This window comes from Antechinus flavipes, chromosome 1, assembly GCF_016432865.1.
Source record: "Antechinus flavipes isolate AdamAnt ecotype Samford, QLD, Australia chromosome 1, AdamAnt_v2, whole genome shotgun sequence".
In the NCBI taxonomy this organism is placed as follows: domain Eukaryota; kingdom Metazoa; phylum Chordata; class Mammalia; order Dasyuromorphia; family Dasyuridae; genus Antechinus; species Antechinus flavipes.
In genome coordinates, this window is record NC_067398.1 from 115451104 (window position 1) to 115512051 (window position 60948).

General features: G+C 37.3%; 2 protein-coding genes across 2 annotated transcripts; one reads left to right on the plus strand and one right to left on the minus strand.

The window, feature by feature from the left end:
- Positions 1-923: 923 nt before the first annotated feature.
- On the minus strand, positions 924-58148 carry NSMCE1 (NSE1 homolog, SMC5-SMC6 complex component). Its single transcript, XM_051988250.1, has 8 exons — positions 58036-58148; positions 51251-51381; positions 15993-16114; positions 10408-10485; positions 7737-7883; positions 3429-3542; positions 2500-2620; positions 924-1195 (listed from the first exon to the last, which is right to left on the minus strand). The coding sequence occupies exons 2-8, from the start codon at positions 51366-51368 to the stop codon at positions 1116-1118; spliced, it is 780 nt and encodes a 259-aa protein (XP_051844210.1). The 5' UTR covers positions 51369-51381; positions 58036-58148; the 3' UTR covers positions 924-1115.
- Positions 16784-17080, plus strand: LOC127545931 (V-type proton ATPase subunit F-like; the record flags this gene model as incomplete). Its single annotated transcript, XM_051973444.1, has 1 exon — positions 16784-17080. A coding segment is annotated over one exon (297 nt), but the record flags the coding sequence as incomplete, so codon positions are not given.
- Positions 58149-60948: the final 2800 nt, after the last annotated feature.

A 60948-nucleotide genomic window follows, 5' to 3' on the forward strand; every position in this document is an offset into this window, starting at 1 on the left:
AGAGATCTTAGGATAGCTTAACTATAGAGAAGAGTCAAGGGAAGCCAATGAGGTTGGGGGAGGTTTTTTGGAGTAAGCTCTCAGAGAAGACAAAGAGAGATTTCACAAAAAAAATAAAAATAAAAATAAAAGGTGATGTTGAGAAATTTTGAATTGCAGAGAAGAAAAATGAAGGATTCTCATTAGTATAGTTTCACTGAAGTATGAAGCAATGTTCTCTGCCATTAAGTGTGGGTCATAGCAATGTGAATAAAAGCTTGAGGTATGAGCAAATATAGTCGCACCATGGAATAAGATTAAGGCAGCAAGAGCAGAGCAGGACTGACAAGCAGCAATGAAGGCCTTACTGAGGTTATTACCATAAAATTATAGAGGGATAAATCAACTTTTTTCTATTTTACTTCAGTCAAATGGTGAAGGACAAGAAGGTGGTGGCTGATGAATTATAAACATTGCGTGCCATGTAGTCAAGGCTTAGTACAAAGTGAGAAAAATTAATTGGGAAAATAGAGTAAGAGGGATCAAAAGACAGACTAAAGTTAAGATGTCTGGTCTGCAGTACCTCTCTTCCACCTTGCCTTTGGTAACTCATTCCTGGCCAAAATCTCAATCTTAGCCATTCAAAAAGCAGTCTTGTACAGATGCCACCTATGGTCTGATGCAGCATCAGGAAAAACAGGGATGGAAAAAAAGGAACAGCTTATTAAGTACTGAAAAGGAACACTGACTTAATAAAAATAAATGATTTCAAATGTTACATAATTCAATTTTAGTTCAATTAAATTTAAATATATTTAAATCCTGATGTACAAGACACTCCTTAAGCTGAAATGTGAATTATGAAAAACAAAACTAATTCCTATTTCAAAACACCAATATTATCAACAGTATCAGAGCACAGACCAAGAAAAATACCAAAATCATCAGCTCATTAAAATTATTTTACTTAGATTATTAGTAAGTCAATACAAATAAGCAAGGCTTAATTGATATAAAACTATTAAAATGAATTAATTAGTTCAAAATAGAACCACTTAACACATTTTATCTTTTTGAACATATCTTAACATTAACTCCAGTGTAGAAAATCCTGATTTAATACTGCATTCTTAACATCACTTTGTTTCTGAAGATGAGACTCTTCTAGTTGTTCTTGGGATCCTGGGTGACAAATGGGAATCTGGCTGAACTAAATCTGCATAAGAAAGAATACAGATAAGATTAAAAGGCTGTTTTCACATACAGAAGCTGCTTCTGATACTTTCTAGTGCTGAATATTCCTAGAAACCACATTAATATGTAACATTAAACTGGTTTTTAACTCAAGTCTAAAAATTTTAGAGAAACTGCAGATTTTCAACAGATTCCCAAGAAAACATTGGTGAGGTTGGTGCAAATCTCCCCAAACTCCTTCTTTAAAGAAATTTCAGGCAATTATACTTTAATAATAATTTTAATAATATTGAAGCAAAGTATTACTTAATAATAATAAATAATAACTTTAATAATACTGAAGCAAAGAAATTTACATCTCACTTAAAATCTTTAACATGAAAAATGTGTACAGTGATCCCAAATTATAACATAGGGCAGGAATCATCAAAATATTTTGGCATTGGTTAAAAAAAGGAAGAGCAGATCACACTAGAAAAAATAAAAAGTAATTGAATAATATTACCTAAGGAGAGCTACCTTTTTAACAATAATTGCTGGTAAACCTGGAAAGGAGTTGGGTAAAAATTCAGTTTAGACCAATATCCTATATCACAAAAAAATCAAAATGGATTTATGACCTGAATAGTATTTGATATCTACATAGTCTTTCTTTTTGTCACTAATTTCCCTATATCCCAAGGAAGTTAGAGACAAAAAGAAAGGCTAAATAAATACAATATTTACAACAAAACTGTAGCAGAAGGAAAAAAAAAAACTAAACAAAGTATACAAATGCTAAATACTAAATTATTAGAATAGCAAAACTTAATTGTGGCAAATATAATAGGAAATTATTGTATTATTAAAAACAGTGCAATCAATGCACAGATGGATAGGGAAGACTTAGATAACATGATATAAATAAAGTAAGCAGAACTAAGAGAATTATATACAATTACTACCATAACGTAAATAGAACAAAATAACTGAAACAAAGCTGCAGAAGTATAATGACAGCTTGGTCCCAAAGAAGAAAAATAATAATATACTTCCTTCCTTTCTAGTGGACTGTTATGGAGGTGAGGAGCAATGAGTCTGAAACATTGCATATCACTTGTATGACATGTTAATTAGCTGTGCTAAACTTTTATTTTAATTTTTTAAAATTATAATAAAAAGCTTTCTAGAAGGGAATATAAGGATTTTAGGAAAAGCACATAATACGAAAACAAAATATAGTAAGAAAAATAAAGAAAATAAAGATATCCACAATGAATCTACTAGTAATATGTGATCTATTTCAATAAGCCCAGGGCAAAGTTCAAACCAAGTGAAATATCCTACCTCTTGTATCATGAGGCCAAATATCATTACAATGAGGACAACGTGGTTCAGGCTGAGATTTGAAATACTTTGCAGTGCAAGGTAAATGCATTTTAATTCCACAGGTTTCACAGAACTGACCCTGAAATGAGAAAGACTGATCATGAAAAGTCTGATTTCTCATTTTGCTTAAAATTTTTAAGTGGACTGTGTATCTTTTTCCTTAGGAGTCCATAATCATTGTTATTCATTCTAATGATCAAATATTTTCTTCTGAGAGTTTTAGAACCAGTTGGGCTTACTTTGCTATCAGGATTCTATTTTCTAAGCCACAGGATGTATGTCTGGAAATGGACCTCTGAGTAAGTCCCACAAATTGTCTGTGTTGTCTTGGGAAAGTTCTCCATTTTCACTTCACTAAAACTAACTGAACTAGATAATCTATGATGTCCTTTCTTGCTGACCATACTACCACAAATGTTCTTTAAGCACTTTCAGAAATGTACCACATATCTAGAGTTCTATCAGTTCAGTAGATTCATCCTCTCATGACACACAGTTTCATGTACTTTCCAAAATGACTAATAACTCTGAGGGACAAACCTGGCCCAATAATGTTCTATTATTTGGGAGGAAAACAGCATGAGAAATCAATGTTCTAACAAAAATATCTACAATATTTTGAACTATGAACAAGGTATTATATGCAGGAAATTAGTGCTAGTATAAAGAAAGTTTTATTAGTAGAAGAATGGGTTTTCCCCCCTCCTGCACCTGGCATAAAATAGGGACTTAATCTTTATTGGATAGAATTTGGCCAGAGAGAAGCTAATGGGTTATTTTATGATATCAAAGGTCTGTGAAATTCAAAGCACACAGTAGAATAGGATGGTAATTATGAAAGGGGAAATATTCTCAAAGATCAATTTAAAAACTTTATATTTCTTTACCTGAATGGCAAGGCTGTGGCAGATGTTGCACTTTTTGACATCTTGGTAAGTCTCACATATATACTGATCCAATTCCATGATGCAGCGAGTATGTAAAGTATATTCACCATGTCTCTAAAAAGATAGTGAAAGCCAATAAGCACTTATTGAAGATTCATGGTAGAAAGATCAGGATGGGGGAAGGGGAGGGTTTAATAAAGAAATGTCAATAAATAAGCCCTTGTCCTTGAGACTGAGACATAGCTGTAGAGATGATACACACAGAAATGAAATATCAAAAACAATATCCTGTCATTAAAAGGCAATGTGGCACCATATCACACAGTGCCATAACATATTGGAGTATGTGCAATATGCACATACTCCTTCTATCATTTTATTTATGAAAAATCAATGTAGGAAGGTTCATGTGAACTGATACAGAGTGAGTGTACAGAATCAAAACTATTTATACAGTAATGGCAATATTGTAAAGATAATCAACTTTGAAAAACTTAGTAACTGATCAACACACACCAATTCCAAAAACTCATAATGAAACATGCTATTTACTTCCAGAGAGAGAAGTGAAAGACTCAAATTTAAGCATGTTTTCTTCTATTTCTTTTTTTTGCTGTTTTTTATTTTTTGAACATACCTACTATGCTAATTGATTTTGCATGATTATATACACTTGTAATGGATTTTACTTTTTTTTTCCTTCTCAAAGGCAAATGAATTTCAGGAAGAAAAGCAAGGTAGTATAACAGAAACAAGACTGAATTTAGAGTGGATTTATCTGGATGTGAGCCCTATCTTTGTTTAAGCTATACAAAGGAAGGTCAAGTGCTTTCCCTACCTCAGCCTATTTTCTTCATCTATAAAAAGGGGATATTCAAATGGAAATTCAATTTCACAGTATTATTATGAGCAGAAAGCATTTTGTAAATTGTAAAATGACATATATGTGTGTGTATGTATATATGATTTACACACAGTTTTGACCACATAGGTTCCCCATAATGATGTGTCGATTAACACTTCAAAATGATCATTTATTCAAGAATTCAAGAATATTTTATTCAAGAATCCTATAAATCTCTTAGGATTGGTGAAAACAAAAAAATTATCATTGACCTTTTCCTTGAACAGACAGGGAAAAGCCACATCATTGTCCAGAAGACTCATGTTGCACACATATTTAAACACTAAGCAATGTAGCCCAGTGGAAAAAAGCTGTAGATCTGAAAAAAAGCTCTAGATCTGCAAAAGAGACAGGGACACATATTTAGACACTAACCAATGTAGCCCAATGGAAAAAGGCTCTAGATCTGCAAAGGAGCATTTGAATTTGGGAAGCCCTGTTACATACTATTTGTGTGAACTTAACCATGAGATACATCTCCTATCTTCCAACCTCACTTTCTACAGCTCTTCAAAGGGATGATTTCTTAATCCCTCTAGTGCTAAATCCTATGGTCCTACAATGGAAATCATACTTCAGAATTCCCTGAGCTAAGTGTTTACTGCTTCCCAAATATCATAGTTGCTTTGACTAAATAAGGATAGGCTGTTGAAATGAGGATTAGTGTATTTTCAATTTAAAAAAAAAAAAAAAACTTAACATGGGAAGAGGAGGTACAGAAGGTCTCAAAACCTTTTATAACACAGGAAATAAAATGGCAGAGGACCAAGAGAAATCTCAAGAATTTAAAGTAAGGGGTCCTTAAAGCTCATCTAGATCAGAGCTTCTTAAAACTTTTTGCACTCATAACTCCTTTTTGCCCAAGAAATTTTCATTTGACCTCAGGTATATAGATATATGAAATAAATATACAAATCAAACATTTACTGATAATAAATCATAATTTCATGACTCCCACATTCAGATACAAGACCCACAGTGTAAGAAGCTTTGATCTAAATCATATTATTGATTTTGTAAAGGAAGAAAGAGTAAAGGGAAGTGCTGTGACTTGTCTAAGATCACACAACTGGCCAATCAAACTAAGGATACTTCTGCAATATCCTTTGGTGGGCTTCCTGAAATACAAATAAACAGGATGAGGGCCTAAAAAAGATTAGAGAGGGATTCTGACCATAAAGTAAGGATTTTAATGATGACTTCTTTTTAACCAATTAGTAAAAATTCCATTTAAGTAACACCTTACAAAGTACTTTCTGCACAACTGCTCTGTAAATTTGGATTGTGTAGGAAGAGACCTTGGCACCCAGGGGAAGCAGTTGGAAATGGAAAGAGCCCTGGTCTTGGAATCAAAGAAGCTGAGGTGAAACATTTTTCCTTCTATCCCCAAAATGTACTGACCATCTGATATTAAATTTCTTCCCATTTCAGGTTTCTTATAAAACTTATCTTGTGATCTTGGACAATATGTCAATTAGCAGAAATGTTCATGACTTAGACATATTACACTACAGAGTAGGAAAACAATAATAGTTAACAACTATAGAGCATTTTGATGTTTGCAAAGTACTTCACAGAGGGGATCTCAATTGACAGTCAAAACAGCTGTGAGAGGTAATTGCTTAAGTGGCTTGCTCAGGTTCACACAGCTAATAAATGTTTGAGGTAAAATTCAAATTCAGGGCTTCCTGCCTCCAAATGACGTATCCACTTCTGTTAACCTGCTTGCACTAACTGTTCTAAAATATGATAGGGATATGATTTTCAGTGATACAGGAGCTGCACAGCTAATATAACAGGGTGTGTGTTTATGTGGACAGTCAGAACACAGTGGCCTAAGTTGCACTGCCCTGACCTGACCTGCATCTCACAGGCTCTCTGAATTTACCACTGGGGCTTCTCATCATTCTGGAAAGATCTTATTATTACCCTGAAGTACAGGAAACAGAAGAAAAGGGATGGAGAATAATTCTTAATCCACAGATTGGAAAAATAGAGGAAAGAGTTGGGGGTGGGGGGGGGGGGAATCTTCAGTTCCTAAATTTATAGACTAGTTCCTAATTCTTACTAGACATTCAAAACAGTACTGGGCAATAAAATCCTGGACTCAAGAAACTCAAATTCAAATCCTGGTTCTACCACTGGCCACACCCCTGAATAATTCACAGCATCATACAGAATCCTAGGAATGAGGATGGAAGATCCTAAATAATCTAATCTGCTGATCATTTTTTTAGATAAAGGAAGCCAGGGTCTGAAAGGATAAAGAGGTACAGGGTCACACAAATAAGTAAGCATTAATCAGCTAAGGGTTTCAGTGGTTAGAATGCTGGATCTACAGTCTGGAAGACAAGTTCCAATCTATCCTGCCACTAACTGTGTGATCTTGCTCACTTAAACAGTCTTCCTCAGTTTCCTCAATTATTAAATGTTGATAAGAACAGCACCTATTTTACAGGGTTGTGAAAAGGCTCAAATAAGATGATACATGTAATCCACTTAGCACAGCACCTGAACCAAAGCAAGTACCTTTCCCTGCCCTTGAGCAGCAATCTGGGGTCTGAACTTGATTCCAAATCCAGGGTTCTTTCAATTCCATAATTCTCTGGGTCTTAGTATACTTCTCTAAGAAATAAGGAGATACGAATCACCCATCTCTGAGGTCCTTTCTAAAATTAAACAATCTTGATACCAGAAAGCACCCTAGGTTAAATTTAATTCCTATGTTAAAACATTCTGCAGGCTCAAAATTTTGGGAATTTGACTGTTTACTCATAGATATTAAGTACTGTCTTCATAGCTCTTCAAAATGCAAAGAAACTGCTCAGGGCTTAAAAAACAAAAATAAAAAAACACCATAGTATTGTCTTGTTTTAATCACATCCCCTGAAAATTATCAGCCAACTTCCATGACATCAATGAATTATGTGTGCAGGGCTACTAAGAAGTAAGCTTTCCTTGAAAAAGAGGCTGACAGTGGTATCAGCAGGTCCAGTGTGTCGGCCAGAAACCACATGAGGAAGTACAGCATGCTCACCACACAGAACATGTCATGCTGGCCACATAGAACAAAATCACCAGACACTCACTGGAAGGAAGCTGCTGATAAATGAGGTATCTGTGGCAGAACCTTGCTTTCTGTGCTCCTGTCTGGGGTTTCTTGAAAATTCTATCATACTGTTACAAAATGCAGAACTAGAAGTTTTGTGTCAGCACTGAAAGCCCCAAAGGAGCAAGTATCTTTATGTTCAAGCACAATCTGTGGAAAAATCTTTGCCTAGTTTTGCTTTCTTTCCTAAAGTAGTAGAGTTCTTAAATCAGCACTTTGGAAGAAACTCTTATTTGCCCTAAAAATCAATCAAAGCTTTAAAAATGGCCACAGTACATCCTGGAGGGTAATTTACTTCTGAAAGCCACTTGTCCTGAACAAACTTCTGGAGTACGTGTTCCACTTCTTTCTTCCTCATTTTTTTGCTCTGAAGTTTGTCTGACAGGTTTAAAATATTGGTGGATGATGCATAGCCATTTTCTGATTCAACAATCAAGTCCATCTGCAAGAAATGTTTTACAGTAAATAAATCTCAAGTCGATATTTTTGACCCACTTTTAATATGCTATTAAGTCCCAAACTGGCAGACATGCAAAGAAGCCTATTTCTTTTCTGTCGCATTGGAAAACTGGCTTAATTTTACATGTTAGCAATATTTATGCAACCCAACTGAATTAGACATACATAGTACTTGTCTACTTTCCTCCCTGGATGTTTGTGAAAATCAAATAAATATTGTATGTAATGTACTTTATAAGCACTATGTAGTATTTACATAATAGATAATATTGTTTACATTGTTAGTTCCTGCATTTCTTAAAAAGAGATGAAAGGGGAAAATGCTTTAAAATAGTTGTTAATGCTTAAATCTTATTTTAGAAATCAGAGAACAGCACATACAGAATTAATTTGCCCTGCCTTGTACTAGACAGGGCAAAATTCACATCATAACCTGTCTCATAGAAAAATTATGGTAAGATAATCAAATGAAACACTCAAGTGTAATTCATCAATGGGTATCCCCTCCAATGACACAGCTTACAACCTATCCATGCTCATATATATTTTATTATCATTTCCAGGCTGATAACTCCCAACTGATACATCCAGCCTTAATGACTCCCCTGAGATGGAGTAGCATATGAGTTTCCTACTGCATACATTTGGAACTGAATGTTTCATAAGCCTCTCAAAACAGAATTCAGCATCTTCTCCCTGAAACTCATCCCTCTTTTGGTCAAGGGCACCTATTGTTCCTTCTTGTCATCCAGATTTGCAAATATAGCAACATACTCAACTCCTCACTAATTATAAGTAACTAATCAGTTGCCAAATTGTGTCCTTTCCATCTCCACAAAATCTCCCACATCTGTCCCCCTCTATATGCTCACATCACCACCACCTCACTGCAATCTCTTATCACCTCTCGCTAGAACCCTGAAATTTATTATTTATTTTATTTATTTATTCTCTGCCTCATGTTTCACTCTGCTCCAATTCATCTTCCACAAAATTACCAAAGGATTTTCCTTAAGTACATGATCATGAAATTCCTCTACTCAACAAACTCCAGAGTTTTCTCCTGTCTCTACAATCCAACATAACTCTTCTGACTTTTAAGGCTCTTCCTCAGCTGGCCACACCCAGTCTTTCCAACCTCATTATACATTAAAGCCCCTTTCTGCACTCTATGGTCCAGCCAAACTGGCCTTTACTCTGTGCTTCACACATGTGCTCCTCCCATCTCTTTGCCATTGCAATGCCCCCTCATACTTGGAATGCACTCAATCCTAACCTCTGCCTTGAAGAACTCCATGTTTCATTCAAGGTTCAATTCAAGCATTTTCTTCCTAAACTTTTTTCTGATCCTCTCAACTGCTGGTATATGTCTCCCAAAATTATCTTTTATCTAGCACCTCCTTTGGAGAAGGGACTACTCATTCTTACCAACTGCCAATAAACTGCCCCCCAAAAGGCAGGCAAGCCATTCTAACTGAAGCAGCATGTCACCTGGAAGGAGGGATGGGAGGCGGTGTGTACTAGGTAAGTCAGACCACCTCAAAGACCTTCTCAGGGCCTGATAAAGATAGCTCAAGAAGCTGAGCCCAAAAGCTCAGTGGTTCACAACCATCTTCGTGGGAAGCAATCCCTTTGTAAATGCAGCCTAGCAACTCTCCTGTGAGTGCTAGAGCCATAGCCATTGAAGAACTAGAAAAGAAAGTTCTTGCCACCCAAGATTTTGATACCATCAAATGGATGAACATCAGACACTGGAAATGATATTAAAGAGTATCCATTAGCTTCTTCATCCCTCCACAAAGGACTATGGATGCTCAATCTAACTTCCACCTTTAAACCTCCTATTTAGGTGGTCTCCTCCAATAGAATATGAACACCTCAAGAGCAAGGATTGTCTTAGCCCTCTATTTGTATTCCTGTTGCTTTGCACGTTAAGTGCTTAATAAACGCTTTTGTAAATCATCCATTCATTTCTTTTGTATATTCCTATAATGCCATGTTTTTTTTCCCCAGTCTAGATTTTAAGCTTTTCACAAGGACTGTTGGACTTTTGCTTTTATATTCACAGTGCCTAACAGAGTCCTGGAATATAAAAGGCATTGAATAAATGCTTGTTGATTGATTGATTGAGAATCTAGGATCACCTCTATATTACAAAAGGTATTCCAAAAGCTGCTGGTCAGTAATCTCCCCAGAGACCATACAACAGTCATCGCTGGGAAGTCCAGATAAAATGGCTAAACAAAAATGGCTACCTTAAAGGAAAAACTAAACCCTTCTTTGAGAAAGCTCCAATGATTTTAATTTAATACTAATTTATCTCACAAGAGAAAACTAGTTTCCCCAATAAAGTTTTTCATTCGTATGATGTATGCCTACTTCAGTTAATTATCATATGTCAAAATAAAATGACATGCAGCCCTTTAATTATTCTCCAAAGACTATTTATTAGTTTTTAAAATTAGAGATAAAAATTTTCCCCAATCATTTTATCTGATGATACTTACAGTTTTTTTAAATAATTCCAATTCATTTTCTGCATAGTCAGATGCCACTTTGGTAGCTTCTGTTATTGCAAGATTCACCTAAAAAGAATAGTCACATTGAATGTTAATTTTTGTCCCTTCATTAATGACTAGTATAGTAGTACAACTTCTTTGAGCTTTAGTGCTCTTGTCTATAATAATATTTGCTCTACATGCATCACTTTGTCAATCTTTCAATAATATAAAAATGTGAATTATTATCATAATTAGTTGCATTTCTATGTTATTGAATAACTTTTTTTTAACTTGGAAAAGACCTTAGAGAAAATCTAGCATAAATTCTTCATTTTACAAAAAAGAAAAATGAAATCAAAGAATGGGAAGTCATTTGCCCCAGGTCATAAGTGGCAGAGCCAGGATTCCTGACTCCAAGGCTGTTATGTCCCCTAAAGCAGAAGTTCTGAATCTGAAAGAAGAGGTAGAGGGTTATGAAATCTAATATTATAACTATGTTTCAATATAATTGGTTTCCTTTGTAATATCATATATTTTATTTTATTCATTTAAAAACATTATTCTTAATGACCTTAAGAGAAAAATGAAAAGAAGGGAGAATGAAATACACTTCAGGTGGAGGGGAGAGTAGGGGGGAGGGAGGAGGGGGAAGGGAAATTATCTTACATGCTTAAGTAGACAACTATAAAAATAAGGAAGATGTAGTAAAGGAAGGAGTTGAAACTTGAACTTCCCTCTCATTTAAATGAGAATATATACACCCACACAGAGTTTGGGTATAGAAATAGATTTCACTCAATATGGAAATAAAAAGGGAAAAGGAGAAGGGAGAATTAGGAGAGTAGATTGAGGGAGGGATCAAGACTAAACAAAATTAATGAAGAGGCAAAGAATGGGAATTTGAAAGAGAGCCCACAAATTGGGAGATGGCTAAACAAGTTAAAGTATATAAATGTGATGCAATATTATTATGCAGAAAAAAAATGGAGATGATTTCAGAGAAAGATGAGAAGACTTATATGAACTGAAACAGAGTAAAGCAAATAGAACCAGGAAAACCATGTATACAATGGCAATATGAAAAATACAAACAACTTTAAAAGAATTAGGAACTCTGATCAGGTAATAACCAACTAGGATTTCAGAGGACTAATGATAAAATATGCCACGTACTTCCTAATGAGGTAAAGGGATAAGAACAGAGAATGAAACACAATGTTTGGGCATAGATAATGAAGAAACATTTTGCTTAATTATACAAATTTCCAATAAAGAATTTGTTTTTCTCTTGTTTCAATTGATGGAGGAGAGGAGGGGGTATGTAGGAAAGAAGTAGTTTTCCTGAATGAGAAAATCAATATAATTATTTTTTAAATTGGGTCAGAGTTTGTAGGGAACTTCAGAGATCATCCAAACTAATCTTTAATTCAGAAAGGATTAGGCCTACTACAATGTCCCAAACCATAGTGGTTTGTCCAAAGTTATTCAGTGCTCCAGTTGGAGTTCCTTACTCCAGACCAATGCATAGATATTATAAGTTAAAACATCAAAGGCTTTTAGCTGTAACACATAGTAGAATTAGCAATAGTTTTGAAATAGAAGACCTGGAGTTAAAGGTAATCTCTACTATTTAATCCTTATGTGGCCTTCAGCAAATCCCATGTATTCTTTCAGCTCAGGATTCAACTTCTAGAAGATGAGAGATGTTTAGACTGGTCTCAGTTTTAATTCCTATCCAATTATCCTTCTAACAACTGAATTCTCATTTATGCCTTGTTTTCTTAATGAATAATCACATTTCCATAGACAACCATACTTCAACTTCACTGAATTACACTTAGTTTTAGTAAATTAATTTTTTTTAAGTATCTAGTTATTTTATTTTTTTCTTTTTATTTTTTCTTTTAATAATTATATCTCTTTATTGACAGAACCCATGCCTGGGTAATTTTTTTTTTTTTTTTAACAACATTATCCTTTGCACTCACTTTTGTTCTGACTTTTCCCCTCCCTCCCTCCACCCCCTCCCCTAGATGGCAGGCAGTCCTATACATGTTAAATATGTCACAGTATATCCTAGATACAATATATGTGTGCAGAACCGAACAGTTCTCTTGTTGCACAGGAAGAGTTGGATTCAGAAGGTAAAAATAACTCGGGAAGAAAAACAAAAATGCAACAGTTTACATTCATTTCCCAGTGTTCTTTCTTAAGGTGTAGCTCCTTCTGTCCAGTTTTCATAAATTTAGTGGGAAAGATTTTATACTTAAACATTTTGAATATCCAGTCAATTCTTTAGATGACAGGGTCATTTCTGTTGTTAAAAGTTGTGTTATTGCCACTCTCTTATGACAGCAACTCCTATATTTAGAGTCAGTTCTAAAAGCACTTTGAAATTAGCCTAGTTAAAAGAATTCATTTGTAACTCATGGAAGTTAGTATTCTGCAACTTGAAATCCATTTTCCCTTAAAAACACGATCGGCATCCTAGACCAGCCCCTGAATGCCAGTTTAATTGCTCCTGCAATATTGTACTGCAAGCAGTATAATAGACACTGTTGGAAATGGAAGAGTCCTTAGAAATGATCTGATCCAATCCCCTCATTTTCTAGAAGTGAATGCTGAGGTTCAGAGGGCAACAATCCCTCTGCTAGTTATGGGAAGAAGTAAAATTCAGAGATCTACAGCCTCCTACTTCAGAGTTTTCTCTGTTTTATCAAGGTGTTTCCCATAAACACTATCAAAATTGGAGCCTAGTCTAGGTGGAGGAATACAGAATCTGGAGGTGGAAAGGATCTCCCAGTCCCTTCATGTTAAAAATGAAGACTGAAACTCAGAAGGACTTGCTAAGGTCAAACATCACTAGCCCTCCTGCCTTTCTTACAGCTTCCCCTCTACTTCTGACCCTGAAGCAACTACAGAGATCTGAGGTTTTCTAAAAGTTTTGACTGCTAGAAACAATAGGAAATAGAAAGAATATAAAATGGCTTCTTCCAAAAGCCCGTTCTTACCCTTTTTTTCCTCTTCTTCTCTCTCTCTCTTTCTCTCTCTCTCTCTCTCTCTCTCTCTCTCTCTCTCTCTCTCTCTCTCTCTGCCTTATAATCTATAGGGAAAGACTCAGACTAGCATAGGTGATCGGGATGTATTTTTAATACTATAAGATGAATTGACATTTCAGAAGAATACTGAAACTCAACTCCTAAATGTTATATAACAGAATAGGCAGCTCTGGAAGTAAAAAGAAAACTAGGAAGAAGGCATTACTGAAAAGTTTTTCACATATTTTTGCCTGGTACAAAACAATGATTGCAAGTTTCCCCAAAAATATTAATTTAAAGTATGTTTTACTCAGGTTCCCATTTGTGAAATGTACCTCAGCCAGAGGATTGTTGATTTCTATTCACTTTGGTCACAAGTGTTTCTGGTCAGACAAATCTTAATTACTATTTCTGGTTTTCATGACCATTTTGGTATGGTTACAATATCTTAAGTCCAGCCCTTCCCAGATGAGGTTATTTGATGTCTGTTGCTGGAGATAGTTATCATAATGACTCAGTAAAAACAAGTTTGCAACTTATACTTTATTTCTTACTAACAAGAATTGAAATGTACAATTGAAGGCTTTCCCCTAGTGAATTACTGTTAATGGCTCTCACCCCAGATAAACAGCAGCCCAGGACAATAACACTAGTTTAGTCATTCTGTACACATCAGAAAAATAACACATCATATTTGCTAAATATTTTAAGTTTGCAATGTACCTCGGGTAAAATAGGGCCAGTGGTCTTTCCTTAGACATAAATGAAAGCAAAAGTTTCCCCTAAATCAGGGCAAATCCCCTATCCCTTTTTCTTCCAACAGCCCTAAATAGAGAATGATTCTAGAGTGACCTAGAAAAAAGGACCTCACCAAATCTATTCTGGTCACAATCCATTTTAAAGAGTCTACTCTAGAGCTGATTCTAGAATTAGAAGAGATCTCAATGAGTCTTAGTGACTGGCTAAAATCACAACAAACTCTTAAGAACAGCTTTAAATCTAGCAGATTTAAGTCACCTGGTCCTTTACCTATAGTAATCTAATTCAGAAGCCCTGGTTAAACCTCCCAAGGGGCAATAAGAGATAAAACAGACAGGGGTCTGTCTGTCTCTGTCTCTGTCTCTGTCTCTCTCCTCCTTTCCTCCCTCTCCCATTCCCCACTTCCTTTAGGGCCAAACTGCCAGCTCATCTCAGGGCTCACATTTGGTTACCTTCCTAAATTGAAGGACAAATAGAAACAATAAAAATACAACACAGAGTGGTTCTTTCCACAAGCTTGGCACACTGGCTTTAGGCAAGAATATCCTCCTCTGGTCCCAAAACTCCATATATTTGGGGGGATTTCTTAAACTACTAAAAAAATGAACTTTCATAGCCATGCAAAGGAATATGAGGTGGGGGAAGAAACAAAATAAATAATATCCTGAGGAATAGCAGAAAGTTGATAATCACACTTGGATAATAATACTTAAAGGTAGTTGTGAAGAATATGTTGAGTAAACTTTGAAGTACTATGGAAATGCCAATAATCACTGTAAAGGTTACTGTTATTTTTCTTACCACCTATGTGACTTTAGGCAGGTCATTTAATGGCTCTGAGCCTTAAGTTTCTTCATTTGTAAAATGAGGCATTTAGCCCAGGTGATTGCTAAGTCCCTTACAAATGTAAACCCTATAATCCTGTGGTTCAGATCTGATGGTAATAATGGGGAGAGAGTATGATATAATAGAGAAAATATTCAGATCAACAGATCTATAGGAAGTTTGACAATAGGGTAGTATAGGGTAGTATGAAAAATATTCAGAAAGTCAGTGGACCTGATTTGTGTCCTGCTCCTTTCATTAATCAACTCTGTGATCTTCAAAAGTCATCTCTTCTCTTGAAGCTTCAGTTCCATATCTGTAGAGGCTGGAGGGGCAACTAGGTGGCACAATGTATATAGAGCCAGACCTGGAGACAGGAAGACTCTTCAAGAGTCCAAATCCAGCAAGCCACTTAACCCTTTTGCCTCAGTTTTCTCAAAGTATACCATCGTCTCATCTGCAAAGAGTGATAATTTGGTTTCCTCATGACCTACTCTAATTCCTTTAATCTCTTTTCCTTCTCTTAGTGCCACAGCTAGCATTTCTAATACCATATTGAATAGTAATGGTGATAGTAAGCTACCTTGTTTCACCCCTGATCTGACTGGGAATGGATCTAGTTTGTCCCCCTTTGCCTCAGTTTTCTCACCTGAAAAATGAGCTGGAACAGGAAATGGCAAACAGCAGAAGGAAACCCCAAGTGGGACCAGAGTCGAACTTGACTGAAAGGACTGAACACTAGCAGTGGAGGCTGCTGGGATAGATGATCTGGAAGACCCACCTCAGCTCTAACCACACGATTCCATAACCCCATTCCCTTCCCCTCTCCTCGTCCACACCCAAAGCTGCAGGCAAAGTTGGGGCTGGATGAGCCAGGCCATGTGCGCTCTGACCAGGGAGAAAACAGCATCTGGCCTCAGTTCTGTATGCAGGCCTACTCCACAAGGGGGCGCTCAGCCACGCACTTACCAAAGCATAAAATATCTTCCCGTTATCTTCCGAGCGTCCTTTCCTGATTTCCATAAACAATGGACGTAGAAATGTGTTAATAATGCCAATGAAGTCATCCAATTTGTCATGCGCATAGTACACTGAAAATTCATAACCAAAAAAAAAAAAAAAAAAAAGGTATGAATCAAAACATCTTTCTCCTCTCAATCTTTTCCTCCTCCTCTAACCACAATTTCTCTAACTAGGAAGCACCTGCCAACTCTCAAAAATGTATATGAATGGGAAAGTTAGAAGAACAGGTTTCTGGACAAACCAAATGGGATTTTCCTAGAAATATATTCTTTTCTATTGTGACCTAAGCCACTATCCAGAACTGCATCCTTCCCACCACCCCTGATTCCCCCCTCCCCCCCAATTATTCCCACTACCACTGAATGGAACTGAAGATTTAATTGCTTGTGCTTTGTATATATTAGGGAATGACAATATGATTGTAGCCATAGGATTCATGTTCTCCTATCATCTCCTACTCCCAAAATAACAACAATCATAATGTTCCTTCAGTGCTTTACAGTTTGCACAGCACACTGGATGTTCTATCATTTGATCCTCACAACACATCTGTAAGTTAAGTGCTATTTTTCATGCATGTCAACTTTTTTTTCCTCCTTCTTGCATTCTTTATATATTACCATCTCTCATTAGAATATAAGTTCCTTAAGGGAAGAAGCTATCTTGCTTGCCTGTATTTGCATCCCCAGTACTTAGCACAGTACTTGGAATATAGTAAGCAACAAATAAATGCCTAACTGCTGGGTGGCATCGGGGAGCTCAACAAGCACCGCCACCCGAACTTTCTGGTGGTGGAGAAGGACATGACCATCAATGAAATCGAGGACACCTTCCGGCAATTTCTGAATCGGGATGACATCAGTATCATCCTTATCAATCAGTATATTGCTGAAATGGTGCGACATGCACTGGATGCCCACACACTTTCAATACCTGCTGTTTTGGAGATCCCTTCCAAGGAACATCCCTACGATGCAGCCAAGGACTCCATCCTACGTCTTTTCCTTCCCCCATACACAGAAGAGATTAAGTGACTTGGCCAGTGTCACTAGTAAGTATATGAGTAAGGATCTAAATTCATATCCAATTCTAATTCTCTATCTACTATGCTACCAGATTGTTTCCAAACTTGGAAAACTGAGTGAAGAGAAGAAGCAGGGAAACCCTGAGATCTGACGAAAGTTGTCTAGGAACAGACACAGGTAATAATGAGCTATCGTATTCTCTCCTGGATTTTACTACTGACCAAACTGAATAGGGATGTAAACATACATATAGCATCTACTACGTGCCAAGCACTATGCTAAGCATTTTACAAATATTCTCTCATTTGATCCTTACAACCACCTTGGAATATACGTGCCATTATCATACCATTTTATAGATGAAGAAACTGGAGCAAAGAGTTAAATGACTTGCCTAAGATCATACAGCTGATGTCTGAGGCTGGATTTGAACTCAAGTCTCCCTAACTCCAGATCCAACAGTGTGTCCACTGAGCCATTAAGTTGCTAATACGGATGTAATTAGGAAAAATATCTGGCATATAAATCAATTCAATTTGATTCACCTTGTGTTAAAGGTCTATGTACAAAGTGCTAAAGAAAGGTACAGAGAGAGAAAACGAATGAAAACCACAATTTCTACACTCAAAGAGCTTTCAATCTAATAGAAGAGATATAACATGAACACAAAATAAGGCAAAGTATGACAGGATCAATGGAGAGATCCAATTGGAAAATCTGAGAGTGGAAAACTCACTTTCAAATAGAGCAAGATTAGGTTTCTGGATGTATTTGAGATTGAGCATAAGAAGTTGGTGGATAATCAAGGAAAAGCAAGGGAAATGGCTTCCAGTTCTCAAAAGGCTACTAGAAAAATGAAGATATTAAACAGACCAGGCTTTATAAGGCTTATTCTGTGTAGCATGCTGCCAAGGCAGATACTGAAAACCTTATACCAAGGGTCTCTAAGATGCTGTTGGGATGGGCATTGGCTGCTTCCCCTAATGCCAATCACAGCCTATTCCATACTAAAGTGATGGTCTTTGCCCTTTTCTGTGATTTGAGAGATTCATCATCTGAGTATCAACTGTCAAGTGATGAACCTCTCCAAAGTTGACAAGTCTAACTCTCTGCTGATGGACAGTCTAGGAAAAAAGAACATACTGTGATAGAGACAATGCTGGGCTTAGAAACATGAGGGTTCTGATCCCATCTCTTAAAAACAAGCCTTGATAACAGATTGGATATAGGGGATGAGAAGGAAGTCAGGGATAGCACCTAGTTTGTAAATGTCTGGATGATTGTGAAGGATTGTGGGACCTTAAATAATACTAGGGAACTTGGGAAGAAGAGAAGGATTGGAAGTAATGAACACAAGATCAGTTCTGGACAATAATAAGTTGCTTAAGAGCTCTGTGCCTTATTTTCCCCATCTATAAAATGAAGATATCAATCCCTCATAGACTGTTATAAGGATCAAATGAGATAACATTTGATAAAATGTTTTGTAACTTTGAAGCACTGTCAAATTGACAGCCATCATTATTATTCTTCTGTAGAATCAGGGAAGGCTTCTTGGAGGAATAGCTACAAAAACTCACAATTAGATTCATATTTAGACAGCACTGGATCAAATGTACATCCTCACAACAATCCTGTGGGATAAGTAGACCTCATTATTCCAATCTATAGATGAAAATACTGACAACTAAAAAAGTGAGGACAAGTCAACAAGACTTTAATAAAATAATTACAGCACAGCAAGGTAGCAAATGGATAGAGCACCAACTCTGGAGTCATATCTGAGTTCAAATCTGGCCTCAGATACTTAACACTCACTAGCTATGTGACTCTGGACAAGTCACTTAACCCCAACTGCCTAGCCCAAAACAAACAAAAACCACTTGCTATGTGCCTGGCACTAGCATTGGGATACAAAGAAACCCCAAAACTGTCCCTGCTCTCTAGGAGCTCACAGTCTTATGGAGGAGACGATCCTATGAACAGCTAGGAACAAACAAAATATAAATAAGATGTCACAGATAATTTCAAAAAGAAAGCACTAGAATTAAAATGAATCAGCAAAGGCTTTCTGCAGAATGTAGAATTTTAGCTGAGATTTTGAAGAAGCCAGGGAAGCTGTGCAAATGAAGATCAAAAGCATTCCAGGCATGGGGGGTAGTCAGTAAAAACACTCAGAGTTGGGAGATGGGAAAAAGCAAGGATTCAGGAGTCCTCAAACTTTTTAAGTAGGGGGCCAATTCACTGTCCCTCAGACTGTTGGAGGGCCAGACTATAGTAAAAACAAAAACTTTGTTTTGTGGGCCTTTAAATAAAGAAACTTCATAGCCCTGGGTGAGGGGGATAAACGTCCCCAGCTGCTGCATCTGGCCCACGGGCTGTAGTTTGAGGACCCCTGGTAGAGCGTCAAATGGGAAAGATAGAAGAGAAGAAAGGGAAGAGAAGCCAAGCGTCAGAAGACCAGAAAGTATCTAAAGGACACAGGCCTAAAGCCAAAAAGAGGCTCTGATATTTAATCCTGGAGGGAGCAAGGAACTATGGCCACTGACTGAATGGGGATGGGGAGGGTATGTTGGGAAGGAATGATATGGTCAGACTTACACTTTATCAATCTGATAGCCAGATAAATGGAGAACAGACTGGACTGAGAAAAAAATCGACTGAGGAAAGAAGACCAATCATCAGGTTACTGAAAATCTGGCTGTGAGGTGAAGGTGATGTCAGGGTCAGAGGAGAAAAAGTGGCACAGTTGGCAGTATTTCAAAGGTGACATTGGCAGGCCTTGGTGACAGAATGGATATAGGGGATGAGAAAGAAGCCATGGACAGCACCTAGTTTGACCATGTCTGGATGATTCTGAGGGATTGTGGGACCCTGAACAATACTAAGGAACTTGGGAAGAAGAGAAGGATTAGAGGTAAAGAACACAAGATCAGTTCTGGACAGGGTGAGTATATGATTTCTACAGTCATCCAGTTCATTATGTCCAAGGAGGCCTTGGAGACATGAGACTGGAGGTCAGCAGAGATCAGGGTTGAAAAAAATAGAGCTGATAATCATCTGCATTGAGAAGATAATTGAAATAATGGGAGTGATGAGATCATCAAGAGAAATGATCTTCCTAAGTTTACAGAGATAATAGGAACTGAGATTTAAACCCAGTTCTCATGGCACAAAGATCATTGATTTTTCCACTAAAACACTGATTATCTCCCAGACCTGAGGCTTCTGATTTAACTTGATCTAGAAAAAAAGAGGCTTTTCGACGGAAGAAAATCAGCAAGCATACTCTTCAACACTAACCAAAGCCGGACCATGAACCTGTTCTAGAGATGTGTTTGCTTTGCTAATAAATATATTTCCTGTCTAGAGTAAACTAGGTAGAGTGAGGATAGATCAGAGAATGTATTCATAGCTTTCCTGTGGGGCCCCAAGCCCTACATTCTTGTGACTATAGCAGCAGAGTTCCTACCCTACCTCCATGACACCTAGTGTGAAGCAAATAGCTCTGCCACAGCCTTCACAAGTCTCTCACTGATTTAAGTGGTTTTCTACTTCAGCAATTTAACATTTTAACAATAACAGTACTTCATCTGAAATGCAATTTTAAGTGTGAGTTAAAGCAAGACCTTACTGACTTAACAGGGTTACAATGGGAAAAGCAAAAGTTCCAACAACCTCTAGCAGTAGCTGTAGAAGCCCAAAGTTACTTATCGACAGATCAGTTATCTTTCATCAAAGCCAAGAACCCAGAAATAAAAAAAACTACTTTCGCCAATTAAACATAATACCATCCCTGCTCGCAGGGGTCCTCAAACTACGCCCTGCGGGCCAGATGTGGCAGCTGAGGACGATTATCCCCCTCACCCAGGGCTATGAAGTTTCTTTATTTAAAGGCCCACAAAACAAAGTTTTTGTTTTTACTATAGTCTGGCCCTCCAACAGTCTGAAGGACAGTGAACTGGCCCCCTATTTAAAAAGTTTGAGGACCCCTGCTAGTATCTCATCCTAAATGGAAGGTTTCAAAGAGAGGAGGCTGGAAGGTCCCTTAGAAGCCATCTAGACAAACTCTCCACCCATTTATAGACAAGCAAACAGATGCCAAGGAGATGTTAAGTAATTTGCCCAATAAGTAGTAAGGGTCAGAGACCAGGTTTTCTGACTCCAGAGTCAGGGCTCTTCTAGCAAAGCTATGGAAGGCCCTGCTCTGCTGGGAAGGCTTCAAGTAAAGGCTCTGTTCAGAGTTTGCATAAGTTCAGAAAGATCCATCAATAGAAGAGCAGCAGTATGATAAATCCTTCAGCTATGTCAATTTTGCAGATGGTGTAGCAAGGCACAGTAGACTGACTATCTGCCCTGGTGGAGGGAGTGACTATAAATGATGAGGGTGAAAAAGTAGCCAACAAAGAAAGATTAGGTCTTTGGTAGCTAGGTAGATCATAGAACATAAATTACAATAAGCAATCTGGAAGCCAATGAGAAGCTCTGATACAATTATCTCTTTTAAGTGGACCTTTTGATTTGAATTAGGCCTTTGATTATCCAAAGGAGGCCTTTACTGCAATAGGCCCTGGTTGAATTCTTTGTTCAATTCTTGAATTGACAAACCCTACAATTTACTGTATCAAATAAGGCCAAGTTATGATGTCAACCCCTGAGGTTATATTTTCCCTTAAAAGAACCTACCTGCACCTCAATCCCCCACTAACTCTTTTTAGGGTGCTAAACTTCTTTTTAGGGTTAGCCTGCAAATCAATGACATAATTACTCAATTCTATGCAAGTTCATTAAAAATCTCCTGTCCTATGGCAACAAGTTCATTAAGATTTAGTCTGCCTAAGGCCATCTTCCCCTTGGTGATTTGTGAGTTCCACTAGGGAACTTAGTTCTCCTCTTTCCCCTTATTAATCACTTAAAACTTCCTTTTGGAATTTAACAAATGTTAATGGCATAATAATAAAATCTTTGCTTCTTGATTTGGAAAACATCCATGCCTACAAATTCTTTTAAGACAACCTACATTGGTTTGAAACCCCCAAAATATTTTAAGGGTTAAACCCCCTCTCCTCATCATTTGGTAGCCCTGACAGGGGATATCTGGCTGCACTCCCATATCCAATCACAATGATGAATCAAAGGAGTCCTGAATTCCATGCATTCAAGTTCATGTACATTCTTCACTGGAGTGTTTTGTGACCTTCACTCAGAGTATATTGACTTTTTACCTTGTATAAAATTCTAAGAAACTTGGTGATCTAAGAATTAGGGTCTGCAAATAGACCTAATAATAGTAATAACATATTTATTATATAATAACTTATATAAATATTTCAAGGTTTACCAAGTACTTGACATCTCATTTAATCCACATAACATCCCTGGCAGGTAGGTGCCATTATTTGCCCCATGTTATAGATGAGGAAACCAGAGTCCAGAGAAATTAAGTGTCTAATAAGTGTCTGAGATAGGGTTCAAATCCAGATCTTCCTGCCTGCAAATTCAGCACTCTAGCCACTAAAGAACATTTTCTCTTAGGACACACTATGAGCAGGATTGTGAATATAATTACGAAAAGCAAGCATAATAATTCCAAAAGAACAGAAATGTAGGACTATTTAATATGGGTATAAATAGCCCTTATACAACTAATATCCACTATAACAATCCCTATTATATTATGGTGTGATAACTGTCACCATCAAAGAAAGATTAAATTATGTTCAGAAGAGTCTGTTTTTAAAAGTGTTTGGGGAAAAAAAAAAAAAAACAGGATGTTTGAAAGAGCAAAAATACCAGTTATCTAGAAAAAATCCTTATGTCAAAAAGCTGGTTCCCAGAGAATAAAAATTTCCATGTACATAGTGCTTGGAGGTTTATAAAACTTGTTCTTCCCAACTTCCCTGTGAGGTAGATTGTTCAAGTGTTCTTGCTGTCCATTTTACAGATGATATAACAGAAGCCCATAGGGTTCAGGGGATTTGCCTCAAGAGGGAGTCCTACCCAGCAAATGGCAGAGGCAGGACTATGTCTTCAGATTCTAAATTCAGTATTCTTTCCATAACATCACCAGATAAAACTGTGGCTTTACTCTACAATGTTCTTTGGGCTCCACATGATTTGTGAAATTCCAGCTCTGAAAAGCTACGAATCTTCTTTATGATTCTAGTGCTACAATCCCAGTGGAACCAACAAGTTGATCCACTGAAGTATATTATAAGGAATAATTCAGGAGTATTGTCATAATTAGCAGCAGACTTTGGCCTCAAGCCATTAATTAATTTATTTTAAATATATAAAAGACAGACATAATGTCTATTGACACCCTCTTCCCCATTCCTGTGTTTACTGACACAGATTGAAGAGGCAACCTTGTATTCCAGATTATCTCAAAATCCTCCCCAACCCCATAAAAGCTGACTTAAGATCCATACTAGTAGTAATTCTCAAACTTTTTTGGTCTTGGAATTCCTTTACACTCTTAAAAATTATTAAGGGCCCCCAGAGAGCTTTTGTTTATGTGGGCTATATTTGTTAATGTTTACTGTATAAGAAACAGAAACACATCTTAGAACATTATAAAAATAGTTTTGGTGTCACAGACCTCTCAAAGTGACTAGAAATAGGGAGGAAAAAGAGAAGGACAGCTTCTGGGGTCCCTTTTGACCATACTTAGAGAATCAATGAAATCAAACTCAAAAAGAAATGTTAACTTAGAAAACCACAAATTAACATTATCTATGTTGTATTATATTTTTATTTATTTTGTTAGCTATTTCCCAATTACATCTTAATAATCTGATTGGGGCCTAATTTTTGTGGCTGCTTTTGGTCGTTAGGCTACAGTCTAGACCTCTGACCCAGATCATACCAGAACTCCATTGGCTGGTTCCTGACTTCTCACTCTTCCCCTACTACCGACACTTTGGCTCAAGCTTTCTGACCTTGGGACCTGGAGAACTGCAATTGTGTCTCAGGATCTCCCTGTTTCCTATTTCTCCTATTCCAACCCATATGACTCATTTACTACATCAATACCTAACAAACAAAACTAAAACATCTCAGCATCCAAGGTCCTCCTCAGTCTCATTCCAAGTTACTTTTTTAAGTCTCCCTCAATTCCACTATATGAACCTTTAACCTCTGTGAAACTGGTCTATTATACTCTCCTTTTTACTCACATATACTCTTCCATACTTACTGCTTTCTATCCTTAAAATCCCAATTAAAATCCTACCATCTTCACTGGTCTAGTCAGTACTACCCTGGTCAGCACTTGCTTTATTTACTGCTTTCTCAGAGCCCCCAAAATATTTGCATATTCAACTTACACGGCATCTAAGCTATTGGAAATTAGCTCCTCAGCCACACTGTCATTTCTTAGACCGCTAGCACACAGTACTCAAAATATTATTGCCTTGTACACAACAGGTGTTCTATCAATGTTTGATTGAAAGGAGATTTTAAGATGTATGAATCAATAAGCCAGTGTAGCTACCTACATGCCACATAAAGCCTGTACTACCTTCTCATCTCTAGGCTGTCACGTCATTAACAGAAAATGACAAACTAAATTTTCCACTGAAAACACTCTTGCCAGAATTCATTCAGAAGAAGAAAAAAAAAAAGTATTCCGTGGGTGTATCAAAAACATTCTTAATGTGATGGACTTTCCAGATCTCTAGTATGCCTCATTCCAAACTGAGAATTACTATATGTAGTTTCCTCCCTCTAGTCTATTCTTTTATGTCAAACCAACCCCAATTTCTAAAACATGTAGGCTTTCTCTGTCCTTTTGTTAAAAAAAAAAAAAAAGAAAAAGAAAAGAAAGAAATTTTTGGTACAATCAATACTTTTCAGACTTACTCTTTCCTTTCCCCAGGTCTTTATTTAAACCCACTCTCAACAGTCAAGAATTGCCTTGCCTCTAAGTCTCAAAAAATGGAGATAATCCATTACACACAAGCAGGATTGTTGTAAGGAAAAAGCTTTGTCATCCATAAAAGATTATGTTATTGTTTTTCAGTCCTCTCTGACTCTTCATGACCCCAATTTAGGGTTGTCTTGGCAGAAATACTAAAATGGTTAGCCACTTCTTTCTCCAGCTCATTATATAGTTGAGGAGACTAAGATAAACAGGGTTAAGTGATTTGGCCAGACTCACACAATTAATAAGTGTCTGAGGCCACATTTGAACTCACAAGATGAGTTTTCCTGACTTCAGTCTCCCAGCACTCTATACACTATAAAAACTAGCTGTCCCCTATAAAAGTATATAAATGTGAGTTATTTTTATCATATGAGATAATTCACTTAAAACACTGGCATCCTGCTACTGGATTTCAGTGACTCTGGAAGAGAGAGTGAAGCTGATAATTCTGTGCAATTCTGCTTTACTTACATCCAAGTTATGAGCAAGTCAAGACATCGCCCTATGAGGTCACTTATCCTTTTTGAAAACCAAAAACAACAATACTATAAATTACTATAAGGTCAGCTATTATTATTATCACTGAAAGATATTTTCTTTATGTATTCAATCCACTTTTCTCTGAAGTCTATATTTCATTTAACTACTTGAAAATAATAGTTCTCCTTTGCTCAAAACTCTCATAAAACATCTTGACTTCCTGAAACTATACAACTATATATTAACACTTTTTGGAACCAATGGTAAGTGCTGTGAGATAAAGATTGTATCACAAAGAGACAACGTAATTCTGAAGAAATCATAGTGCTTGTCTCTAGTCTCAGCTCTACCACTGAATTGCAGTATGACTAGAGAATCTGAATGTGCACCCTGTAATGTTTTGTGTCAGCCACACCTCACCCTATCTTCCTTCCTAGCAAAGTTTCATCGATGAAAATCTGCTCAAGATTATAATAGCTGTCCTTTCTGATCTCACTTAACTACTGATCAAAGGAACTTAATAACATTTGTAAAATATTGCTAAAGAGAAAGACAACATAAAGGCACAAGAATATACTTTGAATATTTTTAGTAAAAATATAAAAACCTGATATGTATAGACGATAAATGTAATTAGTTAATAAATAAAAGAATTCTTGTTTTTCTGGAATAACTTCTTGTCCTTACCTAATCCCAAATTTAAAATATAAGAATTTACCATTTCATTATACAATTTCTCTCCCCCTCTCCCTCTTCTTCTTCTCTCTCTCTGTGTCTGTCGCCCCTGATTTATCTTTCTCTATTTTTATGTTATATATACATTCTAACTCTTTGTGTGTGTGTGTGTGTGTGTGTGTGTGTGTATATATATGTGTGTGTGTGTGTGTATATATATATATATATAAATGTGTGTGTGTGTATGTGTGTTTGTGTATATATATATGATATTCTAACCATTCATTCATCCAACAAACCTCTCTCTCTCTCTCTTGGAATGAATGTACCATATTGTGCTAGAGAAGATGTTTGACCTTCACTTCCAAAGAGTACCAGTAACATCACAAGTAACGTCTTGATTCACTCATGAACTGGATTTAAATGATGTTGAGCTGCATAAAGTCATCAGCCTCACTCCTTGGTATCACGAGATTAAGAAGCTATCTTAACATAGCTCATATTTTAATCAGAGTAGGAACGAGATTAAGAAGCTATCTTAACATAGCTCATATTTTAATCAGAGTAGGAAAACAGGAAAAAAAGGAAAGACACATATTACAAAATACAAATTAAAATAAAAGACTATTAAGTACAATGAAGTCATATCGGGGAAAAAAATTCTTCCTAAAAGATCAGATGCGGCTTCATGGAGGAGATGATATTGTGACCCCAATTGGGGTTTTCTTAGCAAAGATGCCATTTCCTTCTCCAGCTCATTTTATAGATGAGGAAACTCAGGAAAACAAGATTAAGTGATTTGCTCAGTCACACAGCTAGCAAATATTGGAGGCCACATTAGAAGCCAGGTCTTCCTGACTCCAGGCCTGGCAGTGCTGTATCCACTGTGCCACCTAACTGCTCTCCACTAGATTTCAAGTTCCTAAAGAGCAAGGATCCTGTTTTATTCACCTTTGTATCTACTCCAGAATCTAGCACAGCACGATGCACCTAAGTATAATGTATAGTAAATGACCAATGGTTTTCTAGGGGAGTTAGATATAAAGGACAGGAACTTTGGAGAAATACCCTTAAGGCTTAGTATGATTGATTTAGTCCTACAACAAGGTGTTAACTCAATGGAATTGATAAGACAATAGTTATCTAGTTTTACATGTACTTAGTACTTAATATAGTTCTACAAGATTGACAACTATGATGATGTACTTGTAATACAGTATATAAGAGCCAACAAGAACTGGGAGAGAGACATTCTATCTCCCACACTGTGGTGGCTGGCCTGTCCTTCTGCACTTCCCCCACTAAGACCAAGTCCGGTCTAAAGGCCCTCCAGAAAGCTAGCCAGGTCCCAGGTGAAGGAGACAGACTATGAAGGAGATAATAAAGAATTTGGACTCTATCCCTGGCTATTCTCATGGTGATTACTCTGCTGAATCAAAGGCTGCCCCAAGACCAACAGAAAGCTAACCAGAACCTTACAGTTAGATGATATAGTGAATAAAGTATTGTTCTTGAAGCCTAGAGGACCAAAGTTTAAATCTGGACTTAGCTACTCCAACCTTACAAGGTCAACATGAGGGCTGTATGTGAAATAACAGGTATAAAAACACTTTGCAAGCCTTAAAGGGCTAAACAAATATCTGTTTTTAAATATCTGTTATTATTACTACAGCTTGCCTCAGTCTATAAAAACAAAAATCTCATTCAACAAATGTTGATTAAAGACTAGTATGTATAAGATTCTTATTGGTTTTCTGGAGGTCTCTGGGGCAGCCTTCTTTTCAGTAGAGTAATCACCAGGAGAATAGGCAGGTGTTAAAGTCCAAACCTTTTATTATCTCCTTGACAGTCTAATTTCCTTATCTGGGGCTGGGCAATTATCTGGAGAGCCTTTCAGATTGGCCTTGGTCTTAGTGAGGGAAGTGCAGGAGGACAGCCACCATGGTGTAGTGAGATGAAATAAATCTGTCTCTAAATCCAAAGGCTTGTGCTTCAGCCTCCAGCCACCACAAAGATGGATGATGGAATGAATCTGTCTCTGAATCCCTGGCTGAGTTTGTTCCAGCTTATATGCTCTATACTGAGTAAAAATCAATCATTATATCACTAGGAAACCATTATTTGTTGTAAGATTAAATCAGTCATACTGAACTTACAGCACAATTAATCACCATGCTGAACTAGATAACCATTGTCTCATCAATTCCACTGAGTTAGCACCTTGTAAGAATCCTTGTTTTAAGTACAGAGTTCTGGCCCATAACATCTCCCGCTTTCTTTTGTTTTAGAACATAGGTGGTCATGGCTTCCCTGATTTCTCTGAGAGGTGAGAACCCCAAAAAGGAGGTGATCATGCCTTCCCTGACTCTTCAAAAAAGGAGTGAAAACACCCAAAAAGGAGATGATCATGTTCTCCCTGACTTCTCAGGAAGGGAGATGAAAACAACAAAGGAAATGGGGACTCAAACCAGATTAGTGAGTTTCTGAAGGGTCTCACTTGAAATAGGTATACAGAAATCTATCAACATAGGAGGAATTACAAACAAAAAGCATGAATCGACATGAGGAATTATATATGTCCATAAGTTCTAGAAATAGTCCAAAACCAATCTATTATCTCCATTACTTAATGTGTTAGAGAATCCAATGATTACTGCAAATTTTGAACTTCTGCAACAGTCTTATCATGTCTCAGGGAATCCAATGATTCCTGCAGGTTTTGAAGTTTTGCAACAGTCTCATTATCAGTCATGCTCTTTCAGTGTCAGATGTCCCTTAGGTCTTCTTTTTTTGAGGGTTTTTTTCTCTTTTTCTGTCTTTCTCAAGGTGCTTATTGGCACCCACCTGATTCCTTTTCCATCTGTAGAGATACAAGCAAACCCTCTCCGCCAAGCAGTTAGCCTATCTGGTCCCTTCCATTCACCACTTTCTGGATCTCTCCATATCACCTGGCAATTATACTGGAGCTGCTCGCACTGGATACTGTTCTTTTATTGGGTTAAAAAGCCTGTATTCTCCCCAATTGTAATCCCTTTCTTCCATCTGATTGCTTTTTGGCTGATTGATCATATAATCCCTTTCTTCTATCAGATTGCTTCTCTGCCAATTGAGCATATCAGGGTACTGGCCTTCTAAAGACTCTCTGGATATAACCTCTGCTGTCATCATGTCCCACCTGTTTTTGTTTAAGGTCTTGAGGCTGGGCCCCACCTCTCATTTCCCTGGGTCAATCTATATTCTGAGGCCCAGTGGAAGCCCTTGTTGCATTTTGTACATGGGGTTTGGGGTCTTCTCTCACGCTATCTTCTCACTCTATCTCTATACCTATATTGGGCTCTCAGATGCCCCTATTTTTCCACACTGAAAGCATGGACAAGTCTCTCTAGAAGTCCCTTGCCAAGAGGGCCCCATCTTCCCATGTTCATCATAGTCTGGGTATGAAAGGCATTTATGCCCACTGTGGCACAGTGTCTTATGATCTCCTCTAAAGGAGCATCTTTATGTAGTCCCCATATAATTCTTCTATAAACCTTATTAGCATTTTCCTTAGCCAGTTGTCTTATCATAATTCTTGTAGCTGCATTTCTCCAATGGTTCTTATGACAGCTGTCTGCAGATGTCTCACAAAATCAGCAAAAGGTTCATCTGGACCTTGCTCTATTTTCATGAAGGCTTCTCCTCTATCTTTTCCTGGGAAGGAGCCCTATGCTTTGATAATAGCAGCAGCAATTTGTTAATATGCTATCAAAGGATAATTAATTTGTACTGAAGTGTCTCCATACTGACCTATACCTGCTAGTTGGTCAAAGGTGATTTGTATATTAACTCTAATTTGCCTATTTTGTTAGGCTTGTATCCTGGATAATTCACTATACTCTGAAAGCCACAACAAGTTCTGTCCAGGTTCTAAACATGTCCTTGCTATGGATTTCCAATCACTAGGGGTTAAAATTCATACGCCAAATTCTCTAATACCATCTTAACATAAGATGATGTAGCCTCATAAAGAATGCAACCCTTTTTGAAATCCTTAATTATTGAACATAGGATAGTTTATCTCTCAGACTTGTGGAGGAGGAAGAAATTTGTGACCAAAGATGAACTAGAGACCATTATTGACACAAAATAGAAAATTTTGATTACATCAAATTAAAAAGCCTTTGTACAAATAAAACTAATGCAAACAAGATTAGAAGGGAAGCAACAAATTGGGAAAACATCTTCACAGTTAAAGGTTCTGATAAAGGCCTCATTTCCAAAATATATAGAGAATTAACTCTAATTTATAAGAAATCAAGCCATTCTCCAACTGATAAATGGTCAAAGGATATGAACAGACAATTTTCAGACAAAGAAATTGAAACTATTTCCACTCATATGAGTGTTCCAAATCACTATTGATCAGAGAAATGCAAATTAAGACAACTCTGAGATACCACTACACACCTGTCAGATTGGCTAAAATGACAGGAAAAAATTATGATGAATGTTGGAGGGGATAAGGGAAAACTGGAACACTGATACATTGTTGGTGGAAATGTGAACGAATCCAACCATTCTGGAAAACAATCTGGAATTATGCCCCAAAAGTTATCAAACTGTGCATACCTTTTGATCCAGCAATGCTACTATTGGGCTTATACCCCAAAGAGATACTAAAAAAGGGAAAGGGACCTGTATGTGCCAAAATGTTTGTGGCAGCCCTCTTTGTAGTGGCTAGAAACTGGAAAATGAATGGATGCCCATCAATTGGAGAATGGTTGAGTAAATTGTGATATATGAATGTTATGGAATATTATTGTTCTGTAAGAAATGACCAGCAGGATGAATACAGAGAGGACTGGCGAGACTTACATGAACTGATGCTAAATGAAATGAGCAGAACCAAGAGATCATTATATACTTCAACAACGATATGTATGAGGATGTATTTTGATGGAAGTGGATTTCTTTGACAAAGAGAAGATATAAATCAGTTCCAATTGATCAATGATGGACAGAAGCAGCTACATCCAAAGAAAGAACACTGGGAAATGAATGTAAACTGTTTGCATTTTTGTTTTTCTTCCCGAGTTATTTCTACCTTCTGTATCTAGGATATACTATGACATATTTAACATGTACAGGACTACTTGCCATCTGGGGGGTGGGAGGGTGGAGGGGGTAAAGGGAGGGGAAAAATCGGAACAAGACGTGAGTACAAGGGATAATGTTGTAAAAAATTACCCTGGCATGGGCTCTGTCAATAAAAAGTTATTTTAAAAAAAATGCATGACATCCAGAAAAAAAAAATCCTTAATTTCCAGATATCCTGTACTTTTTTAGCCTCAACCAGTGACTTGTAATCTTGTCATAGGCTGCTTCATAGGCAGTACTGATTGTGTCACTGCCCCTCCCCCTCCTTCTTCTTCCTCCACCCATGAAGGGTTATTTGAGGGGGATAGGTCAAGGGTTGGGGAATGCCCTAATGGCTCCTGCCGTGAAGCTCCACACTCCTTAATTTCATCAGAATTGTACTTAACTCAATTCTTGTCTAATTCTTCATCCTTTTCATTTTGTTGGTCAGTATCCTCTCCCTCCTGCACTTTCTTCCTTTTCCTTATTCTATAACTTATATAATTTCCTAAAGCCAATTGTATTTAGTTATATGTATAGAGTGTTTATTTAGGAATTGAATCAGGACCATTACCATTGTAATATTTATATAGTTGCTCTCCTACTAATTTCCACTCATCTGGATCTAATTCTTTTTCCTTAGAGAACCAAGGAGATGTGTATTTTAATATTTTGAAGAGTTCAATGATCTGTATCCAAGTTACAATCAAACCTTGGTTTTTTATGAGTTTAATTATGCTTTCGATACATTTTCCTTGAAGTGGAAAAGAAGGCTGTTTTCTAAACATTTGTTCCATTTCAGCTTAAACACTACTTTAGCCCTTAACAAAGTTTCCTTCTTGTCTATTTTTGGACTTATCCTATTTTCTGGGTCACGGAAATTTTTTCCTGACCTCAGAATCGGAAACTTTTCCACTGAAATTTTGTCAGTCTGAACTTAAATCCATAGTCCCACATTCAGACACCAAAATGTAGCGTTCTTTGTTAGTTTTCTGGAGATTTTGGGGCAGCCTTCTTTCAGCAGAATAATGACCACGAGAATAGCCAAATCCTTTATTATCTCCTTCACAATCTAGTTTCCTTGCCTGGGGCCCAGGCTAGTTTTGTTAGAGGCCTTCCAGAGTCTTGATTTCAGTGGAGAAGCTAAGTAGGACAGGCCTGCCACCATGGTGGTGTGAGATAGAGTGAATGAATCTGGCTCTGAGTCCCTGGTCTTGTGCTTCAGCCTCCAGTCATCACAAAGGTAGATAATGGAATCTGTCTCTGTGTCCCTTTTCTGAGTCTGCCTCTGGCTTAAACCAGCCTTGGTGGAGAAATGAAGGAAGAGAGCCTGCCACCATGGTGGTGCGAGATGAAGTGAGTGAATCTGGCTCTTACCCTGGCTGAGTTTGTCCCAGCTTATATCCTGTACACTGAGTATAATCCAATCATCATATCACTAGGAAACCATTATTTATTGTAAGATTAAATCAATCATAATAAACTTAGAGAACTATTAATCACCAGGCTAAACTAGATAACATTGTCTCATCAATTCCACTGACTTAATACCTTTAAGAATCCTTGTTTCAAATACAGAGTTCTGGCCCATAACAAGTATGCACAGAGCAGTATTCTGGGCCTGCCAAAAACATGGACTTTAGATCACATGGTCCTTTTCCTCAAGAAACTTACATCCCTGATTATCATATAGCTCTCCTCCCTTTTGTAGCTATACCCCTTAAAAAAGACTTCTCACATTTCCTTTGCTCTCAGTCTCTTACTAAGTTTTAGCAGTTAAGGATTCGGTCCTAAGGCAGACTCTTCTCTTCTTTCATTATGCTATCTCCCTTGGTGATACCATTAGCTCTCATGGATTCAACTATTGATTCTATACCAATGATTCTCAGATTTATTTATTCAGCCCTACCTTCTCTCCTGCCCTCCAGTCTCACAACTCCACCTTCCTCTTAGACATACTGCATTGTATGTCTCATAACTGAACTCAACATCTTTACCCCAAACTCCCTTTCTCTTCCTAACTTCCTCATCATCATCCCAGGCATTCAGGCTGGCAAGCTGGCTGCCATTCTTGTCTCCTCGTTCTCTCTCACCCCCTCCTCCCCCAATCTACAACCAAGGCTTGCTGCTTTTATCTTCGCATCTCTCCTCTGACACAGCCATTACTCGTTTTCAGCCTTCTGGTAGGTCTCCCCACTTCAAGTCTCTGCTTAGCCCAATCCATCCTCCTCTTGACTATCAGGGATCTCTCTACAATGCAAGGATGATCATGACAACCCCAGTGGCTCCCTAGGACCTCTGAGATCAAATATAAATTCTTCTGTTTAGATTTTAAAGCCTCTATAACTCGGCTCTTTGGTAGCTTTCCCATTCTCTCCGCCATACTCTTCCTCCTCAGCCCCAAGTTGGGTACACTGCAATTCAGGACACTGGTCTCTTTGTTATTGCTCACCCATGGCACTCCAGCTCCTAACACCAGGAATTTTCATCAGCTGTCATCCTTGCTTGAAACTCTTCCCTCTCCTCAACTTTACTTTTTAGCTTCCCTAGCTTCCTTCAAATCTTAAAATCTCAGTTTCTATAAGAAGCCATTTTCTAGTCTCCTCATTGATCTTAATGTGTAACGCTGAGATTATACATCCTATTTGTACAGAGCTGTTTGCAAGTTGTTGCTTCCCTCCATGACACTGTGAGGGCAGGGACTGCTGTTTTTTGGGTGTGTTTCTCTGTGTAGCACAATTCCAAGTACATAGCAGATAATTAATAAAAGCTTGAAGACTGAAGATATCTATAAAAAACAACATTAAATAGTACATACTTCTCCCCCACCCCACCCTGCCTCATGAACATCCAAAGTCAGCTCTGGGATTACAAGTAGTTCAGTCTAGCCAAAAAAAGTCCTTTTGTCACATCATTTGTCTCCTTGACAATCATACTATATCCAGCCCCAAACACTTAGAATGAGGAGAGGAAGGGAGCATGAGAGAATGTCAGAGTACAAGAAGAAGAGACCATTGCCTGTAAGAGTACAGACAGTGGTTTACTTGGCAAGAAATACTTTTCAGTCAGCTGCTGGTATTAACAAAATGGGTCTCCAAGGTAGGGGAACAGAGGGGCACCAGAGTATATAAAACAGGGATTTTTCTGCTTTTTGAGGGAAAGGAATCAATTTCAATTGGAGAGACTCTTGGCTGTGGGTTTTTACCATTCTCCCTCTCTTCCTAGGGAAATGAGCTTGGTTTTGAGTTGAGGGGCTATAGATCAAGGAGATTCCAATTTCTAGCTGCTGAGACATTTCCAAATTAGGCAGGACAACCATGAGATTCTAACTTTAGTCAGAAGAAACAGCAAGAAGCCAAACCTCCCAAGAGTGTGTGTCCAGTTATGGCAAAGGAAACTACAAACCATACCAAATGCCAAAGGAGACAGAATAAATAATAAAGTGGGAAAAACCCTGAACTGGGGGTTGGGAGATTTTAATGTATTCCCATTTTTGACATTGTCTTTACTTAATATCTATCCATTTGTTAAGCATCTACTATGTGCAAGGCACTGTGCTGGATCAGTAAAGACACATAAAATACACATTCTAATTCAAGGATTTAAAATCTAATGGGGAGAGATAGGGAGAAAAGCATAAAAACAGATCTAAATATTAAGAACCCTGGATCTAAAGTCAGAAGGCCTGTGTGCTAATTACAAGCATTCCATTTACTATCTTTTCCTACTGCTTGAAGGTTTTACTACTGTGATTTGCAAAAAAACTCACATTGAGGATCTCAAATCTCCCTTCCACCTCTGAAATGTAGGGTTTTATAAACTTTCAGGGGAAACAAAGAGAAGTGAAAAGGATGGGTCCAAGGAAAGTGATATGTGTAATAGGAGAGAGATATGTGGGGAGAAGAAGGGATTCAAACAAGTCTTTTGGGGAAGTTGTATCCAATTTTGTATTAAAGGAACACACAGAGATGGAAGAGAGTCCCTAGATGAATGATGGTACAAGCAAAGGCTTAGATTCAGCAGAAAGGAGGACAAGAAAGAGCACTGCTCTGGGTTGGCTGGGAAGTAGGTGAAGGGAACTAACACAAAATAAAGCTGCAATGACAGACTGAAGCCAGACAGCATGGAGGTGGGAATGCCAGGACAAAGTGCTTACACTACTGAAAGGAGCCACAGTCAGAAGTGCATTAAGAGGAGTACTCCAATGATGGCATGAAAGAAGGACTGTAGAGGCCCACCCAAGAGCCAACAACTGGTCAAGAGGTTGTTAGAACAGGTGAGCAAGAGAAGATAAGGGCCTAAATGAGGATGGCTGCAGTGAAATTTGGAATTAGAGCTAGATGCAAGTAATAGAATTGCAGGGTTTTGCCAGAGACAGAAGGGGAAGATGGAAGAAGTAAAAATTATAAGCCTAGATCTTGCTAAAGATGATGCCAGATGAAGAAAGAAATAGAAAAGCGAAAACAGAGATTCTTAACTGGGATCCATAAACCTTTTTTTTTTCCATAAATTTTTTGAAGTAACTAGTATAAAATACATTAATAGTAAAGTATTCTAGTATATTTCAATATAACTGTTTTTCTTTGCATATGTTATGCCATGCATTTTGAAACAATACTCTGAGAAGGGATTCACAGATTTCTCCAAAATGCTAAAGGAGTTAGTTTGTGACCCAAAAAACATTAACAAAGGGGCAGTGGTGGGTGAAAACAAGCATAATCATAGTGGCTAATATATTGTTGTTCATCCTTCATTCTCAGAAAGGACCAATGACAGCACAGGATTTGCATTTAAGAAAGACTGCAGGAGCTGTGCAGGGTCACCAGCTTCAGTCTCCCTTCTGGGCATCAGAGTCCAACAGCAAGACAAAAGTCTAGAGACCTTGTGATGGCTCGTGGTACAGTAGGTGACCTTGGCCTTTTGGCAATTAATAATAATTCACAAAGCATTTTATATATGCTATGTCATTTAATGCTCACAACAGTCCTATGTGGTAAGGGCTCTGATTATCCTCACTACTTACAAAAAAATTAAGGCTTAGAAACAATAAGGGGCTTTACCAGAGTCACACAGCCAGTAAGTGTCTTTAGTAAGATTTGAATTCAGTTTCTCCTGGCTACAAGCCCAAAGTCCCAACTACCATAACAAACTGTCTCTCTGGATTAAAGATAATTAGTTTGGTTTAGACATCATAAATTTTAGGTGTTAGGAGGTCATCCAAATGGAATCATTGAAGAGAGAGCCTAGATATATATCTAGAGTTCTGGGTCAGGTTGAGGGAGAGAGGTAATTGACTTGACAGTCATTGCAGAGTAATGATAACTGAATCCACAGGAATAAATGAAATCAATAAAAACTGAGAACAGAATCTGGGAGGCATCCATGTTTTATGGATAGGAGGAGGCTATAGAGCCAGGGGAAGGAGAGAGAGGGAGAGAGGGAGAGAGAGAGAAAGAGAAAGAGAGAGAGAGAGAGAGAGAGAGAGAATTAGAAAGATGGGGAGTCATGAATGCAAGCTCATGAAAGCAAAAGGGAAAGGATAGAAACCAGGAGGAGAAATGTCAAATGTTGCAGAGAGGACAAGGGGAATAAAGAAAGAAAAGAGACCTACACATTTAACACTAAGAACTTCCCAAGTGGTCTTGAAGACAGCCATTTCAGTTGAGTGGTGGGAGAGATGCTAGAATGTAAAGCATTGTGGAGGAAGAGGGCAGAAGACAAGCTTCTGGGGGAAGGAGTAGGTGGTAAGATATGAAGGCGAATATAGAATACAGAACTTCTCTTTCAAGAAGTTTGTCAATGAAGGAGAAGAGCAAGGTATCGTAATAGCTCGGAAAAGAAGCAGAGTTAAGAATGGTTCTTTAGTTAGGGGAAAATCCGACCATGTTTGTATCTGAGAAGGAAGACCTAAGAGAATTCAGTATATCAAACAAATTTAAACTAAGTGTCAACTTCAAATAAGATTCTGCCCTGTTAAAGTTCACCAACATTTCCTTATTAGTAAAGTGATGAACTGAGCTTCTCAAAGACTATACTTATGGTAGGTTCCGCCAAATTTAAAAGGCTCTGAGTATAAACCCTACCACCAACTGTATACATATAGTGCAATGACCCACCTCCACCTCCCACTTGCCAATTTCACCATAAAATTGGCAATAAGGAGATTAATATTTTTGTCTACACCAACTTCAAAGTTATAGAAGGATTACAATCTACTTCAGGCTGCAATTTGCTATACTCCTCCCCCCAAAATTAGAGATATTTTAAGTTTGTGAAAGGAATTATGCTTGCTCATTAAAGGAGAAAAAAAAAAAAAAAAGCCCAGCAGAGCAGGGTAAGAACACTGGATCTGAAGAATACTGGGTTCTGCCATCTGGGGAGGGAGTGGGGGGAAAGAGGGGAAAAATGGGAACAAAAGGTTTTGCAATTATCAATGCCAAAAAATCGCCCATGCATACACCTTGTAAATAAAAAGCTATTTATTTTATTTTTTTAAAGTAGTTTATTTTCCCAAAATACATCTTATGATTTCTTTGGGATACAGACCTAGAAGATACATTACTGGATGCACAGTTTCATAGCCCTTTGCACATACTTCAAAATTTTCTCCATTGGTTGGATCATTTCACAACCACTTCCAGAATATTGCCCTGATATACTAGAACCAGAGGGCAAAATAGGCATCAAAAGAATAACTCAATCACTTCTTGAAAGAGATCCTACAAGGAAAAGTTCAAGAAATAGTGTAACAAAATTCCAGAATTAAAAGAATAAAAAGCTATTTTTTAAAAAAAAATAAGAATGCTGGGTTCAAATCCTGGATCTACAGCTTATAGTGCTATGTTGAAAAAAATTACCTCATCTCTGAAGGAACTGTGAAAAACAAATTGACTCCATCTTGTAAAACAGATTCTATTTTGAGACTTTAATTTTATTTTCTGTTACATTCCAACTGCTTGCTAATAGTGAATAATATCCTGTTTCACATCCAGGAAAGTCCACACCTTTGGTCATCCCCTTCCTAACTTGGAAAATCCCTAACTTTTCTCCCTACTCTTGTATGCTGGTTGTAACTGCTTTTAATGTGAACTACAAATTGAAGGACTGGGCAGGAGGATTTAAAGTCAGAAATGGAGTAAGAATGACAACATTCAAAAACTCAGTGTCCCCATCAGTATAACAATGGAGTTAGACTACATAATTTCTTGGTGCCTTTGCAAGCTTATTATTGTTAATAAAAATAATAGATGACAATACTAAATAATAACTAATAAATAAAAATCTGATTAGACAGTAAAGCAAAGGCTGTGAATTTTATTGTTCAGTCATTTCAGTCAAACATGACTCTTCATGACCCCATTTGGGGTTTTCTTGGCACAGAATACTGGAGTAGTTTGCCATTTACTTCTCTAACTCGTTTTACAAATGAGGAAATTGAAACAAAGTGAAGTGACTTGCCTAGAGTCACATAGCTAGCATCTGAGATTGAATTGAGCTTTAAAAAGGCTGCTGTACAAGGAATAAAGTCATGAGATATAGCCTATCGAAAAACAGATATGACCTGCATCTTACTTTAAGAAATGCATTGAATCAATACCCACCAGTTATTGATACCACATGGGGAATTACTGCAAGCAATATTCTTACTTCCTTGCTTTGGCTCCACAGGAGTAAAAGGATTGGGAAATGAAGTTGCTTTCCTTGTGCTTTTCAGTTCATAGTCTTCTCAATGTTTTTTTTTTTTTTTTCCCTTTTCTTCATTTCTATTTGTTGAAATCCTAAAGTGTCTAGCTCAAATGATATCTTCCATAAAGACATGCATGATTCCCAAGGAAACAAAGTGCGACATCAGACAAGAGCACTGAAATAGGTCAGGAAGACCTGAATTCAAATATCAACTCAAATGCCGGCTGTGTTTAAGTCACCTAACCTATCTCAACCTCAGTTTCCTCATCTGCAAAATCATTTCCTTGAGGATCCACTGAGATATACACAGTGCTCCCCAAACCTTCAAACACTACAGAAATGCTGGCTATTAAGATTACTTTTATTCCCACCAACCAGAAGGGCTCTTTCTTGGACAATTATCACATTCTGCCCTTTATTATCATTATTTGTGTGCTTGCCATCTTCTGATCATAGATTCAGAGTCAGAAGCAACAGAAGAGGTCCTCTATTCTGATCCTTTTGTTTTAAAAATGAAGAAACAGAAGCCCAGGGAGTGATCTGCCTGGCTGACACAAGTGCTAAGTGGCAGAACCCAGCAAGACTTGAGCCCAGGTCCTTTGACCTTTGACCAACGTTGACAATCAATATTGTTTACACCTCTCTGAGACCTTATTTCTCTTTGTATTTCCCTTAATGCCTAGAACAACATCCTTTACATAGAAGGAGCCAAGAGACTGGATCGAGGGAGCAAATTAGTTCTGATAGCCATTGTTGTACTTGAATTTCATTGTTTGTTTTTTTAAACTGTTACTACCTACAGTAGTCCCTCTTTAGGCCTTAGAGTGCTCATTTATGCTCAATGTAAACCTTAGCAATAAGAGGCGAGGAGCCTCTGATTTGGTACAATGATGGCAGTAAGTCAAAATGAGCTAAGTCCCGTATTTGGAATGGAAAGAACTGGTTTCCAATTCCTCATCACTTACTTGCCTGTGTGACTTGGATTGTCACCTACCCTATCTTGGCACCCTTTGTACAAGGAAGGGACTAGCACAGGTCATCAATGATGCTCTTCCTAGCTCTAAATCCTATGACCCAAAGAAAGGCAAGTTTCTCTCAAGTCACCTCTGGAGTCTTCCCTTCCAAGTACAGGAGCTAAACCTTTTAAAACTCTTTTTCCACATCAACACTTCATTTTCTGCATTTCTTTTCAATGATTTTATGTTTTCCTTTTTCCTTCCAAAAAAAGGGAGAAATACCAAGACTGAATCCGTTTCCCTACTATGCCACATCAACAAAGAAATGAGAAGAAGAGGACCATGTTCTAGGAACTTAGGGAGATGGGATCAGTAAAATATGAAAAGGGGAGTGCAGATAAAGGGTCACATACTAGAAAGGGCTCAATACTGTTCTTGATGACTCAAGATTTGTACTTAGTCATAAAAGGCACATAAATATAATCCTCCAACCTTGTTCAAAAACTACTGTGGGTGTAATCTTATCTCAGCCACTAATCTCATATGTGTGATTGGCCACTTTGCTTTATATAACTCCTCAGAAAAGTTTTTTTCCCGCCTATCATTTGGAAAGAATAATTTTTACCCAACCCTCAGTAATCCTGGGGAAATAATTGAATAGAGTTCATTATGATGAGAATGGCTGCAGTGGGGAAAATCACTGCTAAGCATAAGCAGTTCTCCACCAAGAGAATGGAATCTTAATGATGGCTTTAGGTAAAAGAACCTGGTCATTTGTGAAAATGTATTTCAGCTTAACCTATTAAGTCACATAACTTGGTTCCTTTACCTTGGGATGCCTGAATCAAAAGAATGTGTTCCAATAAATTATTCAATTACCTTTTGTCAGCGTATATAAACTAATGGATTTTAAGAGTGACCAGAGGGTTGGAGAAGAAAGAGTTTTACAACCAGATCTAATTTCACAAAATAAAAAGAAAACCATAAATATGCTTTTTAAAAATTTTAAAAGATTATTTCAGATGGCAATCAGGATAAAAAGTTTGGAGTTTTCTTTTGTAATATTTATGATAGTTTCATGTATCCCAGCTACAATTAATAAGTTTCTAGTAATGACACATAAGTAGATAGAACTCCTAGCCAGAAGTCAGGAAGATCCATCTTCCTGAGTTCAAATCCAGTCTCAGGCACTTGCTAACTGTGACACTGGACAAGTCACTAAAGATTGCTGGCCTCAGTTTCTCATCTATAAAATGAGCTGGAGAAGAAAATGGCAAACCACTTTGTATCTTGATACCAAGAAAACCTCCAATGGAATAACAAAGAATTGGACAACTGAAATAACTCTGCTTCCTGGACTTATTCTCTCTCAGTCAGCTTTGCTGGTTCATCATCTATCTCATGTCCCTTCAGGCTGGATGTCCCTCAGCACTGGACTGAGTGAGCGTGCTTCTCTTCTCTCTCTCTCTCCTTTAGTCACGCATCTGCTCCTACAGATAATTGAATCTCTAAGCAAATGAATCCCAAGTTTGTGAACCTAACACAATTATTTCTCTCCAATTCGTCTGATATCATCAAATACCCCATGGGTATCTCCATCCAGACGTGCTCTGCAGGCATCTAAGTTCACAGTGCCCAAAATCAAACATGTAATTTTCTCCTCTAAATACTTCATTTCTCTTAACTTCTCTGTTCCCATTCAGGGAACTATGACTCCTGATAACCTGCATTTGTATGGATCACAGAATTGCAAATTAGAAGATATCTGGAAAACAAAGTTTTGCAAGGGTGAATGCTGAAAATTATCTATGCATATGTTTTGAAAATAAAAAGCTTTAATAATTTTTTTTAAGTATGCTTTGATCTGCCTTCAGATTCAATCAGTTCTGTCTCTGAAGGTGGACAGTATTTTTCATCCCAAGTCCTTCAGAATTATCTTAGATCAGTGTATTGCTAAGAAGAGTTAATTCACATATTTAACATGTATTGCAGCTAGGACAGGGGGTGGGAGGAAAGAGGGGAAAATCTGGTACAAAAGGTTTTGCAGCAAAGGTCAATGTTGAAAAAATTACCTATGCATATGTTTGCAAATTTTTATTAACTAGATCATATAATTATTCTAATGTTATTAAAAATATTTTTTTAAAAAGCGAGTTATTTCGTTCACAATTGTTCATTATACAATATTGCTGTTATTGTGTACACTGTTTTAGTTCTGCTCACTTCACTTTCCATCAGTTCATCTAAATCTTTCCATTTTTTTCTTAAAACATCCTGGCCATCATTTTTTTTTATTATGGCTTTTTATTTACAAAAATATGCATGGGTAATTTTTCAATATTGACCCTTGCAAAACTTTCTGCTCCAACTTTTTCCCTCCTTCCCCCCACCCCTTCCCCTAGATGGCAGGTAGTCCAATACATATTAAATATGTTAAAGTATATGTTAAATGCAATATGTTTACACATATTTGTATAGTTATCTTGCTGCACAAATCAGATTTAGAAAGAAGGTAGAAGTAACCTGAGAAGGAAAACAAAAATGCAAGCAAACAATAACAGAAAGAGTAGAAATGCTATATTGTGGTCCATACTTATTTCCCAGTATTCTTTCGTTGGGTGTAGTTGATTCTCTTCATTACTGAACAATTGGAAGTGATTTGGATCACCTCATTGTTGAAGTGCCAAGTCCATCAGAATTGATCATCATATAGTACTGTAGTTGAAGTGTATAATGATCTCCTGGTTCTGCTCATTTCACTTAATATCAGTTCATGTAAGTCTCTCCAAGCTTCTCTGAAATCATCCTGCTGGTCATTTCTTACCAAACAATAATATTCCATCACATTCATGTACCACAACTTATTCAGCCATTCTCCAATTGATGGATATCCCTTCAATTTCCAGTTTCTAGCCACTAAAAAAAGGGCTGCCACAAACAGTTTGGCACATACAGGTTCCTTTCCCTTTTTTAGTATCTCTTTGGGGTATAAGCCCAGTAAAAACACTGCTGGATCAAAGGGTATGCACAGTTTGATAACTTCTTGAGCATAGTTCCAAATTGTTTTCCAGAATGTATGGATCCATTCACAGTTCCAACAATGCATCAGTGTCCCAACTTTCCCACAACTTCTCCAACATTTGTCATTATCTTTTCCTGTCATCCTAGCCAATCTGACAAGTGTGTAATAGTACCTCAGAGTTGTCTTAATTTGCATTTCTTTGATCAATAATGATTTGGAACATCTTTTCATAGGACTAGAAATAGTTTCTCCTTCATCTGAAAATTATCTGTTTATATACACTTGTCAATTGTAGAATGGCTTGATTTCTTAGAGTCAATTTTCTATATATTTTGGAAATGAGGCCTTTATCAGAACCCTGGACTGTAAAAATGTTTTCCCAATTTGTTGCTTCCCTTCTAATCTTATTTGCATTAGTTTTGTTTGTACAAAAGCTTTTTAACTTGATATAATCAAAATTTTCTATTTTGTGATCAATAATGATCTCTAATTTTTCTTTGGTCACAAATTCCTTCCTCCTCCACAGGTCTGAGAAGTAAACTATCCTATGTTCTTCTAATTTGTTTATAATCTCATTCTTTATGCCTAGATCATGAACCCATTTTGACCTTATCTTGGTGTAGTATTAAGTGTGGGTAAATGCCTAGTTTCTGCCATACTGATTTCCAATTTTCCCAGCAGTTTTTGTCAAATAATGAATTCTTATCCCAAAAGTTGGAGTCTTTGGGTTTGCCAAACACTAGATTGCTGTAGTTATGGACTATTTTGTCCTGTGAACCTAACCTATTTCACTTATCAACTAGTCTATTTCTTAACCAATACCAAATGGTTTTGGTGACTGCTGTTTTATAATATAGTTTTAGATCAGGTACAGCTAGGCCACCTTTATTTGATATTTTTTTCATTAGTTCCCTTAAAATTCTTGACCTTTTGTTCTTCCAGGTGAATTTTGTTATTTTTTCTAGGTCATTAAAATAGTTTCTTGGGAGTCTGATTGATATAGAACTAAATAAATAGATTAATTTAGGAAATGTTGTCATTTTTATTATATTTGCTCAGCCTATCCAAGAGCACTTCATATTTTTCCAATTGCTTAGATCTGACTTTTTGTGGAAAGTGTTTTGTAATTTTGCTCATATAGTTCCTGACTTTCCCTTGCTGGCTATCATTTCTTATAGTACAATAATACTCCAAAATCATATCATAACTTGTTTAGCCATTCCTCAATTGATAGGCATCCCTGCGATTTCTAAATGTTTAAAAAAATTGTTATAAATATTTTTGTTTATATAAGTCCTTTTAAAAAAATTTCTTTGGGATATAGACCTAGCAGTGGTATTGCCCACTGAAAAAGTATGCATGATTTGATAGCCCTTTGGCCATAATTCCATATTGTCCTCAGAATGGCAAGATTATTACTTTAGTATCCCAATTTTCCCAAATGCCTTCCACATTTGACATTTTCATTTCAGTCACTTTAGTCAATCTAATGAGTATGAAATAGTACCTCAGAGTTGTTTTAATTTGCATTTCTCTAATCAATAAAGATTCAGAGCATTTTTATATATTCATAGATAGCTTTGACTTCTTCTGAAAATTACCTATTCATATTCTTTGACCATTTATCAATTAGAGAATGACTTAAATTCTTATAAATCTGAGTCAATTCTTTACATATCTGAGGTCTTTATCAGAGAAATTTGATATATTTTTTTTTACATTTAACTGGGTATTTCCCTCCATATTATCTGTGTGTATATCTCTGTCTCTTTCTCCTTTCACCCTGACTCTCCTCAAAAGTGTTTTGTTTCTGATCACAACCTTCCTCAATTTACCTTCCCTTATACCAGCCCATAATCTTATCTCCTTCTCCTCCTTCTTCCCTGTAGAGTAAGATGTATTTCTATATACAACTGAGTATGTATATTTTTCCCTCTTTGAGGCAATTCTGAAGAGAACATTCAAGCATTGTCTGCCACCCCCACCAAACGTCCTCTCCATTGTAAATGCTCTTTCTCTTATCTTTTGTTAGAAAAAGACCTCATTGGACCTCTTCCTTTCCCCTTCTCCTGGTGCATCCCTCTTTCTTATCCTTTAATTTCATTTAAGATCTCATAATCATCCTTTCTTACCTCTTAATTTTTTTACATATCATTATTATAGTCAACTCACACCTGTGTGTGTATATTCCTAACTATCCTAATAATGATAAAGTTCTTAGGATTACAAGTATTACCTCCCCAAGTAGGAATATAAAGTTTAAATCTTATTGAATCCCTTTGATTTCTCTTTCCTGTTTACTTTTTTATGCTTCTTTTGAATCCCATATTTGAAAGTTAATTTTTCTATTTAGCTCTGATCTTTACATCAGGAATGCTTGAAAGTCTTCACTTTTATTAAATATCCATTTTCCCCCTGAAGGATTATACTCAGGTTTGCTAGATACCTGGCTCTTGGATGTAATCCTAGCTTCTTTGCCTTCTGGAATCACATTCCAAGCCTTCCCTCCTTCAATCTTGTATCCTAACTGTGGCATCACAATATTTGAATTGTTTTTTTCTAGATGGTTGCAATATTTTCTCCTTAACCTCGGAACGCTGGAAATTATCTAAAATATTCCTGAGAGTTTTCATTTTGGGATTACTCTCAGTAGGTGATACGTAAGTTCTTTAAATTTCTATTTTACTTTCTTGTTTGAGGATATTTGGGGCATTTTTTCTTGGTAATTTTTAAAAAGATAAATCTAGAATCTGTGTTTGGATCATGTTGATCCATTTTCCAGGCCAGCTGTTTTTCCAATGAGATATTTCACATTTTCTTCTATTTTTTTCATTCTTTTGATTTTGTTTTATTGTGTCTTGTGTCTCATAGAGTTATTAGTTTCTACTTGTCCAATTCTAATTTTAAGGAAATATTCTCTTTAGTGAGCTTTTAGACTTCCTTTTCCATTTGTCTAATTCTACTTTTTAAGAAATTCTTCTCTCCGGTGATTTTTTGTGCTTCTTTATATTGTTTGGCCTATTCTGGTTTTTAAGGTGTTTTTTCTTCAGTATTTTTTTATGCCTCCTTTACCAAGCTGCAGATCCTTTTTTATAGTTTTCTTGCAATGCTGTAATTTCTTTTTCTAATTTTTCCACTATCCCTTTTACTTGATTTTAAAAATCTTTTTTGAGTTCTTCCATGGTTTGAGGCCAATTCATATTTTTCTTTGAGGCTTTGAATATGCCAATTTTGATTCTGTTATCTTCTGAATTTGTTTTGATCATCTCTATCACTATAATGATTTTCTATGGTCAGTTTCTTTTTGTTGTTGTTTACTCACTTTTCCAAACTATTTCTTTTCCCTTATGCCTTTTTAATTTTTCCTCAAAGTTGGGCTCTGCTCCTAGGACGGCAGGACACCAATTTTTTGTGTTGCTGTTTTCAGAGTTTGTTCTAGGTATTTACACATTTTCAATTCTTCCACAATGGTATGATCTAAGGAGAGGTATGGTCACTATTCTCCTAACCTGTGCTCTAATGTGCGAGTGACCAGAAGCATTCTTCTCCACCTGGAACTATAACCAGAGCTTCTGTTCCTGCTTATGCTCCTTCTCACCCAGAACTGTAAACAGGCAATGCAATATAGTCCTGTACAAAGGGTCCCCTGTAATCTCCTTTTGACCAATTGTCCAACATTACTATCACTGCACTGAGAGCTCCAAAGGCTACCACTGCAGACTCAGTCACCCCGAAAGGCAGCTGCTGGCTTGCCAGGGCAGGATCTGTGTTGGAGTGTGTCACTTTCATCTCAGTGTAGCAGATTTTTCCTGACTACCTTCTAAGTTGTCTTGGGCTGGAAAATTGTTTTGCCCCAATCTTTTATTGGTTCTATGGCTTTAGAATTCATTTGGGGTGAAATCAGGAAGACCTGAGTTCAAATCTGGCTTCAGATATTTACTATTTCCTAGCTGTGTGACCTTGGGCAAGTCATTTAACTCCAATTGCCTCAGTTAAAAAAAATAATAATTCATTTGGGGAAACATTTTTTAAGTTGTTTGGAGGGGAATTTGGAAGAACTCAGGCAAATTGCTGCCTTTATTCTACCATTTCAGCACTTGCCTTCAAGACATATTTTAAAATAAAATATTTAAAAATATGTTTCTATTAATTTGTGACTTAAACTGTCAAAAAAAAAAAAAAGTGGTTTCTATTTGTTCTACTGCGAACAGGTAGGACATGGAATATTTGTAGATATTGACAAAGATGCAAAAAAAAAAAAAAAAAAAAAAGAAAAGAGCATCAGTAAAATATTTTTAAAACACAAAAGAAAACAAAAGAAAATTTGGAAAAGGACACAGATAAACAGAGAAATTTATTATTGCAACATCAAATTTAAGACATACTTTAAAAAACTAATAGAAACATTATTTCGTATATAGTTCTCCTTTTTTGCTTATTGTCTTTTGAAATGTTTCTTTTTATAATGTTTATTAGTTCATAACCAAAAGAAATTTTAAAGACAAACAATGGGTTGCTGTCTTCAAGTATCTGAAGAGAAGATTAGATTTGTTTTTCTTGGCTCCATAAAACCAAATGAACAATCAGTGGAAGTTGTAAATAAGCAATATTTACAACAAGAAATAGGCAATGACATTTAAAAGAAAAAAAAAAACTCCTAACAGTTGGTACTATCCAAAAGTAGAATGATCTGCCTGAAGTGATAGTGAATCCCCATTCACTGAATGTCTCTAAGCAAAAGCTAAGTAAAATTTACTGAATATGCTATCTAGGGAATTTTAATGTACGTACAAGTTGGAATAGATGTTGTCTAGGGTTCCTTCCAACCCTGAGAATCCATGAATGGGTAAAAAAAAATTAGTAGTCCATTTTTTCTAAAGCATCGAGAAGATGAAGGGGAGTATTAAGAAATAGGAAGAGAAAGTCAGGATTGTGTCATATTGTGTAAGTCCGTAAATGTCAAACTAAGGATATAAATTATATTTGTAAGTTAATGGAAACCACAGAAGGGTAGGCATAAGGGAAAAGATAAGATCAGTGCCATGAGAATTACTTGGCATTACATTAACTTCCCATCTCTGCACCATGCTGCTTACATGGCTGCTATCATCTCAATCTCCCTCCCATCACAATCTTAACTCTGACTTTGGAAAGTCAGGCTCTGATAAGTCAATTTTAGATTCATCTTGTCTTCATGTAGTGTTCTAAATGTCTCTTTTCTGCCATCTCTATACTATGTAACCATGTATATATTTCTCACCAATACCATCTTTCAGATGCCTTCATTGGCTGTCTTCCTTCACGGGAATATAAGCTCTTCAAAAGCAGGAAAAGCAGGAAAATTGTGTGTATTTATTTATTGTTAGTTTTTTTGCATATGTGTGAGGCAATTCAGGATTACACAGCTGGAAGTATTAAGTAAGGATGGATTTGAACTTAGGTCCTCCTGACTTCAGAGCCAGTGCTCTATTCACTGTGCCATCTAGCTGCCTCAATTGCATGAATTATATCCCTAGTGTTCATTATGGTTCTTGGAACACAAAAAAAATTAATAATTTCTATATCACTATGAAAAATGGAGAATAAACAGAGAAATAGAAATACCATTCGGTGGGCTACTGTAATGGCCAAGCCGAAAATAATTCGGACTTGTCAAAGACTGGGGGTATATTTCCAAAGTGAAAGAAAAGACAAAAGAGAAAGGAGATCCAAAATTAACATCACATAGCAGGTGGCATTTTAAAAAGCTGTCCAAATACTCTAGGATAGGCTGTCATTTCTGTAAAAATAATTTATAGTTTCAATTTCTCCTTTATTTAAAATTTCTCTCAGAAACTGAATAGTGTTTCCAGATTATAAAAGGGGATTTTCCTGGGCATATGTTCAAACAGAAGAAAATTTGACAAAATTAGCTTTGCTCAGTGTTAGCTTCACTTTAAATAGAATTTCTCCAGTTTCTTAAATCCTTTGCACTTAGAGCTGAACACAGAGCACAAGATTTTCATTCAAACAAGGAAGAAAAAACATATTTGCAAAGTCTGCTTTCTAACCATTCTAACATCTTTCTAGCGCTCCAAAAAGCTAAGAAAAAATATTAATAAATTAATCTAAGGACAAGTTCTAAAGCACTTTCCTAAAGTAGATCATAACTTCAAAAGTCAAATGCAAGCAAAAGTCCTTTTAGACTTAGCAATATCATCGAATGGTTTCCTCTTGACTGCTGTTAAACTCTCCCTCCCTCCCTCCCCCCCCCATCAACACTAATGCTTACATCCTGCACTTTTATTTTGGAGCTCAACAGGAAACATTACCAAAAGGGTCTAGGATGGGAATAGAAGAACAGAATTAAAATGTTCTTTAAAGAAAAAAAAATCTATTACACTATAGACTCCTAGCATCTATCAGTCACTAAATATGTATTAACTATCTATTATGTGCCAGGCATTGTGCTAAGTGTTATAGGATATAAAGAAAGGCAAAGTACCATCCCTGCTCTTGAGAAGCAGTCCAATGAGGTAGACAAAATGTAAACAACTATGGATAAATAAGATATATCCAGGATAAATTTGAAAAAATTGAAAATAATCAACTGAGGGAAGGCACTAGAATTAAGGAGGATTCCAGTGGAAGATAATATTATAATTGGGATTTAAAAGAAGTTAAGAAAGCTAAAAGGTAGAAACAAGGAAAAAGACCATTCTGGATATGGAGAAGTGGGGGGAGGGAGGTCAGTTAGTGAAAATGCCCAGAGTCAGGAAATGAAGTGACTTATTCAAGGAACATGAAGGAAGACTGTCACTAGATCACAGAATATAGACTGGGGAAAGGGAGTGGGAGTAGTGGGAGTACAAGGTGCAAGGCAAGTAAAAGAGGGATGGAGAGAGAGAGAAGGGAAGTTATGAAGGATTTTGAATGCCAAACAGAGGATTTTATATTTGATCCTAGAGAAGACAGGGAATCATTGGAGTTTTCAAACTACAAAGTCAGTAACATAGCCATGATCAGACCTGCACTTCAGAAAGATCACTTTGACAGCTGAATGGAACCAAATACTAGAAGAGGAAAAGACTTGTGGCAGGAAGATCAACCAACAGGCTATTGTAATCTTCCAGGAATGAGATGATGAGGGTCTGTACTAGGATGGCAAGAGTGGGGAAAAGGAAGGGTGTGGAAGACATCACAAAGATTGGTTGATAGACCTTGGCAACAGACTGGAATGGTGAGGAGAGAGGGATGGCGGTGAAAGAGTAGGAGTCCAGGTGAATGGAAGAATGGTAGACATTATTACAAAGAGAAAAGAGTTTGGGGGGGGAGGGGGAGAACGAGTTTGTTCTTGAACATGTTAAGTTTAAGATGCTCAGTGGACAGTTGGAGACATAAGACTGCAGGTCACTTGAGATGTTGGGGTTAGAAAAGTAGATCTGAGAACCATTTTCATAGAGATCCTTGAATCCAAAGGAGTTCATGAAATATTCAAGTGAAATAGTATAGAGGGAAAAAGAGAATAGAGTCCAGGAAAGAACCCTGTGGAACACTCATGATTAGTAGGTATAATTTGTATGAAAATCGGGCAAAGAATACTGAGAAGTAAATGGGAGAACCACCAGGAAATAGTAAACATAGAAAGGAAAGAATATTAAAAAGAGGAGGGTGAACATCAGTATCAGAGGCTGCAGAGAGGTCAAGAAGAATAAGGACAAAGAAAAGGCCATTAGATTAGACAATATGATGATCACAGATTAACTTTAGAGGGAGTAGTTATGGTGGAATGTTAAGGTCAGAAGTCAAGACTAAGAATTAAGAAAAAAATGAAATCTTGAAAGTCAAGGCTATGTTTTCTTTACATTACCTTCTCTCCTGCCACAGGGTCTACACATACTATTGATCAATATATATTTACTTGAAAAGTTAAGTCAATGATTCTTTGTCAACCTTTTATCCTTAAATCTGTTCTTCATCCAGACTTCCTTATCTCTATCTATGGCATAACCTCCCAAGGATCTCAAGCTCAGAACCTTGGAATCATCTTCTCTTCCTTCTTCTTCATCTCATAAATCCCATCAGTCCTCCCTCCATAAAATATTTCTTTCACTTATTCCCTCCTTTCCTTTCCAGATTCCAGTATCCTTGTGATAAAACATGACTAAATTTCTTCAATGGCCTGCTAGATCTCTACCTGTCCAATCCCTCTTACAGTGTATATTTATCATACCCTTTCCTTGCTCAACAAAGTTATTGGCTTCCCATTGCCCAAACTTTAACTCATCACTATTACCACCCTAGTGCTACTTCTGAGATTTCCGATGAATCATACTCACCTTTATGCTGCTCACAGAAAAATCTGTGTAGCCTCCTTGCCTCAGCTGCATCTATTATTCCATTAGACATCAGTACCTGAAGGAATCGACGATGGCTGTCAGTCATGCTGCTGGCCATGGTGATACTGCCTCTGCATTGGGAATGCAAAAGAGATGGGTGAGAATTAGCCATCTTGGGACAAATACAAAACACTGTTGCAAGATTGTCTAGAAGTTTAGAAGACAAAATGTGATGTTTTAATCAATTTTTTCATGTGCATTTTCCTATTTTATACTCATCTGCCCAGATATTTCAACAATTATCTTTCAGGATGGCATGGTTCTAACACTGAAGAAAGGGAGGGTAAGTTATAAGTTACTTGAAATTTGTTTCACTCCCAATAAACCCTAATTCAAACCTTTTAACTCCCCAGAATTGTCAGCTCAATTACCAACTCCTACAAAAAAATCTTCCATATTCCCCCCAGGAGTCTGAGAAGATGGCAGAGTAGGTCAGAAAACTTTCAGGTGTCCAAATTTCCTCCATAGAAAAAGGCAAAATATTGCCTCAGAGGGAATGTAAAGCAGCAAAAATAAACAAAAGTCAAAGTAAAGTAGCTGTTCTTCTACTGCAACCTAAGAAGACCATAAGAAAGACCTAACCTCTGGGGGCAGTGAAAGCCAGAGGCCTCCTTGACCCTGGGGAATCAATAAATAACAAGTCCTGGAGGAAGCTGGGGTTAGAAAGCAGCCTCAGTCTTAGAAACTTTCATTTCATGGAAAGTGTAGGGTCTGAAAGGTTTGAAATTTTAAGGACTTTCCAGTATTGAAAAATAGCAAGAACAGCTGTAGTGACCAGACACATCCTGGGCTGGACTGCTGCTGCCAGAAAGAAGGAAGTAGCATAATGAGGGCAGTGGTTGGGCTGAGGGGGGCGGGGAAGGGCAAGTGTAGAGTGCAGAGATTCTGTTTATAAGGAAGCAGGGTCCCTAGTTCTAGGATCTGAGAAGAGAAGACCACTGCAGCCACCAGAGCGACAGAAGAGACTAAGATCATTTGTGGGACAGCATGACCAAGGGCTCTAGTTCAGGCTCAGGAATGGCAAGGAGAGAATCAAAGTTAAGTCCAGGATAGACCTCAGAAAATAACAGTAAGAAGAACCTGGGGCTTTGGGCATAATTCCCCATACCTCAGGACTAGAACTTGAATACTAGAATAGCTGCTAAGAATAAAATAAGATAAAATAATAATAAATGATAATGATAATAATGAGCAAGTAAAGAAAAACCCAACTATAGACAGTTCTTAAAGGTGAGAATTCATATTCAGAGGAAGATAATGGAGTTAAAAAAAAAAAAAAAAAAAAAAAACTCCTTTTTCAACATCAAATTTTCCCAAGCACAAAAAAGATTTCTTAGAATTTAAAAAGGACTTTAAAAGTCAAATAAGTGAGACTGAGGAAAAATTGGAGGGTAGAGAAAGAATAAGAGCAATCCAAGAAAATTATGATAATAAAGTCAGTCAACTGGAAATAGAGAACCAAAACCTTGAGGAAGAAAACAATTCCCCCAAAACTAGATCTGGGCAAAGGGAAACTAAAGATGTTCTAAGACCCCAAGAAATAATAAAACAAGGGGCAACTAAATGGCATAGTGTCCTAAAGTCAGGATGACCTGAGTTCAAATCTAGCCTGATACTTAATACGTCCTAGATGTGTGACCTTGGGCAAGTCATTTAACCCCAATTGCTTTAGAGGAAGGAAGGGAGGAAGAGAGGGAGGGAGGGAGGGAAAGAGAAGAGAGGAAGGGAGGAAGGGAAGGTGGGAAGAAGGAAGAAAATCAAAAGAACAAAAAATATATCAGAGAATGTAAAATAACTCATCAAAAAAAGCGCTATTTACTACTCAATAGCAGATACATTAGGAATAAAACAACGGGAATAAATCTTGTGGCTAATGTAACATCAAATGTTATTTGGGCACCAGATAATGATAGGCACCAAATGTTGGGGTCCAGTCATGTATAGAATTCACAATGTCCATCCTCTTTGGCAAAAGGTAAGTTTATTCAGGAGAAAAGGTTAGAGACAAAATAAAAGATAATAATAGACACCAGGAATGGTAAATATGGAAAAAATTTGGGAAAGCACACAAAGGGGTTTTATGGAAAGGGCAAATTCCCTAGTGGAACTCATCATTTACCAAAAGAAAGGAAATACCCCAGGAGGTTAGGGCATGTCCTTAGCTGGCAGGCTAAATGCTGAAAGGGACTTAGCACCCTAAAAGAATTAGCTGTAAGGAGGAAATGGGGTCTGGAGAGATGCCATATGGCATTGGGGAAGGGGAAAGACATGAGGCTGACTGAGCCAAAGGAAGGCAGCAGTGAAGCTATGGACTTTAGGAAAAATTTAACTTTATAATAAAGTCTTGACATAATTTGGCTCTCTGACTGGATTACCTCCACAGAGGGAATCAAACTGATCTTGACTATCAGAGCCTTTCTTCCTGTCTGCCCCAAGGATAACTTTTATTAAGACTTAGATTCTCTCTGCCCATCACACCCACAATGCAGGCCTTAATGATCATGATGATCCTTCTCCATTCACTTTCCATAAAACTCCTTTGTTCTTTGGCTCCTATCATAAAATGACTGATTCTCTCAGAAGAGGTGTCTTTTGTTATAAGGGAATAGTTTTCTATTTAATTGAATTATTTGTGAATAGGTCACATATTTCCTATTTAGGACACCCTATAAGAAATTCATTTTTTTCACTTTTCTGTATTACCTGATACAAAAGGTCCCTTTTCACTTGTTTATTCATGATCCTAAGCTATGTGCCTTGGGTATAGGGAAAAGAAAGGCAAACAATTTTAATACAAGTATTACACAAGATATTATTCTGACATTAAGTGAACAAACTGTTTAATGTAAAGAGACATAATGGCATAGCTCCTGACCAGTAATATTGCATTATGGAAACTAGGGAAGTCCAAAAAATAAATCTGAATATCTCCTGGTATATCTATTAATACCAGGAAGCATGGTTTAATGATGAGTCCTGAATTGTTGAGTTGGAAAACAGGATTCTCATTCTAACACTATCATGACACTGTGTGATAATGGGAAAGTCATGTTATTTTTTTGACCTTGTTCTGTCAAATGAAAGAAACAGACCAGATGTCCTTTAAGATCTTCCCTGGCTCTTACATTCTATGACTATTATTTCCTTCAGAACCATCTCCTCCCATTTTTTCTAGAGCTGAGGTTCTTATATAACCTTTTTTTTTGCATCATGGACTCCTTTGACAGGCTGTTGAAACTTATTAATCACTTCTTATAATGTCTTTAAATGCATTTTTAAAAAGATAAGATTACAATGAAAATCAACTATATTGAAATAGAATTATTGGGGGAAAAAATTTTAATAGGTTCACATCAAGAATTGAGAGCCTTGCTCCAGCTCACTTTCAATCTCTCCCTTCCTTTAGCTTTCCCTTATCTTTAAAAAGAAAAAAAAAATCTTTCCCTTGAATCTGCTAATCTTTTTAAGTGATCATACAATTCCTTTCCTTCCTCTCATTGCTAAATTTGTAGAGAACACCGTCTAGTCTAAGGCTTCTTAAACTTTTCCCACTAGTCTAAGGCTTCTTAAACTTTTCCCACTTAACAACCCCTTTTCATCTATGAATTTTTTTCATGGAGTCTATATGTATACAAAATAGGTATACAAATCAAACATTTATTGATAAATCATTTCATGACCCCCATATTCAATTATGAGACTTATGACAGTTTAAATTTAAGAAACTAGGGTCTAGTCTACCCTCACTGATTCTGATAGGGTCCTTGTTCTTAGTAACCAAGAGAGGGCCTCTGCTGAATCTAAGTGGCCTTTGTTGATGTGGACCCTAATTGAATTCTCAGTTATTGTAAAAATTAGGATGCCAAGATACTCTCAAGAAGCAAAGAAGGAAGGGCATTGACAGGATTATCTTGTCTTTAAATGGGCCTCTGTGGCAGTGAATCCAGATTGAATTCCTTTCATTGACAGGATTAGCTTGACCCCAATCAGAAGGCCAAGCTACTAATGTATGGGGGAATTACCCCATTATTTCTCTACTACATAGGGCCCTACCCTTTCCCCCTCCTTAACTGTTAGTTCATTTGTAACTTAACTTGCCTTTTGGCAACAAATCATCATTCCCATCTTTCCCCTAGTTAGTGGTCAGTTCTTTAGCTTTGCCCACATCACAATGGTGGGTTCATTAGGAACTTTAGCTGCTTTATTTTATGCCTGCCTCCCGTTCTTAATTTCACGTTTCACTAGAGATCTTAGGCTGAATCCTCCACCTTTTGGAACTTAGCCTTTGAGTTAATGGCATAATAAAATCTTTGCCTCTTGATTTGTCTAAGCCTACAAATTCTTTTTGAGACATCTCATGACACAGGCCCCAAACCCCAATATATTTTAGGGGTTCAACCTCAGCACCCCAGCACGTCTTACTTATCCATTCGTTCTCCAATCCAGTCTTTTGTCTAACTATTCTCTAATACAGTTCTAAATTACTAGTAGCTATCTTTTCTTAAGCTCCTCCTAGCCATTTCTGCAGCATTTGATATGGTTAACCACCACCCCTCTTTCTTACTTTCTTCCCTTCTCTTTCACAAGACTGCTCCCTCCCTCCCCCTTCTCTTCCTATCTTTGATTCTTCTCAATTTCCTTGGCTTCTTTTTCTTCCTCCTAAAAATGGCATCCCCTAAAATTCTATCCTCTATTTTTGGGTAATATGTACACTCTCCCAATATAAAGTACTGAGTAAAAGCTTAATAAATCTTGAGCAACCACTGTATCAAAGGACAAATTCTCCAGAGCTGAAATGAAGATGGTGTGATCAGGACTTTTCCCACCCTCAGAAATTTAAAGACGACTCATAACTTGATTACTTCTCATCACACCTGTTAAGTAAAAACTCCCTCTCTGGAGGGTGTGCCTCATTCTCATAAGTGAAAGCTGTCTCCATCAATCTCTCTTATTCTTCCAATAAAATATCAAACTTTGAAATTGAGTCTGGGGTCTTGTTTCTAACATATCTCAAGTGTTTCCCTTCTCCAATCCATCATTTATTTTTGGGCCCTCCTAGCTATCTTGGCAGCATAGGACACTGTTATTCACTCACTCTTTCTTCATAATTTCTTCTTTCACAAGCTCATTCCCTTCCTACCTCTGAACAGAACTTTCTTTGTCTTCTGGACTGGTTTCTCTGCCTCGCTAACAATATTATACCTTAAGGCTACCACAGTAATCTTCCTGATCCACAAATGGAAACATTACCATTTCCACAATCAAAAACTTTCAATGGCTCACATGTAATAAACTATAAGCACCAGAAATACAAGCACCTCCAAAACTGTTCTGGCTTAGTTAAATAAGTGATCCATCACATTTTTCATCATGCTGGCTCTCTGCCTCCATTTCACATATCCAGTTCAATCTGTCTACAGACATTACTCTTCTCTTACAAATTTAAGGGCCATTTCATCCAGGACACCTTCCCTGAGCTCAAATTTAGAAATGATCCTTCATGTTTACTCAGTTAAATCAACATTTATCATTCTATTATTTACTTGTAGGATTCCACACCAGACAATGAGTGAGATAGAAATTACCATTTAGGGGAAGGGGTGGGGGAAAGGGAAGATAAATTTTGAAACATAAGGTTTTGCAAGAGTTAATGTTGGAAAATTATCCATGCATATGTTTTGAAAATAAAAAACCTTAATTAAAAAAAAAAAAAAGAAAATTTAGGTTAAGACCCTAATCAAGATCTTCATTTAACCAGTTTGACTTCTCTATATTATTTTCTACTCTGTTTTACAAACACGTGCATCTTTCTCTTATTAGACAGTAGGCTTCTTAATGGCGTAATGTTATTTTTATATTTCCCACAGGTCAGAGCCACACCTTGAACACAACAGGTTTTTAATAAATACTTGCTGAATCGATTCATAAATTCATAAATAAATGGGGTTGGAAGGGACCCTGTACTGCACCCTACAACCAGTTTGATCCCTATTTCCTTTCTACCGGGACAATGTCCCTTTTTGTCTCTTTCACCACATGCTTGTAATGGACGTGGGTATCTATCACTTTTCATGGACATTCCTCCAGCCTCTGAAGCTGGGCAGGATGGGTCCAAGAAAGGAACTGCAAACACTTGGCGGGAACTACTAGGATGAGTTGTCCCCTGAAACGTAAGCGAGGAACGCCAAATTAAAAGACATCCCATCAAAATAAAAAAGTCCATACAAGGGGGGAAAAAAGGTGGGGGGAAGGGAGGCAAGGAGGAGTCTGCCATAACCGCCAAGTACCAGGTTCTAGTCCCAAGCCTGCCCTGAATCCAAGTAGATCCTATCTCTGGGCCACAGTTTCGACCTCTGTGAAATGGGAAGCGGGATAATGCTAGCTGATAGCTTAGGTACCTTCCACTTCTGAGGATCATGCTCAATCTATGGCCGCACGGGCTTCTATACCCAAGCGCCTACTATGCGCCCGCCCTCCCTTCCCGGGCGGCAAAGGTAAGACTTCGCGACTTGCCACCGCGGGCCTCAGCTCTAAGATCTGACTCGGGCACTCCGAGTCCGATGACTCCGGAAAACTTACTCCCGATTCCCAGCCTCCTGGCGCTCCCCGCCCCGCTCTCCGGCCTCTCCCATCCGTAACCTCAACTCCCCTCCCACCACCATCCACAGCAAGGACCACAGATGCTAAACCGCCTTTCCCCAGTGCCCAAATACAAAACTCCGTACCTGGCCGGCTGCTATGAGGGGAGGGGGGCGGGACCAAAAGGAACGCGACATCCTCATTGGTAAATGCCTAGAAAGCGTTCCAGAGAAGCCCCACTTCCAAGGGCCCACGCAGTTACGCACTTCCGTTTCCGGCTTCCTGGACACCTGAAGGAAAATTTAAAGAGGAAGGGGAGGGAGTGCGTTGCTGTTGCTGTGGAGACGCGGCCTTGGCCTTCCGAGCGCGGTCTCTAAGACACCCACGCTTCCGGTGGCAGCCACCTGCCTCCCTGCCCTCCTCCGGATGTTGTGGTGTGTTGGAAGGCGAAGTAACAAACTTTCGCTTCCCCACACGACACACGTGGTGTCAGTGCCGGAACTGAAGTGAAAACCTAGAACACACAGATGACCTAGAACGCAATCTGACTGAGCTGAGGGGGAATTTAGAACATATTCTCAGAACCGAGATGAACCCTAAAACAAAGGCTGTCGGAGTCGGTAAGGAACGTAGAACGTGGGGTGTCGAAGCTAGGGAGGAGCTCGAGAAAAGGGTGTCTGGTCGGTAGGCAACCTGGAACTTGGGAAGTCATTGCAAAGGAAAGGGTATAAACATCTAGTTACGTCAATAAGCATTTATTGATTACTATGTGCCAGGCGCTGGACAAAGCACTGGGGATTTCTTGGAAAGCCCCTCCCCCTAGAAAAGTCATTCCTTCTCCAAGGTTTCACAACCTAACGAATAAACAACCGTGTACAAACAAGATATAGAGAGAGATACACACACACACACATATATGTACACATATATAGATGGATGAGTGGATGATCAATTGGAGATCTTAGAAGATGCTAGTTTTAAAGAAGAGGAAAAAAGACTTGGAACCCTACCTACCAAACTAGAAAGTCTTCATGGGAGTCTATTGACCGCGCATCTGTTAAGTAAGGATTGGCCAAAGAGAGATTTTCAAAGATCAAATCCTAAGCTAAGTTGGGATTTATTTTGTCCCTGTAGTGAAAGTATTCGGTGACCAAATGCCATGCATGAAGCAGTAACGTGAGAAAAATTAAAACTAATTATTTCAAACACATAGAATTCAAATTTTAGAGACCCTATCTATTAGATCTCATACCATATTCCTTAGGTTCATTTGTAATATGAAATTAGTTAATAGGAAAAGGTGTTTGGTATTGTTTCATAGGATAGTACCAACGCATAAACATTTATGGAATTTTATAGAAAGATGGAATTGGGAACTGGAAGAGGCTTAAGAGCAGAGTTTCTCAATCGGGCCCATGAACCCAAAATCTATCCAGGTTTAGCTTTCAGGAATAGACTCCCAAGTCTTTGTTCTTCCCCTTTAAACTAGTGTCTCCTCTCTAAGAACTCCAATTTATTATCCATCATGTGTATGTGTATGTGTATACACACACACACACAAATATAGATAGATTTGAATGGGGGAAAAATACATGTTTATTTCAGTATAACTGATTCCTTCTATAATCCCATATTTTTTATTTTATGAATTTAGAGATCATTATTCAGAGAAAGGATCCATAGGCTTCACCAGACTTTCAAAAGGGTTCATAATACAAAAAAAGGTTAAGCACTTCGGTCTTAGAGATAATGTAATTCAATTCCTAACTCTTACAAATTTTACAAATGAGAAAACTGAAGCCCAGAGAAGAAAAATTATTTATAATTATAACAAATTAAGGTCCCATATCCTAATTCCAGCATTTACTGTGTGTTACCTCTATCATAGGTCAGTCATTCAACAAACATTTGTTGGTTGACCACTGTAGTAATGAAGGACTCATTGCTGTATTGGAGAGTTCAGAAAGGGAAAGGAAGGGACATAAATCCCAATGATGAAAGAGTTTAATCTCTCCCTACTGCCCATTCAATAAACTGACATTCAAGGACCCTCACAATTGTGTTCTGATCTGCATTTGTACCTTTATCTCACACTGCTCCACCATATTCAAGATGGAGTTTAAAAAAAAAAAAAAAAAAGTAAAAAGACTTGAAATTAAAATGCCTATATTCTAACTGAAGCACTGTCATTTACAGTATCATATTGAGCAAAACTGATACGTTAGAGAGTAAAATCTATCCAAAAAAATTTCACTTGGCTAAAATATGGGCCAAATTCTAGCAAAGTGAAATATAGAAAAAATATAATATACTTGGGGACAAAAAAAATCAAAAGCACAAGTAGCATGACTAAACAAACAAAAAAATCATGTCAGAAAAGACTTAGGGATATTAGTGGACTACAAGCTCAATATGAATCAACAATGCTATGACAGTAGAAAATGTAATTAGAGCAGTTAAGAGGCACAGCAGAGGGAACTGAGTTTAGAATTAAGTGGTCTCAGACACTAGATGTGTGACCCTGGGCAAGTCATTAAATCAGTTGCCTGCCTCATTTTCCTCATCTGTAAAATGGGAATAATAATGGCATCTACCTCTCAAGGATATTGTGAGCATCAAATAAGGTGATTGTAAAGTGCTTAGCACATTCATAGCAGGCACCATATAAATGTTAGCTATTATTAAATCTTCTGTATGAGGAACAGAGTTGGCAGAGGGGTTTGGAGAAGAGCAATATTGTTCATTCCTTTAGAAAAGAACATGAGTAGGTCAGGAGTCTCTTTGACATTAATTCCATGAAGGAAAGAGAAAAAGATGTTGGATGTCGCAAACATGAAAGGGAATATGAAGCTTCAGCATGCTTTTGATTTCCATCCGGCTTCCTTAGAGATATCAGAAAATTACTTTTAGTGAGACTGATATTTCTCTTTTGGTTAAGCAATATATCAGCCCACATATATAAAAGCTCATTCACCCTTGTATATTTTCTGGTATACCCCAGTCTATAGAATTTCTTCTATTTCTGTTCACTATTTGTCCAGATAAATGTATTCACTTGC

Excerpts from the sequence above, each read along its gene's own strand:
- NSMCE1 (XM_051988250.1), bottom strand. The coding sequence starts at position 51,368 with ATGGCCAGCAGCATGACTGACAGCCATCGTCGATTCCTTCAGGTACTG. Across the intron at positions 3,543-7,736 it reads AGGACAAGTGGCTTTCAGAA|AGACATGGTGAATATACTTT; the intron begins GTAAATTACCCT and ends CTATCTTTTTAG. Across the intron at positions 2,621-3,428 it reads GCCACAGCCTTGCCATTCAG|GGTCAGTTCTGTGAAACCTG; the intron begins GTAAAGAAATAT and ends TTCTCATTTCAG.